Below are 72,089 nucleotides of genomic sequence, written 5' to 3'. Positions count from 1 at the left end.
CGTAAAACTCTCTGACCATTTCCAGTGCTACGACTTTAGGGTGGCAAGAAAACTTCTCCCAGTTGTGCTTTCGAATCACATCCATGACCACTAGTCCGAATGGCTAAACATTATTTGATAGGAAAACGAAACAGTCCTTCAAATATACTTGTCATTTTTGGAGGTTGTTGAATCGTGCCTCGGCTTCGGCTGTTTGGAAATTCTCAAAGCTTGGTATTGGGGCTGGGCTTTTATTCAATTTCGCCATGATAATTATTGGTACAGTATATTTCACGGCGGCGATAGGGGAAATTTTTGAAGGAAAATTTTTGAAGTAGAGAGAGAATGATCCACGATGATGAAGATGGAGTTGAGGTTGGTTTTTCTGGAAAGTTAATGGGTAGTTTCTTTAGGAAAATTTGATCAAAACAAGAGGGGAAAATATTTTTCATTAATTGCTCAATATCTGATTGGACATAGAGTGGGGAAAAGATACTTTCCCTCTTTACAATTGTCGCCCAAAATTGTTTTTCTCTAGGGTTTCTCTTCCTTTCATGCGTGAGTTTTCTCCCCATGCTACCACTTGTACCTTGCATGTCTACAATAAATAAAAAAATAGAAATAAAGTAAAACAAATAACTGGTGCATAAAATAACTTGTTTTATTTATGTACAAAATGCATATTTTCGTTGCCTAGGCAACGATTTTGTTCAGGTGAGTATGGCAAACTCTTGGGCATCATGTGATGTTGATGCCAATTTGTCGCGCATGATTGGTGCTCCTTTGTATTCCTTTAGTCTCTGCCCATTCACCTTGAATACAGATCTATCATCTCGATTCTTGATTTATATTTCTCCAATGTTATGGACTTGATGTACGATGAACGGTCCTGACTATCGTGATTTTAGATTGCCTTATAATAATTTGAGTCTTGAATTGTAAACTAGTACTTGCTGTCCAAAATAAAATTTCCTAGGCAATATTTTTATGTCATGCCATCATTTTGTTTTTTCTTTGTATAGGCAGACATTTTCATAAGCGTGGGCTCTGAATTCATCCATTTCGTTCAGTTCCAAGAGTCTTCTTTCTCCAGCAAGTTGAGCATCCATGCTTAATTTCTTGATGGCCCAATAAGCTTTATGTTCAAGTTCCACAGGCAATTTGCATTCCTTACCGTAGACGAGTTTGAACGGGGACATTACTAGCGGTGTCTCAAATATTGTGCGATAGGCCCATAGTGCTTCATCTAGCTTTGGCGACCAGTCCTTTCGACTTGGGTTGAGCATTTTCTCAAGGATCTATTTTATTTCTTGATTAGAGACTTCGTCTTGTCCATTAGTCTGAGTGTGATATTCCATAGGTATCTGATGTCGCACTCCATATCGTTTTAGTACATTGGCAATTAATTTGTTATCAAAATGTGTGCCTTCATCACTAAAGATAGCTCTCGGTGTTCCAAAATGTGTGAGTATGTTCTTGTACAAAAACTTCAACATTGACTTGGAATCATTTTTAGGTTTTGCGATGGCTTCCACCCATTTGGACACATAATCCACTGCCAAGAGAATGTACAGATCTCCAAAAGATGTGGGAAAGGGTCCCATGAAATCTATTCCCCATACGTCAAAAAGTTCAACCTCTAGAATGTTTTGTCATGGCATCTCATGTCGTTTTGATATGTTTCTTGTTTGTTGGCATCTATCACATGACTTGTACAATTCATGCGTATCTTTGAACAAGGTTGGCCAATAGAATCTGAATATAAGAACTTTTGCTTCTGTTCTCATTCTACCAAAATGTCCTCCATACGGTGATGAGTGGCATTAAGGTAGAATTTCTTTGTGCTCTTCTTCTGGGACGCATCTTCTGATTATTTGGTCTCCACATTACTTGAATAGGTATGATTCATCCCAGTAGTAATGTCACACATCATGTTGAAACTTTTTTCGGCTTTGGCTAGATAAATCAGGAGGCGCAATACCACTAACAAGAAAGTTAACTATGTCAGCATACCACGGAACAACCGTGACAAATAAAACTTTCTCATTAGGAAAATCCTCTTGAATTTATGTTATGTAATGACACTAAATTTTGTTATCTAGTATACACAAATGACATGCTACTTGATTTTTCGTACACTTTCTATCCTTGACCTCTAAATCGAACTCTTGTAGTAATATCCATCTGATAAGCCTAGGCTTTGCATTTTTTTATTGATCACATATTTAATGGCAGACTGATCTCTATGCACAATTACTTTAGTGCCTATGAGATATGGCCTAAACTTATCCAATGCAAATACTACTGTTAAAAGTTCTTTTTCAGTGGTGGTATAATTACTTGTGCATCATTAAGAGTACGACCAGCATAGTAGATAACATGAAAGAGTTTACTTTTTCGTTGCCCCGGTACTGCCCCAACTGCATAATCACTAGCATTACACATGAGTTTGAAAGGTTCGTTCCAGTCAAGTGGAACAACAATTTGTTCTTCTGAAAGTTTTTTCTTCAAATTTGTAAAAGCATTCAAACATCATCATTAAACATAAATGGTTGATTTTGTTGAAGTAAAAGTCACAAGGGTTTTGAGATTTGAGAAAAATCTTTTATAAACAGCCTGTAGATGCTTGCATGTCCAAGGAAACTGTGTACGCCTCTCATGTTGGTGGGTGGAGGTAGGTTTGTGATTACTTCCACCTTGGCTCTATCGACTTTAATGCCTTTACAAGAAATTTTATGACCCAACACTATTCCCTCGGTTACCATAAAATGGCATTTCTCCCAATTTAGTACGAGGTTGGCTTCTTCACATCGTTTCAGTACTTTGGATAAATTGTCGAGACATCGTTTGAAATCGTCACCTAAGATGGAGAAATCATCCATAAATATTTCCATGCACTCTTCCACCATATCTTAAAAAATTGCCATCATGCATCTTTGGAAAGTAGCTAGGGCGTTACACAGCCCAAACAAATTCGTCTAAATGCATAGGTACCATATGGACATGTGAAAGTAGTCTTCTCTTAATACTCCGGTGCTATGGCTATTTGATTATATCTTGAATATCCATCAAGGAAGCAGTAAAATGCTTTTCCTGCTAGCCTATTGAGCATTTGGTCAATAAAAGAGAGGGAAAATGAACTTCTTTGTGGCTTTATTGAGCTTTCTGTAATCCATACATATGCGCAGCCCGTGACTGTTCTAGTAGTTAGGAGCTCATAATGTTCATTTTAACCATGGTCACACCACCCTTCTTTGGCACACACTGCACATGACTGACCCATGAACTATCAGATATAGGATAAATCACTACCGCATCTAGCCATTTTATGATTTTCTTCATGACTACCTTCTTCATTATCAGATTGAGTCTTCTTTGTGGCTCCACCAAAGTACTATGAATTTCTTCTAAATTGATCTTGTGTATGCATATGGTAGGGTTGTTTCCCTTCAAGTCTGCCATTGTCCATCCGAGAGCCTTTTTGTGTTGTGACAAAACATTTAACAAACTATTGTCCAGCTCGGAGGTTAGATTGGCATAAATTACCACTGGTAAAGTTTCATTACTACCTAGGTAGGCATATTTCAAATGTGATGGCAAGGTTTTAAGTTCCAATTTAGGTGCAAGTTGTGATTTTGGAGGGTTAACTTCATTAAATCTAAGCGTTCGAATTTTATACCTGATCTAGTATGAAGGAAACTAGATTGTTCCTCTTACTCTCCTTTATAATCTGCCTTAGTGTCGTTAGCATGGAAATTGTTTAGTGTTTTTATTCAAACTATTGTTATCAGGGCCATAATTCTCAGAACCGTCTTCTAAAAATAATTCGTTTGGGCCATGGTTTTCACTTTTATGCATCATGGTTATTGAGTCATGGCACAAAGACCGATCAACTATAGGATAACGGTAGTTGGACAAGCTTGATGCCTTTCTAGTTTTAAAATATGGACTTTGGTATCAAATTTACGCTTGACCCTAAATAAACAAGAGCTCATCCTACAAAGTTATTACCAATTGAACATGGTATTACAAAACTGCCAAGGTCTTTTTGTTTTGGTGGGAGTTTGCATACTGCAGAGCAAATTTCTGTTGTCATGGAAACATTTTTTACCTTCCTTTTCTTTGTAACGATGTCTTTTAAAAACTTAACATAAGAAGGCATTTGCTCGATGGCTTCAAGTAAGGGAACTTTGATATAAAAATGGTCTAAAACATCAACAAATTTCTTTAACTAGATATCATCATTATGTTTCTTTAATCGTTGAGGGAACGGTGGTGGAGGTCTCATATTATCTTCTATTGGTACTGATGAATCTCTGGCCTTGGCCATGAATTTCCCATCGTCTGATTTTTGTCTTTCTGAGCCTTCATCCTTTTCCTTCTCTTCGGGCGATTCCTCATTATCCACATCTTTGGTTTGATCTTCAGGTTGTGTCATACCTTGGCAAAAATTATTCAGCTGTTCTCCCCTGAACGATTCGGGTTAATCCGTGTTCCACTCCTTAGTGTAAGTATATTGCACTACTCCTTTCTATGATGTTGTGATTTCGGTATCACTAGGGAGATTTCCTTGTGGGCGGGAATGCAATGCCGTGGCGATTTGACCCACTTGGTTCTCCAATGATCTTCGAGATGAACTATGGCTTTAAAAAATTATAGCTTTGAACAAATTTCCTTGGTTTTTTATCGTTGATGGGTGCTCGTGCATCAGGGTCTTCGTTGAACCAATGAAATCTTTTGTCGAGGCCATAAATTCTTACAATTAAACTTCTAAGGAGTTAGAATTGGAATTGGTATTAGAAGAAGAAGATGTACCTTTAGTGTTTTGCCAAGGCAGCTGATGATGTTGATTCTGAAAATGTTGATGATCTGAGCTACTCTGCAGTGGCCTATTGTAATTTGCTGCTTGATTGTTATTGTTCCCTTGATTACTCCATGAAAAATTTGGATGTCGTCTCCAACCAGGATTATATGTATTTGAATAGGGGTTATTGTTTCTTCAGTTGTAGTTGCCTAAAAAATTGGTAGATTCATGGTTTTCTAGACATTCACTCTCATAATGGTTGCCGTGAAAAAATATGCATGCATTACTGGTTTCCTTGACTCTTCTCATCTCATTAGGACGCTGCAAATTTTTTAACATATTAGTTATGACAAAAAGTTGAGCAGCTATTAAATCCTTACCCTCTATTTTATATGCTCCAAAGGCTTTTATGTCGGTTCCCAGCCTTGTATTTGGGAATTGATAATCGTTATTTACTATCTTGTTAAGGATATCAAAGGCTTCTTGGGGTGATTTATCAAGTAGGGTGCCATTTGCTGAGGTATCTAATATCATTCGAGTTAGTGCATTAACTCCGTTGTAAAACATCACTACTTGAGTGCAGTCATGAAATTCATGGTTGACACACTTACGAAGTAAACTTTTATACCTATCCCAATATTCGTACATTGATTCATCATCTCCTTGGTGAAAACTTGCAATATCATTGCGAAGCTGTGTATTTATATTGGGTGGATTGTATCGAAGTAGGAAACTTTTGCATAAATTAGCCCAAGATTCCATTGAGCCTGAAGGGACTCCACTGAGCCAAGCTCTCGCTCTATCACGTAGGGAATAAGGAAAAAGTTTTAGTTTAAGCACATCTTCATGAACTCCTTGTTGTTGGAATAAATCACATACTTCAAGGAAGGCACGAATATATTGTCTAGCATCCTCATTATGTGAACCACAAAATTGACCAATAGAATTTAACATGTTAAACATCATCGATTTAAGCTCAAAATGGGTTGCTTGTATTTCAGGTGCCACATTGCCTGGATTGAGATCATCAAGAATTGGATTCAAATGATCTCGTATTGCTCGTGGTCTTGCAACTTCTCTCTGAAGATTAATTGTTGCATCAGGATTTGCTTGATCTCCCATGTTGTTGCCTTAAAATTGTAGTTTGCTCATATGCTCTCTGGTTCGTTGGTTACATCACCTTTGACTGAACGACTATTCAATTTTAGGGTCAAATGATTCCAATGGTTTACCAGCAGATCTCAGGGTCATGCAATGATAAAATCCTATAAAATAAAATAAAATAATAAAATACGTTAAACTAAGTAAACATAAGGTGACAAGAAAAACTTGTTATGGAGAAAAATAAAAATTTTGTCAACTGCCAATCCCCGACAACGACGCCAAAAACTTGATCGCTTGTAAATGTATATGCTAAGGCAAGCAATTTTGTGCAAGTATACATAATCGAATCAAGTAATATAGGGAAAGTGAGTTATTATCTCCTCAGGGATTAGTCGAATGTTTTTAAGCTTCACCACAACTAGAACTAGTTGTCACAAGCTAATTCCTATTATCTTGTCAAACTAGAAAACTATTAGTAATAAAGCAAGAAAATTTTAAAGTATGATTGCAGAAAAGTTTGGTCGAGATAAAATAAATATGCAAAATTATCGAAGTAAAATAAATAAAGCAAGGACAAATGTTGATTCAAATATATTCAAATCAACCTCACATATTCAGACTTATCACAGAGCACTCATGCTAATCTTTTGTATAGACAAGCAATTATTCTAAGTATAGAATGAATTGTTATGACATGCTTAAGCTGGCCGACAGGATTACTAAGTATTCTTAGACGATTGTTATAGCAATACTACTCAGCGTTAACTACAACCCTTGGTTTGTCAAACTGTTGTTGTAGCAATACCTCTCAGTGTAAACTATAATCGTTGTCTATCCTACTCTTGCGTCTATCTCTTTTAGTCGATTGAAACCCGCTCCTTATCTCTAAGGTAGACAAGCTAGAACATCACCATCCCAGATCCATTCCATTGTTCACATATATCTATCTTAGTTCTCTCGAATCTAAGAATCAATATCTAGACAAAAGGCAATCTCTCGACGCTCTTACATTGCCAAGACATGTTTCACCAAGACCCCAGGCAATCTCTCGAACCTCTTACAGTGTCAAGGTGAAATATTTAAATAATGAACAAAACAACTATGAACATAATCATAATTCATCATTCATAAATCATAAAATAATTGTTTAGGCAAAACAAAGATTAACACCAAGTAAGACTGTTCATGATGTTATCAAAAGTCAACCAAGTATCATCGTTTTAATACAACCCCAAATACGTAAAGAAATTAAGACCAAAGGAAGAACGACTCCTAAAATCGGGGGATCTATCGTGACAATTCTGATCAACACCGCACATGTCCTGGCAGTCAGCCTCTCTCGACACCTGACCGCCACTCTGCTACAGTCTGGCTATGGAGGACACCAAGGAAGGTCAATTGGTAAATGGTAGGGAAGCACTGTAGTTGCTTGCTCACACTTCAAATAAAGGTCTTCTATCTTTCTTTCCTCTTTCGTTGGCGGCTATGGCTGGGTACTTATAAAGGGAAATATCCTAGGGTTTCACATAAGTAAAGATTCCCTAAATACCCGTTAATATCTTGTCCATACTAAAAAAGAAAAGGCGACTGGCTGTTGTCAGAATCTTGAGGGTTTGCTTGCACGTGAGGAAAATTGTACAGCTGTCATGTGACATAGGCAATTTCGTCATATCCGCTTCAGACTTTCAAGATAAACCTTGCATTGGTCATATAAATCTGCTCCTCACTTTCTTTAACTTCTCTATTCCATTGGCCCTTACAAATTACGTTGTCACGACTGAAATGTTCTTCCTAAGTAAATTTCCTGCACATATACATCCACACAGACCCTTTCTCCTCAGCAGCATCAGTAAAACCAAATAAATTTTGTCGAAGAAAAACTTATCCACCACAAACAAATATAACCTAAATGCAACTAAATGCAACTAAAATGATGTGCATACTTTGTTTAGACGAGAAATAACTTAACTGAAAAGACTAGAAATTGAGTCTATTTATGGAGTTATCATGTATATTTGCAACTAATCTATTCAACTTGTCTACGGGAACTCCTTCGACACAAGTATGGTTCAAAACTTTTAGCAGGACATTTCAATGTGCCTCGAAACTCAATAGAAATGCCAAGGCCTAGATACATGCAGTCAACTTATGTAATTGCTCTACAATACTATATTTGTTGTGTTTAAGAAATTTTAGAAATTCCACTGCTTCATTCTCAGTTATTGTCTCGTTGATGACAGGTTCATTTTCTCTTAACTGCATATCAACCTTCTTTCCTTTGTCAACAGTAGCCTTTTTCTCAGGTTTTTTAAGTTGGTTAAGAGAGTAACATTTTCCACTTCTAGTAAAATGTCCAACCTCATCTAATTCTTTATTTTCTTTCACCATCTCTTCCATCTTCTAGTCATACTTCCATGGTACCTGGTTGTTATCTTTGTATAGGAACAGGGATGAGGGTATGATGACGACCTTTGGAGTTGTTTTCTCTGATACTCGAGTCTTTGGTGTAATGATTAGGGGATAATTAGCATTGTAAACCCTTCTATAAGAACCCTCAGAGGCACATATTTCCACTTCTTATTCTTCTGCAACTTATTTGAAAAACTCCATCTCTTTATCATCCATCATCTTTTGTACCAGAGCTCAAAAATTAGGGCACTATTGTATAATGTGTCCTTCACAGTTATGGTAATGGCATATATTTCCACTGTTGAATTGTTCAGCTGCCAAACTGGGCACCAATAGGTTGACCTTGATCATTTGACACCACATCCAATACATAGGTGATTCCACCTTGCTAACATTTGTTATAATTTTCTTTCCCTTTTCCTCAATAATTGTATTAATCCATGTTCCTGTATGATTCGATAGTGGATTTTGGGCCCATTTGGTTGTTCGTTGTCACCAAAATTAATGACATTCTTTGTTCTCAGGCTTTGGATGACTTTCTTGAATCCAGTTCAATTCTTAATATAATGTCTAGGAACCCCTGCATGATACTCACATTGAGCACTAGCATTGTACCACTTAGGGTAGGGAGGTTGTAGAGGTGACACATGATAAGGTGACACTACATATATGTTATACAATATATGGAATAACTCCTTATAAGTCATAGGGATCATATCGAATTGAGGCCTCTCTCTATCTTTCCTTGGTCCCCTTGTCCCTTTTCTATTGGTATTTTGTATTGATGGACATGTGCCTTGAGGTCGAGACACATTGATGTTATTATAGTCATACTGCCTCACATTGTTGACTTCATTTTCCTTTTTCCTCATCTATGGTCTCTTGTTAGACTCACCTCCATCGAGCCTTCCTCTTTTGATTTCCATTTCAATCATTTCCCCAGCCATAACCAGATCATCAAAGCTTTTAGAAGAATTACCAATGAAGTGAGTGATAAAAGGAGCCCTCAAAGTGTTGATGAAAAACATGTTTGTCTCTTCTTCTTCTTCTAGTGATGGGTAATCTTGTACGACCATGTCCCTCCATCTTTGAGCGTATTGTCTAAAGCTCTCATTTAATTTCTTTTCCATGCTCTACAATATAATTCTGTTGGGCCTTACATCTTTCACATGTTTATAGTGCTCAAGGAAGGTTTTTTCCAGATCCTTACATGACCTGATATTAGTCCAACTTAGTTCATTATACCATCAGATTGTTGACCTTATCAAACTTTCCTAGAAGCAGTGTATCAATAACTGGTCATCCTCTATATATCCAGTCATCTTCCTTAAAAACATCGTAATATGAGTAGAGGGACACCTAGTACCATCAAACTTCTCAAAGTTAGGAATTTTGAATTTTAGGTGCAATACCAAGTTAGGAATGTTGATGTTTTTCATGATGCAAACTAGATCCGGGATATAAGTTCACAAAGACACCGACTAGATTGATGTGTACCTTCGCAGTGTGAATAGACAATTCTTGACCAGCATGGGATTGAGTCGGGTTGAACCCATGGGAATAGAGTGGTCCCTCATTTATATTTTTAGGCACAGGGCTCTTTCCATGCAAAGGATTCCTTCCCTCAAGCAGTTTATCAAACTTAGCAAACATCTCTTTCTGAGCATTCATCATATCGTCTTGCATTTTCTCATATTTTCTGGAATCTCTAGCTGAGTTCTCTCAATTTCAACAATTTTGTCATCCATGGCTTTCTTCCTAGTGTTATATGATGCTTGGAAGTTTCTAGTATTCTATCACATAGTCTTTTTGTTAATGTTGATATTTTATTAATGAATATGAAATAGATGACTATGAATGAATAAAAATGCGGTGCAAAAATTAAGATGCATCATGAAAAGTAAAAATACGTATGCAAAATGCAGATGTTGATCCTGGAACGACTCCTTAGAACAACTTTTTATATTATAAACAAAGTTCGATTACAAGGTTTGAACATATCACAGATAGATCTGAACTACTTCTCCTAATTGTTGCATATATGCAAGCAGTTCCATGATCCTCTGGGGTTCTTCAATCTCGGGGTCTAGTCCTTCACTTACAGTAGCAACTTCATGTGATAAGTTGACCAAATATTGAGCTATTCCTTGAGCATACTCTAGGTAACTAGCGATGATGTCATCTATTTGTTTAACTCTCGACTAAGCATGCTCCCAACGATGACGCCACTGTATAACCCCCTCGTAAGAAACTATTAGAAGTTCATTTGCCCGTCTCAAAAAAATCTTGAACCACAATATCAAGCTCATTCACTCGTTTCTTCAGACTTTCAATCTCTCCATGACTCGAGCTGCCCTCCCGACTTCAGTATCATCGTAATGTAGCCTCTAAACTTTAGATCTTCCCTTTTAGCTTCTTATTTTTGGCTCGATTCTCTTGTAATAATTTATCTAAAGAAATCTTTTCTTTCGATAGAATCTTAACTTGATGTCTACTTTGCTTGAGCTCTTATTTACTTTCTCCATATTCTTTCTTTAGGCTTGTCACTTTTTGTCTCCATTCAGCAGGTGATTTACTTGAGCTGGAAGCCATCTGAGCCTTCACCATTCGCTGGTAGGATAGTTGAAGATCATCAAAGTCCAGTCGAAGTTGGTTCTCTACTTTTTTAATTTGATAAACTCGACCCTTTTGAATGTCAATCTCCACCTCTTTTTGACATACTTCATCCTCTAACTTTTGCAGGGTTTCTCTCCATTACTTTCTTTCCACCTCGAAGTCATGCTTAGCTAGCTCTAGCGGGGATGGCACCACTCTTAAATGTTCTTCCATAGGCTGAACATTCTCAGGATTAACTATCGGGATATTATTATTAACTTGATTAATTCTCCATTGTTCATACTCTTGAGATAACTTCAGATCAAAGGTGAAGAGATTCACACGAGAAGTCTGTTTTCATGCATCAACAACGCCTTTAAATTTACTCTTGTATTGTTCTCCCTTTAATGCAAACTCTGACGCTGAAAAATCAAATGTTACAGGAATGAATTACCTTAACCCATATTGCCTAGACACTATCAGAGGTGCATACTTTATAGAACCCTAAATACCCAGCAAAAGAACCCAATCTTTCTCTCTACATCTCTATAGTATATCTGAAGAGACATTCCACGAAGCTCGCCATAATATGTCACTATCCTTGATATCCTTAAAGATAACCATCCTCTGTAACCCCCATCCATTCTCTAGAAATAAATCTTTTAAAGATGAAAAGCCATCTATGAACATTTTCCCATGTACTCTTTCAAAATGATTGAAGTGACTAAGGATCCATACTAACAGCAGGGGCGCACATCCTATAAAGCGTCATTCTCTTTCTCATCTATAAGAATTCAAAGAACGAAATATCTCGGCTAAAATGTCTGGAACAGGATATACGTGCTTGTCTAATCTCTCAAACAAGTCAACAACTCATACATCCACATAGCTCAGCACATTTGGAAAAATGACAAGCCCATAAATCCCTAAAGCAAACAAGTCCAACTTCTTCATCTTGTCAGGATGACGATCAATTACTTCTTTCAGAGTAGTCCAAGTGATACACTCGCTGTCTCTTTTCCTCTTGATGTTTCTAACAACCCATTCTTCACTCATTACAGTCATCAAGAGCAATTCCTTCTTGAAAGAATGAGTGTTTGGCGATTTGGTGTATATTTTGGCGATGCTCCTCTATGGTAGGCGTCAGATCCACTCTTCCAAAAGTAAAGCAGCTATAAATGGGATTTTTGAAAGGGCTCTAAATAGGTTTCGGTTAATTGGAACATCCAAGAGATAAGAGATATCACCATATAGCTGATAAAACAATTGCTTATCAACTGCTTCTCATCTTCCCCAAATCTCTTTTAGCTTACTCAGATCATTTTGACGTATATTGATATGGGTGTAGCTAACCAAATCTGACATGTATCCTGGCATCAAACTATCTCCATTGTTCAGTTGGGATTATTTAGACCATTTCAGAACATCTGTATTATCTTTGACCTCTTTTTGAACCTTTCGTTCCATATTACTAGCTTTCTATATGGACATCAATTACGAAACAACACCATGGAATGGATAATGCAATGCAAAAATAAAATAAAGAAAGGAAAACAGAAAATCAGTTAGTAAACATAAAGAAATTAATCAGGGATAATAATTTGTTAATGAATCCTACCCTCACATGCTAGCTACCCAATCAAGCTTTAACATATCCTACCCAAACATGATATCTACCCCCATGTTTTGTTTGAATATGAAAAACCTAACCTCATGCTATCTAGTTCGAATGTTTATTCAAGAAAATTAAACATATCTACATGATCTCTAGTTCGCATACATTTATTCAGAAAGCGAAATTAAATGACTCAAAAAGCTTTTCATTCTGTACTATTCCTCGCGAGATTTTTAAGGTTTGGGTTAGGCTCTAACTAGGCTCAAATTTCTGGGTTCTCTATATGATCGGTTCGGACCTAAAGTAAAAGGTTCTTGAATTATCCTTGCCAGTGCCCCCTTGGGCTTTCAGACCCTCAATCTTGGCCCATCACATGCTTTTGTATCGAGTGAACACACCTGCTTATGTTCTTGCGGAGGCGAATACCATCGCGAGGACCATAAGGTTTGAGCTCCATGAGCAATTCACTATCCCATGCGGAGGTGAGAACCATACAAGGGAGTAGTTTCTCACTCCTACTTAGATCGAACAGAGCGGGGTTTTAGCTCATGTTATGATAATGCAACTGTGCAGTGTGTGAGGAAAATCGAAAAACACACAATCACATAAATCTTAAATCTCAAATTCCTTTAAAACACACAATTAATCTGAAAAAATTAACAAACAAGTAAATACAACTATTTAGCGATTAATCAAATTACAAGCAAAAATTTATTTAAAACTAAACAAGGGATCAAAAACCAAATTAGAACAAACTTGTAACTTTTATTTGCAAAGATAATTAATTAATCAACTATCGACCTTACTCTCTAAAAAAAAGTCTCCAGCGAAGTCGCCAAGTTGTCGAAATGATTTTTTCTTAATGGGATTTTAAAAACACCAAAAAAAATTTAATTATCTCTTTTGATTAATTTTTAATTAAAAAGTAAATGTGATTTTTAAAAAATCTCTCGCTTCGAAAAATTTGAGATTCCCTTAAATAACATAAAATACGGTTCGAAGAGTCGCCACAAATCTTTGATTAGGGTGTGACTGGGCACCCAAAAACATTGTCATTTTAATAAAAATATTTATTTTAATTAAAATGACAAATTTACAGTCTGAGTACCAGAAAAATGAGTTTGGGAGTCGGTTACGTTTGGGAAAGGATTAGCACCCCCACAATGCCCTAAACCGGTACCTAGTCGATTAATTAATTGTCTTTGCAATAAAATTTACAAGTTTAAATCTTATTTAGTTTATGATCCCATAAAACAACACTTTATGAATTTTAAAATGAAATCTAATAATATTTAATTATTTCCTATCGAGAAGAAACGATCCCTCAAACCTTGAGGCAATCAATTCTTACTCCAATCGAAATAAAGAAATATTACAATTCCATCATAATATTCAAATGCACAAAAACTAATTAAATTAAAAGTTACCAATCCTTTTTAGAAAGAAGAAGGATATTCGATTATTTAAAGACGTTGAGATTGGACCTTAGATAAGTTCTAACAATCTTTTCTCGAAGAATTTAAATAAACAAATATTTCTTTTTCTATCATTCCTAAATTTTAGGTAAAACAAAATTTTAGGGTTTCATTTAACGGGATACACTTTCAGTTTAAAGTCATCAGAAGCAACATTCTAATAAGTTAAGACAATCACCTCACAACGATTTAAAATGAAAGGGTATTACCCTTAATCCGATTATTTGATATGGGTCGAGTAATGCTCACGATGGTATCATATATAACATGCATCAATGACGTATGTTTTATAAATTAGTTACGCACATACATATGTATACACAAACGTGCCAATGATTAATCAAACATACATAACTTAAACTGGAAGAAAAATATTTACCAATGCAAAAAAAAGTCAATGACATAAAGAAAAAAATGATAAAAATAAGAAAAAAAGCAGGTTAGGGGGAAACATTTAGCCAATTAAGCAAAGATTGGACACTTAATATGAAAGTTAAATATTACAAACCCTAAAATTGCAATAAAAATAGGAAAGTGCATATGACTAAAATAAAAAAAAAATTGAAATATCATGCCAAGAAATTAAACAATACAAATTTCAAATAAGTAATCAATAAGGACTACAATGAAACATACAAAAACTTGAGTGCCAAATACATAAGATAATGAAAACTTAAAATAGCATGGCCTAGGATTGAAATGTAACACACGTAAAGATTGATGACAAAATCAGAAACTAACCAAAATATCAAAACAGGGACTAAAATGAAGTCAGTGGAAACATTAGATGAGCCTTTACACAAATAACCCACCGCCGAGAGACCAGTTGCCCTAGCCTCTAAACTATGTCGTTTTGGCAACACTATATATATTTTATTTCGGGTGACAAATTACCTTAAACCCCATTTACTCCATCCAACCATTTTCTCTTTTCTCTCCCTCTTTTCCTTCTCATCTCCTCCTCGCCCCCAGTAAAATAAATGGTCGCTGTGCCTCCACTTTCACCAAGGGCTCCGACGAGGAATCGAGAGACCTTAAAATCAGACTACCCTGAAGCCTCAACCAAAACCATCTTCGAAAAACCTAATCCTAGACCTAAATCTCTCTCAAACCGAACCCACCAACCCATAAAAATGATCGACGATGGAAAAAAAGGGGTTTGAGAAACATACCCTTAATGGCTCAACGGAGTTCGGACCATAGGGGACGGTGGCGAGACTCTTCTCTGAATAGTAAAAGCAAGGTTTTTTCTTTTTGGGGTTCTTAGTTTTTGATCGATGTCTCGTTCTCTCATGAAAGAGAGATTTTTTTATCTTCCATACTGTGTATCTTTGCTCGACTATATTTTTTTGGTTAATTTTATTTAGCTGCTCTTTGTTTTTATCTCTGGATTTTTCTGATTTGTTTACTGATGATATCTTTTTTTTTCCCTAAAAAAGGCTCCCTGATCTCTGGTTTTTATGTTATATATATGGAGGGTGAATTCTCTCCTCTCGTGTGATATTGTGCGAGGCCGTTGGAGGCAGTCCTCCCCTGCTGCTCTCTCGGGTGGTCCTAAAGCCATTTCTGTTGTAACAGAATCATCCTATTTCATTCTCTCGTACGAGGGAGGATGACATGTTCTAGTTTGCCCTCTTTTGCTAATGTGGAACGATCAACGGTGGTAAAAACCACTATAAATCTTTAATTGTGGCGGCGATTGGAAGTTTTTAGGGATTGGAAACCCTATATATTACTCACGATCTAGATCGTTGGATTGGGTCAGATCCAACGGTCATGATACGGCTACGCGATCCACTAACTTAGATTATGATGAAACCATAAACCTTCTTGATCTTGGACTGTTGGATTGGGTCATATCCAACGGTCATGAAGTGGTTGCGCGTGTTTCCTTCAAGGGTTATAAGAAAACCCTAACTTTGTATTACCCTACCAAAGTTGTAAGATGCACCACCTAGATCCAATGGTCTCTGTTGTGCGGTGCTGGTAACTTGTGACAGAAAACCTTAGCTCCATTGGGTTACTCCTTTCGACTCTTATCCGGGTGAATCATTTGTTTCAGTCCGGACCTTGGCTGCTATTTGGGCTTTAATCGGGCTTCTCTGCTGGGTTAGGCTTATGAGCCGGGTTGGGCCTGGATACCTACCGGACCATCAGACTTGGATTATAGGATTTCAATTTGGACCATTTGACCTTCAATCATATAATATAAAAATGAATAATACTAATAATAATACTAATAATAATAATAATAATAATAATAATATAAATAAAACGTATAAAACAATTATTATAATATATAGTTATAAATTTCAAAACCATATGTTATATCATATTTATATATTTAAATACTATACTACATATATATATATATACACACGTATACTTATATTTAAAAGACTATATTATATATATATATTATTTCTCTAAAACTATATATTTTAAACTATATACTATATATATTATTATTATATACTTATTTTAAATTATACTATATATTATTATAAAAATAAATTAAAATAATATAATATAATATAACCAAAATAAAACTATAATAAAATAAAACAAAATCCTCAGACGAAAACATGTCTATAATTGGGGGTATTCTTATCGAATGTCTATCTTAGAGAACATTGTTGAGCCTTATTGTTGATCAAACAGATCATCAATTATCGGAAGAGGATATTTGTTCTTTTATTGTTACCTTATTTAACTGTCGATAATATATACATAACTACATAGATTCATCTTTCTCTTCTCCAATAGCACAAATACACCGCAAGGTGAAACCTTGATCAATCAACTCTTATAATTAAGCATCTAGTTCTCTTAACTCAATCAAAGCCATTCGATATGAACCCATAGAAACATGCTCAATACCCTAATAATCATCAATCTTGAATTTCACCTCTCGATATGGAGATAACCCAAATAATTCATCTAAAAATACATCTATAAATTCCCGAGTTGGAATATCATACAATCCTAATAAGTGCAATGAAAACAAAATGAAGTAACGTTCGGGCGCTCAACTCCCTGCTCCCCTGAGTTATGACTTTGAAGCTTCTGTAAGAAGATGAGCAAAAACTTTGATCAAGCCTAAAGTAGGATCTACTCTTCGTTGCTTAGGGTGATTCTAATGTTCATCTCTCTGCCTCCGCCTGACGTGATGGTCGATCAGGAATTTCTTTGACCCATACCAAATAGTGACGGATCTAGAAATTAAAAAATAGGGATCTAAAAATTTAATACCTTATTCTAAATAAATTTAGGTATGCAAATTTTCTTATTTTTTTTCTATTCCTATTAATAAATTAAACTAAATTTAATATTTTTCTCAAAATAATAGGTGTGCAATGACTTCCCTAGGAAGACATGTACATCCGCCCCTGATACCAAATCATCGTCTCCTCCGTTAGAATCTCTAGCCAAATTATGTGATACTCAATTACCGTCTCAAGGGTTGAAACTGAACTCACAGGTAAGCAAATTCTTAACCAGTTGCTTGATTCGCCAAATTAGGGTACTTATTTTGGAAGAATCTGGAAATGAGAAACTAACTTCTCAAACACCTTTCTTGCGAATTGCATGGTCCGCGGTGACTGCTTCAGCGGCAAAGGGAGAAGTTATTATCAGGGTTCGTCTTCTACAAGCCCCTATTTTATATCCCTCACTATTTCTTATAATTATTCTTGACCGACTTTTGCTTTCTTCACGGTTGAAATAAGCATCGAAATTTATCTTAAGTACATCTGATGGAGGAGGATTCTATTTTGTTTCGACTAGGACCTGTGAGCTTGGCTGTGGCCATAAAGTCCTTACATTGACCACGAACCTCGGTAATGATTTCTACTGCAGCGGTTATTTTCACTTCATGTAGTCTTTTGTTTCTGGCATACCATAAAAACCATATACAAATTAATATTTCTACATGCTTCCCAGATTGATTATTTTCCAACACGGAGCTGAGCCACTCCTTGAAACTCCATTGAGTACTATTCCATGACCATAGGTAATGTAAACTCTGCCAGACTTCTTGAGCTAGAATACATTTTTTTACGATATGTTTGCTCGATTCTATTTGATAAAGACATAAAGTGAAAAATGGTTCATTTATGATGTGTTTGTTTCGCAACATTTATTTTGTTGGGACATGACTATGATAATGCTTCCATATCTGAATTTTGATTTTTCTCTGACAATCGCAATCCCAAATCATTCGAAGTGTTTTAGTATTAGAATCATTACTATTCTCTGTTCCTAATAACATTCGATAACCACTTCTTGCTATTTACTCACCTGAATGTTCCCCAGTCCACAGTTTTACATCCGGTTGATCAAAATCAGACAGTGGGATGGCTTTTATCTTCTTTACTTATGAGGTCGAAAACACATCATCAATTAGCTCCTCTCTCCAATGTTTTGTGCTTGAGTCTATCAAGCCAGAAACCTTTTCCAATGTTGTTATTCTGAAATATTTGAAAAGTTTCAATGGTGATTCTAGAAGCTACTAATCTTGCCAAATAGAAATCGATTCTCCATCACCTACCTTCCAACGAATTCCTTTCTCTATTAACCCTCGCGCACTCCAAATACTCCTCTATATATATGACGGTTGGCTTCCCACTCTTGCATTCATGAAATCTGTCGTGTGAAAATACTTGGCGCAGAGCACTCTACTAACCAGTGAAGTACGATTATTGAGAATTCACCAGCATTGTTTTGCAAGAAGGGCTACGTTAAAATTTTCCGAACTCCAAAAGCCTATTCCTCCCTTTTCTTTCGGTTTCCTCAGTTCATCCCATGAGCACCAATGTATTCCCTTTTTCTTTTCTGATTTTAGCCACCAAAATCGTGCCATAATTCTTTCTAATTATTCACATAATGTTTTTCAGAATTAAAAAGCAATTCATTGCAAATACTGGCAAAGCTTGTATTATTGATTTAATGAATATTTCATTCCCTCTTTGCGATAAAACTCTGATGCTTCATGTGTTTATCTTGGCCCATAACTTTTATTTCATTTTTACAAAAGCTTGCTTCTTGTGCCAACCTACAATTGATGGGAGCCCAAAATTTAAGTAGTTTGTTACTTCAAGAACTCCTTGAACATCGATATGTTTGAAACAATGGCGTTAGAACTAAAGAAAAGTTACGATTCATCAAAGTTTATCACCTGTCCTGAACTGTTTTCGTAGATACGAGAAAGCTCTTTTAACTCTCCAGTCGCCCTCACCGTGGCCCCCCAAAAAATACGCAATCATCTGCAAATTATAGGTGTGTTACCATGGGAGCATAACGGTTTATTCTCACCCATTTCCATCTTCCAGTAACTACCGCTTCTCGAAGAATGGTAGACAAACCTTCACTACAAATTAAAAAAAATAGACTTAGCGGATCACCCTATTTTAATCCTCTTTGGGCTTTAAAAGATTCACCTATCTTCCATTTGTGATCATTGCATAAGAGACCATAGAAACACATCTTGTTATGAGTCTTATCCATTCATTCGAGAAACCCATTTTTTCCATCATTTTCCAAACAAATTCCCATTCCACTCTGTCATAAGCCTTACTTATGTCTAGTTTCAATGCAAAGTAACCTTTCATTCTTTATCGTTTCTTTACGAAAGAATGTAACAACTCATATGTCGTGATGATATTGTCAGTAATAAGTCTTCCCAGAACGAACACACTCTAAGCTTCATCAATGCATAAGTGTAGGTATTCCTGTATTCAACAAACCAACATTTTTTTACACTATTTTGTATAGCACATTACATAAACAAATAGGCCTGAATTCTGTTAACTAAACATGATTTCGAACTTTGGGAATAAATACTATGTGGGTATAATTAATTGCTTCCATATCTTGGGATCCCTTGAATTCTTTTCCCATGATGTGCCAAAATCATTGAAAGAAAATTGTTTCTAACCCATCTTCTCCTGAAGCTTTTAAGGGACTCATCGATTGCATAACTTTAAAGACTTCCTCCGGTGTAAGCGGTCTAGTCAGATTTCGGTTTATGCTCTCTATGATACAAGGCATGACTTTCTCCAGAATTTCTTCTTCACCAATACCGCTTTTGATTTGAATAGTATCTCAAAAATAACCTTTTGATAAATTATGAATTTCTAAGTCATCTTCGCACTTGTTGCCATCTTCTGTAACCAAAGCTCTGATTCTGTTATGCATTTTCCTTTGAGTCGCGTAATGATGAAAATATTTGTGTTGTTATTCCCATCACGAAACTAATTGGACTTGTCTCATTGTTCCCAATAAAGTTCTGATTTGTCCACCTCAATGCTTATCAGTAATCAGACATATGTAATTTCTCCCAAATTATCCTCTGACGGTTTAGGCTCAATCAATTATCGCAGTCATTTCCTTAAATCTTTCTCTATTAAACATTTTTTTATTCTTATCTCTTTGAACTAATTCTTAAGTCTTTCTCGCATTCTGATTAATTTCTTTGGAATCGATCTTGTATTGGAAACCCATATTCGATCCGCTTCTCCCTCACATGAATCCTCCATGAGCCATGATTCTTCAAATTTAAAATGCCAATTTCGTTCCCTCTTCTTTTCTCTCATCGTATCTAGAAATAATGGACAATAATCCGAAAATTATTGTGGTAAATGTGGAAAATTGGATCTTCAAGAACTATTTACTACCCATCTATCAAGTATTTCTCTAATGTTATTCTCTGCTCTTCTGCCACTTTCCTATGTAAACCAAACCCCTTCGTATCCCATATCTTCAAGCTCACACTCCTCAAGTACTAACCGAAACTTATTATATGTCTTTCATTGTGATGCTAACCCCCTTGTTTTTTGTACGAGTAAAGATTTTCATTAAAGTTCCCAAATACGAACCAAAGAATCTCTGGTTTGGTATTTAAATGCCTCAACAAATCTCACGACTCTCTTCTTCTAATTTCTTCTGGCACTTTGTAGAATACTATGCATCTCTACTTAACATCCTTCTCAGGGTCGTTAATGAGAATATCTATATGATGATTCAAAAACGAACACAACTTATAACACCCCTAATTCTAAGTTAGTAGTTTTGGGTTTACCCAATAGGTAAGTGGATCCCACGAAAATTTTTAAATTAAGATTTTGGGATTATTTAAGTTGTACTTGGGCCTAATTAACCATAGGTAGGAGATTTTTGAATTATGGAAAGATGATGGACTTATAATGCAAATTTTCTATTTTTTAAAGATGAAGGCTTTTATACCTTTCGCCTGCATTTTTCTCTCAGATATCTTTCATTTCCTTCTCCCTTTTTCATTTTCAAGTTCCATAGCAAAGGTAAGATACTGGGTTAATTTCATGCTTTAAATTCGTCAAAAATCCCTCTAATAGCATTGTTTTATTGAATAAAAAGTCTTGGTTTAATCCTAGCTAAACAAAAGTGGAGGTTTTATCCAAATCCTCAAGTAAAAGATTTTGGCTAAGTAAGGAGCTTCATTTTAGGATCCAAACATTAATGTAGTGTAATTATAATCCCTGAGTATTAAGATTTTATAAATTTCAAGTATTTGCTAGAATTTGAGTATTTAAACCTTTTAGGGTTTATATTTGACATTATGATCAAAGGATATTTTAGAGGTTAAAAAGACGTTTTAATGTCACTTCAAGACCCTAATTAGCTCTCTAAAGATTTAACACATGTTTAGGAAACAAATATGGGCTTTAGAATGATTTTTGTTTGATTTTCCAAACCTAAATAGTCATTTCAAGGAGTATCGATACTAGGATGAACAATATCGATTTTGGATGAATTGGGGCAAAAATTACAAATTTCAAGTTGGGAGTATCAATACTGCCAAGACAGTATTAATACTTTCCCTCTAGTATCAATACTTAGGGTGGCAGTATCGACAGTGAGCCTTAATTTTAGAAACATAACACATTTTTTATACCGATACTTATAAGGGTATCGATACTACTAGCTTTGGATGGTTAGTTTTGACTCGTTTAAGGTTCGTAAGAGCTCAGGACGATCTGTAGTAGTAAGACAGTCCATGAGGGACATAAACGACCTAACATGCCTAGAATCACTCATAGGAGTGGGTTACAACGAGTGTAACCATATTAAGCGTATTTTGTCGAAATACCTTCAGTAGAGGACGTATACAAATTGTTGAGGAAGAGGTTCATTGCAGATGATGTACCGAAAAATAGTATATAAAATAAGTCAAAATTAGATATAGCGAAAAGTGTGGGCTTCGAGAACGTCAGTGAACCCAAAAGGGATAAGTCGTCCCTTTTAGTTCATGAGGTATTGAAAAAGAGTTCATTAACAACGACTAGAGTGTCTATTCTCAGAGTTGAACGTGAATCAGGTATCGAGCTAATGAATAGTACATCCAGTGATCTGCGAACTTAGTAATTATTGTAGACTCACAAAACGCTTAGAGACTCCTTTTGAATCACAGTGATTAAAGCGTCCTTAAGTAACAAACAACCATAACAAAGCAGCATAGTAACTAGAGCCATAAAAAATTAATAAGCCTTCACATAACGTTCTAGATGAGAAAACAAGCGAGATAGCAATTAGTGAGAGGATAACTTTATTTTAGCAAGTTCAACTATGCTAGGATGTACCCAAGTTATCTTAATTACCATAGTGGGAAATTGTTAGTGCGCGAGGCCCGAACACTCGCAAAGAGTGGGTTACCAAAGTTAGTTTTGTATAGCCTTTGGGCCCTAGATATGCATGTCTAGTTACGTCAATCTAGTACTGCGGTTATCAGAAAAGCTTGGCTCGATACTGTGTGAGACCGAGATTCATTCTCGATGGTCTACCTGATGCTATGTGATCGATATCCCTTCTCAGTAGGCTAATATATGATGTTGTGTGATACCACATACTAGCATAGTACAGTCAGTGTTGCATTTAAATAATGCACAGTCCAAACAAGATTGCATTCAGATAATGCTCAAAAGTCTTAGTGCTGCATTTAGATAATGCATAGACGTTACAGTCATTAGGGTTAGAGACTTTTTAGAGGTATACTCATGGCGAGACCCTTAGTAAAGGATTAAGATAAGCATGAGACCCCTACTTCAGTGATAGAATGTTTAAACCTCAAGTAGGTAGTATTTGATCTAGATCATACATGTACCTAATGCTTAGTACCCAATATTCAACATGCTTATGTTTATGAAATTTTAATACTACTTTATATTAGCAATTATACTGATGAGTTTTGTAAGCTCAGTCTTCGGATGTTTTTCATTGGTAGGTCAGTAGGTTGGGCATTTCGTAGAGCACCATCGCAGTATGACTTCTAACATCTCAATCATAGTATTGTACTATAGCTTTAATAGGCATATGTATTCATAGAACCTTACTATGTATTCAGTTTATTAAACTCAAGAGTTTGTATTATTTTTGTTTTAAATTATGTGTCACGGAGTTTCGGTTCGTAAAATATTTTTATATCAGTTATTTATGTTTTAATTATAATATCATTCAATATATTTGAAAAGTAAATGAATAGGTTTTCTAAATCAAGGTTTGTCTCGGTAGCCCAATGTGACACTTTAGGCCTAATCGGATTTAGGGTGTTACATTTAGTGGTATCAGAGCGTCAGGTTAAGTCAGTTTTAAGACCTAGTGGTCGATTTTAGTAAGGTGTCAGTGAATACATGCCCCCCAGGTACTTAAAGTATTTGTATAAGTCTAGAATCCGTATGGTGTTCTTTTCCTTAATATGTGCTGTAGAGAAATTTTAATGGCTAACAGTTCTGAGCGTGGGTTAGAGGATAGGATGGAGTACCGAGCCTCTCATCCAGATAGCATCGGTGAAGAGTTCTTGCCTAGGGTATAGGATTAGGGGATTTTGTTAGGTGTAGGAGTCATAGAGGTGACCTTCTTCAAAGGTTTAACTTTCACTTTCAGAGAGATAGTGAATACATTCCTAGAGCGCAGACTACTCAGCCAGTCAGCCAGAGTACGTTAGTGTTGCTAGATACCCTAGTAGAGAGACTGAAGAGGGAGATGATGATCTGATTTCAGTAGATCATTGATTAAGAGAGACCATGAGGACCTTCAGATAACTTTATCTTACCCCGGAGGGCAAGTTAGAGTTTGTCACCGCTTTGCTCAAGGGTGATGTTATTGATTGGTGGAAAACTATAGAGATGACTCTATAGCCAAAGATGCTTATATGGGATCAGTTCTCAGATGATTTAAGAGACAAGTATATTAGTGAGGAACATATAGATGGGTTGAGGATTTAGTTCTCTTAGTTAGTTCAGGGAGATCGTCCAGTGTTCAACTTTGAGAGAGAGTTCCTCCGATTGAGCCATTGCGCTCTAGAGTTGGTTTTTGACTGAATCATTGAGGTGTAAAATACTCCTAGAGGGGCTTCATATCAACATCCTTGAGCAGTTGGCTATCAACCATCTTAGAGTGTTTTCATATTTGAGACGATAGACTAAGGTTGTAAAAAGGGTGTAGAGCATGAGGAAGAGCTTGTTGGGCGAATCAGGTAGTCCAAGTATGAAGACTTGTGTATCAATGGACCCATCTCAGTTGGTGGCCAAGAGGGCCAAATATTTGCGCGAGAAGAGGAGAGTGACGTCAGCTTTATCACTCTAATCGAGTCAAAGTTAAGATGTAAGATCTCATATGAAACCATCAACTTCGTAGTCCATACCGGGGTTTGGGAACTCCAATAGAGTTTTAGGGTATTCAAAGTGCAAGTAATATGGAAAGAAGAATCGGGGAAGGTGCTTTATACTTTCTAGAAAGTACTACAGGTGTGGGTCCTTGCAGCATGTGGCGAGAGATTGTCCTAGTTCAGATGAGATGACAGGTATGTTTTTAGCTACCTTAGTTTTTCACGATGTTTCAGTAGATGCAACTGCATACATTCTTTTGCGGTGTCAATAGATCTAGTAGGAAGCGTATTTGGGTATAGAATCCAAGAATGAGGATTCAAGTGGCTATGTGTCGACCTTAATAGGTAAACCTTAGATATTCTTCGAAAACTTGAGTTAAGCTTAGTAGTCGATCAAAAAGGAAGTTGTCAGTACGAGTGATACTTGGCAATTAGATTTGCACAATATAAACATAGAGATTGATGTTAGGAAGTTGAGAATTATTATCATATCTTCAATAGTCAGTATTGAGACAGTGTTTGTAAGTGTCGTAAGACCTAAGGGTGTAGCATGTTGAGTTACATATGTTAAACAGGTAAAGAAGTATGCGAGTCATATAGTGAGTTAACTCAATCGAGCAAGGTTAGCCAAAGAAGGATTTATTTATAGTAGTTGAGTCGTAGAATAGATTTATCCTTGCAAAACGTTCTAATTATGCAGTGTTAGGAAAACTATAATAAGACTTGATTTTTTTTACTTTTCTTGAAAGTTGTTACTAAGGATCGATGCAGTAATCACCTTATAAAATGATAGGTTATATTTATTTTGTGAGTTGTTGGGATACAGGTCTTGTTGCAAGGACTTTTTCAGTGAGGAGAAAATTGATATGAGTCTAGGTGCTTCGAGTTTTCTAAGTATTTAACTCAAGGACGTGTTGTTGTTTAGAATGAGTAAATTTCAAGGATGAAATTTCTTTCAAGGAGGGGAGAGTTGTAACACCCCAAATTTCAGGTTAGTAGTTTTGATTTTACCCAAGAGATAAGTGGACCCCGTAAAAAAATTTAAATTAAGTTGTTGAGCTTATTTGGGTTGGACTTGGGTCCAATTCGCCATAGGAAGGTGATTTTTGAATTATGGAAAGATGATGGAGGAATTATAATGCAAAATTTCCATTTTTAAAAAATGAAGGCTTTTATACCTTCATCTCCATTTTTCTCTCCATTTCTTATTTTCTTCACATTTTTTTCTTCTCCAAATTATATAGCAAAGGTAAGGTCTTGGGTCAAATTTTTTATTTAAATTCATCCAAAATCCCTCTAGTATCATTTTATTGAATCAAAGTATTGGTTTAATCCTAGCTAAAGAAAAGTGGGGGTTTTCATCCAAATCATCAAAGAAAGAATTTTGGCTATCCAAAGAGCTTCATTTCAGGATCCAAACATCAATGTAGTGTATTTATAATCCTATGGAATATTAAATTTCATAAATTTCAAGTATTTTCTAGGATTTGAGTATTTAAGCATTTTAGAGTTTATATTTAATGTTATGATCAAAGGACGTTTTAGAGGTTAAAAAGATGTTTTTATGACACATTCAGACCCTAATTAGCTCCCTAAGGATTTAACACATGTTTATAAACCAAAATATGGCTTTTAGGGTGCTTTTTGGGTAATTTCCTAAACCTAAATAACTATTTCAGGGTTCAAGTATCGATATTGGGATGAACAATATCGATACTGGATAAATTTGGGGGAAAATTACAAAATTCAGGCTGGGACTATCGTAATGCCAGGGAGTATTGATACTGCCCTTCCAATATCGATACTCAGGGGTGCACTATCGATATTGGGTCTCAAAATTTTGAAACAAAATTTATTTTTAGTATCGATACTCATAGGGGTATCGACACTTGACCCTATGTATTGATATTGCAAGTAGAGTATCGACACTATTCACTTTAGATGGTCAGTTTTGACTTGTTTAAGGCCAGTAAGAGGTAAGGATGATCTGTAATAGTAAAACTTAGTACATGAGGGACATAAACAACCTAACATGCCTAGAATCACTCATAGGAGTGAGTTACAATGAGTGTAACCATATTAAGTGTATTACGTCGAAATAACTTCAATCGAGGATGTATACAAATTGTTGAGGACGAGGATGATTGTAGAGGATGTACCGAAAAGTGGTACATAGAATAAGTCAAAATCATAAATAGTGGAAAACATGAGCTTTGAGAACGTCAGTGAACCCAAGAGGGATAAGTTATCCCTTTTAGTTCAAAGGATATTGAAAAGGACATTGTTAAAAGTGGCTAGAGCGTCTCTTCTCAGATTTGAACCCAAATCAGGTATCAAGCTAATGAATAGTACATTCACGATCCGCAAACTCAGTAATTATCGTAGAATCACGAAATGCGTAAAGACTTCTCTAGAATCACAGTGACTAAAGTGTCCTTAAGTAACTAACGACCCGAATAGAGTAACGTAGTAACTAGAGCCAAAATAGACTAATAAGCCTTCGTATAATGTTCTAGATAAGAGAAAGGGCGAGATAGCGGTTAGTGAGAGGATGACCTCACTTTAGTGAGTCCAGCTATGCTAGGGTATACCCAGGTTACCTTAGTTACCATAGTGGGGCATTAACAGTGCGCAAGGCACTTTAAGAGATAGCTAGGGCACGAGGCTCAAACACTCACGAGGAGGGTTAGCAATGTCAGTGTTGTATGGCATTTGGGTCTTAGATATGCATATCTAGTTGCGTCAATCCAATACTGCTGTTATTAGAAAATCTTGGTTTGACATTGTGTGACATCAATTTAACGCTATAGTTGAGTGGGAGTATCCGATACTGTGTGATACCAGGATTCCTTGTCGATATTCTACCTGATGCTATGTAATACTAAGAGATAATCCAGTAGAGTAGAGGAGACTTTACTGATGTTATGTAATACCGGTACCCCTCTCAATACACTAGTATGTGAGTTTTTTGTAATATCAGATACTAGCATAGCATAGTCAATGTTGCATTCAAATAATACTCAGTCCAGTTAGGTTTGCATTCAGATAATGCCCAGGAGTCTCAGTGTCGCTTTTAGATAATGCGTAGCAATTACAATCATTAGTGTTATAGACCCTTTAGAGGTGTACTCATGTCAAGGTCCTTAGTATAGGATTAAGGGATACATGAGACCCCTACTGTAGCGATAGAACAATTAAACCTCAAGTAGGTTGCACTTGATCTAGATCATACATGTATCTACTGCTTAGTACTCAATCTTAAGCATGCTTAAGTTTATGAAATTCTTATGTTGCTCTGGATTAGCCATTATACTACTAGGCTTTGTAAGCTCAGTATTAGGTTTTTTGTTGGCACGTCAGTAGATTGGGTAGTTCGTGGAACACCGTCACTGCAAGACTTCTAGCTTTTCAATCAGAGTATGTACGGTAGCTTTAGTGGGCATATGTATTCATAAAATCTTATTCATGTATTCAATTTATTAAACTGAGAGTTTGTATTATTTTGGTTTTAAATTATGTGCCATAGAGCTCCGGTTTTGTAAAATGTTTTCATATTAGTTATTATGTTTTAATTATAATACCATTCAGTATGTTTGAAAAGTAAAAAATAGGTTTTAAAAAAAAAGGGTTGCCTCGGTAGCCTAATATTACACTTTAGGTCCAATAAGGTTTAGGGTGCTACACAACTGACCATCACATGTGTGTTTCCAAGTCATACAAAGCCCTCCACTGCTTCTTATTGTCGCTACCTCAATGTCATTTGGGAAACCAAGTGATCGTCAAACTACCTCTGTTCGTGATCTTTGTAATTTACTTCTGATATGAAGACTGCAGTGGGGTTAATGTCTCACATGTGCCGGAGACGTCTAACTGCTCCGGGATTCCCCAATCCTGAAACGTTTCATCCTAGGAGTTTCATTTCAAACGGTTGGCTTGGTTCTGTAGGCTTACCGATATCTTTTCTTTTTCATTCTTGGAATCTTGTTGCGTTAAACTTGAAACTGTTGAATGAGATTGACGTTGTCTTTTAAGAATTAAGACCATGCCTTTTCTACCGGAATTTCCTTTTCGACTTTGCTATCTCCACATCGTATCCTTGGTTTGGGGACAAAATTTCTCTATCTATTACATACAGTTGTCTAACCCATGGATTTATTGATTCTGACAATCCTTTCGCTACCAGTGCCCCTTGACTCCCATTTGTAGTTAACAGTCTTGTGAAGCTGTTGCTATGACTCTTCTCGTTCGAATCTCTTTCCTATTACTTGCATTTGTGCTCTCCTTAAAGTCTACTCCTAAACCTTTTACCTAGAGCAATGGACTTGTCTGAAATGATCTTTGTCTCGTTGGTGCCTTTAACGAGCTATCCCATTGTGGCACAAGTTCTTATTTAGCTTTCTTCAACCACAATGGACTAAAATTTTCTCCGTGTCCCAACTTCCCACATAAATAATAGAAAAATCTCAGTTTCTCATATTAGAAGGTAGCATAAACATGTTTACCATTTGGTAGTACTGGTTTTTCCTCCTTTTAAGTGGGTACCTTGCATTCAACCTGACCCTCACTCTTATATTACCGTTGTAGCCCAATGATATTGCCGCTGCGTCATATGACAAATAGTTTTCCCAACAAATCTATTTGTTTACGTTCTATCTGCTCTGAAATAAATCCCGTTGGAAGATCATTAATTTGTACCCAGAAATCCACCGTATGCAGGGGAACTTACATTGGATCCTCTCATGGTTCCAACATGTGAAGAAACAAAATATGTGAGTTAAAATATCATGGACCTTTGTTTTCTATTCTGTCAACATCCACTTTGTGATATAGTCAAAACATATATTCTCTCTCAATGATGGAGATCACTCCAATTGGATGCCATACATTGGATAGCATCGTTCACATTGCATTGAAATTTACTTAGCTCGACGTCAATATAATTCCCCCAAAACAATTGTTGAAAGATAGCCCTTTCGTTGACCCTGCACCTCAATTTGTATGGCTTCTTCTTCATCCTCCTCTAAGTGCAAATCCTCTAAAATTCGCTCCAAATCTTCTATACCCGTTATCAAACCCGTCTGTGAAGTAGAAAAAATCAAGAAAAAAAGGCATAACCTCATAAAACAGACAAGTCAGCTGAGAGAAAATAAGGTCAAACCCAAGTAATTATTATTTAAAATAGATTAACAAATAACTTAATTAATTAATTTACAATTGAATACATTTCATATATATTTAAATTATAAATATTGTAAGATATAAAATAAAAATGTGTTATGATTTTATAGTTTTAAATTAAATTATAAATATAAAAAAATTAATTTAATTCAAAATATAAATCATAAACTAATTTTTATTTTAGATCTTACACTAACTATTATTTAATAGGTGTATATGTATGTGTATAAGTATATCAATTATAAATCGATTATTAGATTTGTTTCAATGATTTAAGTGCTTTATTCTCGATAACTAGTTTATATTTAAGTTTTTATTTGGTCAATTTATTGTTCTTTCTTTTTCTTCTTTTGAAATTAAGTATAATATTTTTTTCTCAGCAAATAATAATTTATTTAAAATTCCCTTGGTCCTAAATGGAATAAGAGTACATACAATTTGGACAAAACAAACTTGCAACACTCAAACAAGCAAAACTCAGACAGAGAGCCCATCGATCAAAACGAAACTAAGCTTCAATACAACAACAAACATACCCAACAACCTCAGAGAACAAAACACCAGCAACTACGCCACATCAACAGCAGAAAACACCTTAACTAACACTTTTCCATTCATTCGAGCATTCACCAAGACATAAGCAATGAAAAACTGTTAAAAATCAATTCACTTAGCTTAACAATCCCAACCAAAAAACTAGATAAGTAACTCATCAAAGAACTAACAGGCAACCAACCAACCCCACAACTCACACAAATCCTCACATCTATACAAAGGATTAAGGGGAAAGCTGCTTAAGAAAACATAGCCATCTCCATTACCCACCAAGAACTAAAAAGAAGGCATGATCAAGAATCAAAACTGCACCCTGAATTTTAATTTCAAAGGGCAGACCATGATCATTGCTTTACTATAGCAAGAACAAATACAATACTTGTCCCACAAGATCATGTCTCTAACATTTCTCAAAACCAAAAAAACCCATATACTTTAACTAATAAAACAAGTTAGGCGTAATCATGAAATACCGAATACCTTAAAATCTCAGAACAAGGAGGCCACCAAACAGAAACCGAATCACGAACCGAATGAATATACCAGCTTCCACATTGATTACACCATACAAATGTTATAGTTATATGCAATTTTTTTTTTGAAAAAAACGATTTGTTTTGATAATATTAGTCATTAATAGCATCGAAAGTAACACAGTGTTTAAATAAGGAGAACCAAAGATAAAAACATGTAATACCCTAAACATTTGGCTAGTACCAAAATGAATAAATTGAAAGTTTGGTGGCCAAAGTGTAAATTTGTAAAAATTTAAAGATCAAAATGGGAATTTTTCCAAAAAGATATTCCATCCCTTAAATGAACAGTTTATCCCCGAGAATGACTTTTGTGTCACTCGGATTTTTCATACAGAGTTTGTATTAATGACTATAAAGCAATAAAATTCAAGAAAAATCGTATAATCATATCGACTCGAATATTTGAGATATTTTGTATGATGATAAGATAAGGTTAATAATTTTATTTTCATGGATGGATTAATATGGACTTTTGGTTTTAAGATTATTTTCCATGTTAATATGGACCGTTCGATTAGAAATGGCAAGATTGTAATTTTTGGAAAAGTACAAGGGCAAAGTTGAAAGTTAATAATTTGTTGTTCATCTTTGGCATTTGGATGAACAAAATTTACATGTGGCTTGGTAATAAACATGTGATTTCAAGGGCAAAATGGTCATTTGATATTAAAATAAATTTTAAATTCATTTGATTATTATATGACAAATGGCTAGTAAGAAAAAAAACGAAAAACAAAGTTTCAAGAATTCTCCAAAACCTGTTGCAGTGAATACCCAAGAAAACTTGGTAAATTTTCAAATTTGATTTTGAAGCCTTTTAAGTTGGATTTAAGGTTTAGAGAAAATCCAATTTTATTCTCCATTAAACTCTTTACAACTTGGTACCATTTAATTATGGTTTTGGTTAGTATATGTTATGTAATTTGAGAAGAGATAATTTGGAGGTTAAGGATTCAATTGAATTGGTGATGGATTATGAAAGCTTAGATGATGTTTTATTATTTTTATATTTTTTAAAGTTGAAAATCAATTGTTAAAGTCATGAGAACCTATATGGCTTTTTATTGAAAAGTTTAGGATTTGAGGTGAAAAATTATTTTGAGTTGTCACGAAGGATTAAGTGTTTAGAAAGTCTTAGAGTGTTGATTGAAGCAAAAATCCAAGGATTTACTATGGGGAAATAATTTGACAATTTTAAAAAATAAGGGATTGATTTGTAAATGTTGTTTAATGAGGCATATCGAAAGAGTTTTAAAACAAAATGCTAATGTGCCTTATGTTCATGTTAGTAAGATGCTAACTTGTGATTTTAAATTGCATGTGTTTTGTAAACGATGTTCATGTAGATCATAACCAAAACCGAGATTGAAGCAAGTTAAAAGCTAAGGAAAAAGTTCAAAAGTAAAACGTATCGATAGCAATGGTTTGCTAGTGAGGCATATCAGGTGAGTGTAATGCGTACATAACATGATACATGGATGTTTTATACAACATTAGAATGACTTGTGATGAGTCTACCTTATATATATTGACATGATATTTATGTTATTTATCATATATTTGACATGTTCTAAATATGTCAAAACGACTATAAAATGCATTGATCACTAGTTTATATATGATGTTAAATCATGAATGTTATTTTGGGTATGAACTTCTCAATGTTGAATTATGTTGATATGCATTGTCATGGATGAAATAAATATAGACTATATGCCCAAGTACGTCATTGAGGGATAGTGGTATAGTTGGCATGCCATAGAGCCTAGCAGCATACTGCATATTTGATTTAGCACTATATTGTATATAAAGGACACTTAGTGCATATGGTGGGCACGATTTTATATGTACTAGAACTACGATGCATATTTTTTACTTGTGTACCCAGGGTCCTCTTAGGTTTATATTTGAGTTATTGGTTAATAAATGATAAACATGTGAATAAACTTATGAGCTTTTGGAATGAATGACAAATATATTAGTAAAAAAATTATGTGGTTTATATCATGTAAATATATGGTAACATAAATGAAATACAGGTAAAGTGATCATAATGCATTGAGTAATGTTATTTATTTATATTTATGGGTTGTATTGCATTGATTATTACTATGATTGTCTCACTAAGGTGGTGTTTGGCTGGCATGAATCCCTTGTAATTGGTGGGAATTGAAATCCAATTCCACCACTTTCCCATGTTTGGTTCAAGTTTTCCAAGGGAATTGAAATCCCTCATGGCTTCAACTTTCTAAATGAGGGAAAGTGAATTACATCCAAGAATGGATGAAATTCAATTCCCTTGTTGGAGGGAATTGAAATTTGACCATACTACCCTCATCAATCTTTTGGTAACTTATTCATATATGGAATAAAAATATTTTTTTATTATTTTGGGTCGGGTTTCTAATTTATATATTCGGGTCGGGTCGATTTTTTTAAGTGTGATATTCGGGTCGGGTCGAGTTCAGGTTAAGGGTGAAAAATACCCAACCCGAAAATATATATAATTTTACCTTATATATTTAGGAATAATTACAATAATACCCCTCTATATTTTTTTTTTTAAATTAAGTCACTGTTTTTATTGAATAAAAATAATTTTTTTATTATTTCGAGTCGGGTCGGATTTCTAATTCATATATTCGGGTCGGGTCGGGTGAAACTTTATTTTGTTCGGGTCGGGTCGGATTTTTTAAGTATGATATTCGGGTCGAGTCGGGTCGGTTTTTATAAGTGTGATATTCGGTCGGGTTGGGTTCGGGTTTAGCGTGAAAAAACCGGACCGACCCAAAAAAATATATAATTTTACCTTATATATTAGGAATAATTACAATAATACCCCTCTATATATAATTTTTTTCAATTAAGTCAATGTTTTTATTGAAAAAAATAAATTTTTTATTATTTCGTGTCGGGTTTCTAATTCATATATTGAATAAAAATAGTTTTGGTAACTAATTAACATACTCCGATTGGAATGTATCGAAATTACTCTATCTTTGGTAACTTATTAACATATTTGATTGTGATGATTTAACTTATGATGTTTATTAGCATGATTTTTATAATTTATTGAAATGAATAATCAATCAATAAAAGAAAATTTAATATTTTTTAATTTTTTATAATATATTACTACATGTAAGTTGTAAAACAAACTAAAATAAAGCAAAAAAACAAGAAGGGCAATTCTATCATTTTACATTATTGAAATCAAATTCATCTGACATGTCTGCAAATCAAACAGACATTTCCTGCCAACCAAACAGAATATGGAATTGGATTCCAATTCGTGACAGATTCTAATTCCCTCAGAAACATTCCAGCGAACCAAACGCCACCTAAGTGTATACTTAGCGTGTGATTATTTTCACATGTAAGAAAAGGAGATCAAGTGTAGTAAGGAGCTTAGCTTGGCATCACTTATCGAGGTCTACCTACTGGTATCAGTAATGACATCCTACTATTATTTTTGAATTTGTAGTTGACATGTATACATATAATGAGTGTCCATAATATATTAAAATGAATTCAAAATGCATTGATATGTCTATAATGTTTAAATGGTTTGTAATAATTTATGTGTAGAATTTAGTAGTAATATATAATTATGAACATGGATTTTGGTTTCATAATTTGATAAAGTTATATTTTTTTAGCATAAGAATAAAAATGAATTTTCATTTAGGCAGATTTTTAGCAGTTTCACTTAAAATATAATACAATATTGAGCTACTATATTGGTGTCTGAAATCGAACTTGATTTGAATGTTAAAACATTAGATTTTAATTTTACTCTATTAAATATTTTTCATGATTGATGTTAAATTTGATGATTTTAAAAGAAACAAAATTTTATCGATTTATGATATTTTAAATATTTGATGTGAGATCTCTGACTCGTATTCAGTGAAAAATACTGAAAAGATGTGTTACAAAACAGACGTGGATAATGATAAAGTAAATTGAGTTAACGTGTGAGTCGCAGCGTTTTCCCATTAACAAATGCCATGAACTTGAATAGAGCGATGATCTTGAAGTATTTGTCGAGCAACAAGCAAATGAAACCCAATTGTAGACAAATCTAGACTCGAGGAGGTTAATTGTCCCACTTTACAACATCATTCTATATGGTTGTATGAAAATAGTTGACATCAAATATTAAATTTGGCTCAATGAGTAATTCCTCCTAAGGTGACACACCTTTTCGTCCTATTAGAATTCAAACTCCTAAAAATAGGATAGAATTTTTCTAGGATTCAAACTCCTAAAAATAGGATAGAGTTCTACTATGATTTAAACTCCTAAGGATATGATCCACAAGCACTATAAATAGCCATTGTAACTCAATATTGTAACACACGATTTACAGACAAAATACAGAGGAAAACACGGAAAATACAAAGACAAAGCTATTGTAAACGATTCGAAAAGGAAATAAAAGGTAATATTTTTTTTTGATTCGTTCATTTCTCGCATGAGTACGTTATTTTTTTGGGATTTGGTTTGAATAACCCAAAACGTGAGTTGCGCCGATGACCAAAAATGGGTGGGGTTTCGAAGTTTCGAACCTAGATCTACCCTGAGGCGTGTTCATTTTTTATCCCCCTAATGCGTAATATCAACGTTAATTGTCTTTCAAATTTGGCCCCAATCTTTATTTTTCTTTATATTAGTCCTTTTATTTATTGTATAGATATTTTTATTTATTTATTATTTACATTATTGTCATTATATAAATATATATACATATGTTTTTTTAAATGATTTTTAATTGATTTTTTTACACTATATATTATTATTATATATACATATATTTTTATTTATTTATATTCATTTGGTTATTTTTAATATTATATTTATTATTTATATATATATATATATATATTGTTTTTTTAAATATTTACTTATAACGTATTATTACTATATATATTGTAATTATCTTTATTTAGTTTTTTTACTTTATCATTATACGTATATGTATATTTTTAATAGTTTATTTGTAAGCCAATTATCATTATATGTATATTTTTATATTTTGTTTATATTTATTATTTTTTTTTGGTTTTTTTATTATATTATATTATATTTTCATATTACTATTATTATGTTATGATTATTATTTTTCTATTTTACTCATATATATATATATATATATATATATATATATATATATATTTCATTTATTTATTTATTTATTTATTTCCTTTTATTTTTTTTACTTATTTTATTCTTTTTTTCATTTATTCATTTTTTCCCTCTAACACATCTTATGACTTTTTAAGGGTATTTTCGTCAATTAATCAGAGGTAAGTAATTCATGATCAAATTTTACCTTTAATTTAAAATTACAATTTTCTTAATTAAAAACTGGAAATTACGTAGTACCGAAAGGGCGGTTCAAGGGTGCTAATCCTTCCTTGACCGTAACCGACTCCCGAGCCCGACATATTTCTGGTAAGACGCAGATCAGGTAAGAAATAGGATATCCGATCTACCCATTTATTTTTAAATAAATGATCGATGGCGACTCCCAATCCACATTTTTCAAGTCGAAGCCCAATCCCGGGGCCCAACCGAAAGACGGTTGCGATAGCTTGGCGACTCCACTGGGGATTCTCAAGTGAGTCAGGCTAAGGTAATTTTCAGTTGTCTTTTAACGAAAAGGGTAAGTTTAAATTTTAAGGTAACATTTCGATCCTTATTTCTTACTTTTGATTATATTTTCTTGAGTAAATAGTTGCACTAACCGTTTTCTCAATGATTTCAGCCCTTAAGTCTTTTTTCATCTAAGGCTCTAAACCCGAGCTCCGAACCTATTTTAAGTGGGGTGAAAGTGACGCATTCGTGTGAATTTATTCACCGTATATGCCTAGCAAGTAGCCTTCGGGATTCATATACCTTATGTCTTCGTGTGAATTTATTCTCCGCATAGACATAAGGGAATATGTCCTCTCGAGTTTAACTTAGTACACACAAGCCTGTGATGGGTTTAGGACTAAGGGTCTGGCAAGCCCAAGGGGGCACCAGCAAGGAGAACTCGGGTACCATTTTTTAGCACCTAAACCGAGAGACTTTGAAGAATTAGAGCCTACCCCAAAACCTCATTTCAAACCCTAGGATTCCAGAATTATTTCATGCTTTACTTTTTGTTCAAAGCATGCAAACTAGACAAATATGCGGTTAGGATTTGTTTGAAATTAGCATGCGGGATAGAGATCATGTCCGAGTAGGATACTAAGCATGCTCGGGTATATCATGTGGGGTAGGATTTTTCATTTATTATTTTGAATTACCTCACTAATTTTTTTATTTTGTCCTCTTTTATTTTGTTTTCATCATTTGCATCATAACAGAGGCCATTGATCCCTAAAAAGGTATTTGTTACACAAAATAATCTGAATTAATGGATAAAGGTGTTGTAATACAAGAGATTAAAAACCCCGAGGTACGACTATGGTCTGAGAAGACTCAGAAGGAAAAGGGAGACAGTCTTCAAGGAAGCTATGTGTCAGAACTGGTTAGCTACGCCTCTATTAGCCTAAAGCAGAACGACTTGCAAGAGCTTCGGGACATCTGGGGCAGTTGGAAGAATGATTGGAAACAGAAGTTCATTCAGCGATATGGTGACATTGCACTTTTGCTTCACGTTAAGACCGATGAGCCCTTAATCAGAGCCTTGGTTCGATTCTGGAACCCGGGATACAGTTGCTTCACTTTTAACCAGGAGGACATGGTACCTACCATCGAGGAGTATACTACACTATTGCACTGTGAAAGCATTAAACTGGAGAGAGCCTACATCAAACACATCAAGAGTCAGTCTTTCAAGAACAGGCTGGCTAAGATTGCAGGAGTTGATGAAAAGTGGGTGACTGACCGACTCCGAAACTAAGGTAACGGGCAGGGAATTGAGTGGATCCACATAAGGAAACTAATAAATGACCACCCTGATGAATGGAAGACTATAGACCTTTTTTCACTAGGTATGTATGGCTTGATCATCTTTCCGAAGATTTTGGGATGCATTGACGCAGCCGTGGTGGAACTGTTTGAGCAACTTTCGAAATGGGTCAACCCAGCACCAACCATCTTAGCCGAGACCTTTTGGTCTCTCAACCATTGCCGAAGAGCTGGCGGAGGTAGATTCATTGGATGTGTTCAGCTCCTTCAAGTCTGGATTCACAGCCACTTCTGGAAGAATAATGAGGTTGCCTACCGTCGATTTAGCACTACGTATTCACCTTTGAGAGAGTTCATCACCATGAAATAGCATGAAGGAACTTCAAAAGAGAAGTGGATGAAAGTCTTCACTCATCTATCAAGACCGAGATATTACTTGGAGAGCCCCCTGGTTGTTCCTCAGTGGCGTTCTTTTCCAATGTGGGGACTCTGACACTATGACCTTATCTGAACTCTGGGATGCAGTTGGGTATGCTCCATTATTAGCACTTAGACATTATGGGGCACATCAGTTTGTCCCAGTAACATGAGGACTAGCTAAATCAGAGTTTGAGTATCACGGTGACAGTTATAAGAAGAGGATCAAAGAGATTGTTGATTCATGGAAGAAAGTGTTACGGATGGATATTGTGGCTGCTAAAGACATGCTTACCCCATACTATTTAGAGTGGCGAAGATTGCGAAAAAACGACGACACCCCGGTGCCAAACTGTGAGGACACACGGACCATGGAGTAGTATCTCAGGCATGTCCCTTCTGGACTTGAGATAGCCAAACAGAGTTTGAAGATGTGAACAATGATCTGGGGAAGAGGATAAAAGAACTTGAGGCTGAGCGCTATCAATGGAATCTAGATGCCGACTCTCAGAAAGATCGAGCAGACAAACTAGAAAGAGAACAAAAAAGAGTCCGTTTAGAGCTTGAAGACTTGAGAAAAGGGTATCAAGATAAAGTCAAGGATAACTCCAAGTTGAAAGTGGCTTCTAAATACTGGAATGAGAGAGCTTGGAAGGAATAGATGAAGAATGCCCAGAGGCGCTTAGCAGGCAGTCAGCATCAAAACCAATGCTTGAGAATACGGATGGCTGATCTGGAGAAACAACATGAGAGAGATGGAAAACAATAGCTGAGTTATAAGCTATTGTAGATGGGTTCAAGAAGAAAGAAAGCAAGCTTCAGATAGTGCCCTTCGACGGATGTTTACAGTGGCGTTTCCGTTGGGAGCAAGCACAACAAAGGGTGAAGGCCAGAGACGCAGTCATCCGAGACTTCCTAGATCAAGTACAGAAGGCAGCTCGTCATCTACACGGCCTGGCAAGAGAAGCTGGAATGGTCCGACAAGGCATACAACCAGTGACAGATGAAGACAGAAGACTTGTTAACCTACTAGAAGCTATTTGGGGTCTAGAGGATTTAGTCCGAATGTACCTTTGATTATTTTTACGTCTCTTACAAGATAAAACAGTTTTGTCTAAGTAAAGATTATTTATAATAATAGACACTTTTCTGGATCAATGCCTCGAACATTTCATGCATTCTTGCATGTTGCATTTTTGTATCTTCATCTACATTTTAAGCATTTTCACTAACATGAAATTAAGTCATGGAGGATTCGATGAAGTGGTCTTAACCACATGATACCACATTAAAGCAAGATTTTAACAATTAAAGAAAAAGCTGAAATCAATACAGTGGGAACCTGATCAGTTGATTGTAGGACAAAGCCTGTCAGGATGATCTGAAAAAAGAGTCCACATATCCTAAGGACTACGATATTGAATCTGTTTGCAGTTGCCACATAAGAAGCCCCAAACATTCATCTGAAAATTGTAAGGCGCTTGCCGAAGAAGGGGGCATGACATATACCATTTGCACTTAGAGGATTGCTTTGTGTGAACACGTCTTTGATCTTTCATGTTTTCTTAATCTTTTAAAGGATTGAATTTATGCTACTTTCTAAGGTGGAGAAATTGAACAAATTTTAATCTTTAGTTCTTCGAATATTAAATGAATTAAGGATTCTTTTAATTCTTCAAGAATTACAGATATTTGACATATGACAAGATTAGACCTTTCTTATCCTGTCTCAAACCCCAAAATAAAATACCTCAATTCTTTACCTAAAATAACTCATGGTCATTACCAAAAAGACCAAATTCTTGAACATTGCCTTTATCTTTTCGATACACCCATACCTTTCTTTGAGTTAATAAAATCACACCACTGTCTTTTTGGACTCAAAATTGACATTTTAATACCATTAAAACCCAAGGTATTGAGTTGTTCATCTAAACATGAGCGTTATTCTAAAGACACAACTTGGGGCATCTCGTGGGGAGCTTGAACATTGAGACATCTGGGAAAAAAAGAAGAAGAATTCATCCGAAATAATTCTATCATGCATTAACTACATTGTTTTCATATGAATAGAACTAATCCTGAAAATCTATCCCCCTGGGGATACCTCTTCTGTGAAGACTTACATGTATGAAATGATGAATCGCTTTCTTTCTTTATCCCTTCATAACAGGAGAAATATATATCCCTTGTGTCCCCTTTTGAGCCTATAGTATTTTTTTCTTCTGATTCAACCCTAACCAAGGATCACCCTCCACATTGGGGGGCAAGGTGGAAAAAATCTGCTCACATGAGTGAAGATATCGATCCAAAGGTGGACCAAATGGCAAGTGCGAAGATCCAATCAAGAACAAAAAAGAAAAGAAGAAAAAGAAGAAAAAAAAACAAAGAAAAAAGAGAAACAAAAGAAAAAAAGAAATAACAAAAATTAAAAAGAAAAAGGGTCAAAAAACACATGCAAAGATTCCCTAAAGACAAATGGCACATCAAGCTTCAAACTATGAGATTGATCAAGCACAATCATTCCCGAATCACTGAATCACTTCACTCGAAGATCATAGAGCATCAAGAGAAAGAGACATTTTGAGCAAGACAAGATTGAAGGCATCAGAATGAATTGATCATTGGTTCAAAACCCTATAACACTTGTTTGGGCCTATTTATCCTTTTCTTTCATAACCATGAGCCCTGGCCTACATTACGTTTCTTAAAAGTCCCTTCTAATCATACATGGATTTCTAAACAGAAGAGACTATCTTCAGATTTCATCCCGCCCATCAAGATTAATCTTTGTTTGCAAAAAATAATGTAATTAATGCATGGTACAAGAAAATAACAAAGGGGGGGGTTCAAGACGTAAATCCTGAATAACGTCTTGAAACCAAAGGAGGGTTCGAGTTGAAAACCTGAAAAGGCGGCTCGAATATAAAAATTGTGCAACTGAGGCGATCACACAAGTTCCTTGATACGACATCGCATAATCTGAGTGTAACCACGAAGGTTGGGAGTCAGAGAACACTTCTAGTAGAGGAGCATGCAAGATACCCCATCAAACCTTTGAGCATCAAATGCCAAACCTTTGACCAAACACAATAACCTGAGACTTTTTTATCCTTTCCTTACTCAACCATTTCCCAAAGATAGCTTTGATCTTGGCACTTGTCAAATAGCTATAATTTATTGAAGGATTAACATCGTAATTAATTCTTTGATATCCAATGAACTATAATTTTATGATTCATCTCAATTGTAAAATCGTGAAAGGGATAATATTTTCAAAACTTTTGATATTTTCAGAACTTTGAAAATAAAGGAAAAAGCATTTTTTTCAAACAAGACAGTCTCTCTAGAATGGATCTTGGTAAATGACATGTGACTCTTAGACACAAAACTCATGCTCAGAATCAATGCTGAAGCAAGAAATGAGGAACATTTGGGGCATATTTGAAGATTCAACATCAAATATTGAGGCATTTTTGGATATTGGGGCATCATTTGAGGATTCAACATCCTAATACAAATTATCAAACCTTTTTCAGGAGATAAAATATAACCAATTCATGTTACATGCATCTTATGAATACATTTTAGAGCATCATATTTATCATTTTCCACATACATAATTTTTTGCAGCTTTTAGAGTCAAGTTTTGACTTCAAGACGAAGGATACTCGATTCAAAAGCACCTTAGAAGATTCATGTTGGTTGCTTAACTCAGCAGCAAAAAGGTACACTTCGACCAACTCGATAGATTGAAAGTTTCGCTCGAAACAACACAATTTGCTCGAGAGTGGATTTAAACTTCACGACGAAGGATATCTAGCTCGAAGACAAACTTTACAATAAAGGGGTCTCCACGGTTTCAATTTCACGGCGAAGGGAATTATGTCCACCCGCAACATACAATACTTGGATTTCAACTTCACGACGAAGGATATTCAAGTCAAGGCTCAATTTCACAACGAATGGGCCATTCGCGATTTCAACTCCATGACGGAGGATATCGTGCCACTCGAGACAACACAAGTTCAACTTCACGACGAAGGGACGGCTGGTTGTCAACAAACAACATCCCAATTTCAGAGCCAATTTCAATTTCACAACGAAGGATATTGGACTCCAGACAACGCAAGTTCAACTTCACGACGAAGGGACCGCTGGTTGTCAATAAACAATTTCCCAATTTCAGAGCCAATTTCAACTTCACAACGAAGGATATTGGACTCCAGACAACGCAAGTTCAACTTCACGACGAAGGGACCGCTGGTTGTCAATAAACAATTTCCCAATTTCAGAGCCAATTTCAACTTCACAGCGAAGGATATTGAACTCTAGACAACGCAAGTTCAACTTCACGACGAAGGGACCGCTGGTTGTCAATAAATAACTTCCCAATTTTAGAGCCAATTTCAACTTCACATCGAAGGATATTGGACTCCAGACAACGCAAGTTCAACTTCACGACGAAGGGACCGCTGGTTGTCAACAAACAACTTCTCAATTTCAGAGCCAATTTTAACTTCACAGCGAAGGATATTGGACTCAAGACAACACAAGTTCAACTTCACAATGAAGGGACGGCTGGTTGTCAACAACAATTTCCCAATTTCAGAGCCAGTATCAACTTCGCAGCGAAGGATATTGGACTCCAGACAACGCAAGTTCAACTTCACGACGAAGGGACCGCTGGTTGTCAATAAACAATTTCCCAATTTCAGAGCCAATTTCAACTTCACAGCGAAGGATATTGGACTCCAGACAACGCAAGTTCAACTTGACGACGAAGGGACCGCTGGTTGTCAATAAACAGCTTCCCAATTTCAGAGCCAATTTCAACTTCTCAGCGAAGGATCTTGGACCCAAGACAACACAAGCCCAACTTCACGACGAAGGGGCGGCTGATTGTCAACAAAATTTCATTCAGAGTCAATTTCAACTTCACAGCGAATGATATTGGACTCGAGACAACACAAGTTTAACTTCACAACGAAGGGACGGCTGGTTGTCAACAAACAATTTCCCAGTTCCAGAGCCAATTTCAACTTCACAACGGAGGATATTGGACTCGGAACAATGCTACTTACTTGGATTTCAACTTCACGACGAAGGATATCCAATTTCAGGCTCAACTTCACGAAGAAGGGAATCGTGCACACAAGCATCATCCATCTTTAAATTGGATTTCAACTTCACAACGAAGGATATCCAACTCAAAGAAGAAGTATTTGTCAACAAAGACCTTCGAGTTCGACTACGCTCAGCTCCAAGGCACATCATTTACAGCATAACTCAAGGCTAGAAGGGTTATCTGCTATCAAAATTGTCGAGTTCGATTCCATTCAGCTCGATGACACATCAATCGTAATACTTTCCGGTTGCAGTCGAGGTTTTCAAGTCGAGAAGAGGACCTGGGTTAACCGTGCCTTAGTGACAAGCAACCAATTTCAAGCAAAAGCTATCTGTCAATGAATATTTCTGAGTTTGATTCCGATCCAAGGTCTTTAAACCGAGAAGAAGATCGAAGGGCAACGAGAAGCCACGTGTTGATTCAAATTCCGAACTACGGCTTAAATTTCATATCATTTCAAGATGAACTCGGCTTCACGACGGAGTCATCCGTAACTCAATTCGACAGGGAGTTATTGAAACATCAGAGTTAATTTTCAACTCCACCGAACGAAAAGTGTGGCTTTTAATCTTTGTCCTATCCCTGTTATACGTTTATTGGCAAAGAGAGGTAGCTGTCAACACACCTTTTCGTCCTACTAGAATTCAAACTCCTAAAAATAGGATAGAATTTTGCTAGGATTCAAACTCCTAAAAATAGGATAGAGTTCTACTATGATTTAAACTCCTAAAGATAAGATCTACAAGCACTATAAATAGCCATTGTAACTCACTATTGTAATACATGATTTAACGACAAAATACAGAGGAAAACACGGAAAATACAAAGGCAAAACTATTTTACACGATTCGAAAAGGAAATAAAAGGTAGCATTTTTTTTGATTCGTTCATTTCTCGCATGTGTACGTTATTTTTTTGAGATTTGGTTCGAATAACCCAAAACGTGGGTTGCGCCGATGACAAAAAATGGGTGGGATTTCGAAGTTTCGAACCTAGATCTACCCTGAGGCGTGTTCATTTTTTATCCCCTATTGCGTAATATCAACGTTAATTGTCTTTCAAATTTGGCCCCAATCTTTATTTTTATTTATATTAGTCCTTTTATTTATTGTATAGATATTTTTATTTATTTATTATTTACATTATTGTCATTATATAAATATATATACGTATGTTTTTTTAAATGATTTTCAATTGATTTTTTACACTATATATTATTATTATATATACATATATTTTTTATTTATTTATATTCATTTGGTTATTTTTTAATACTATTTTATTTATATATATATATACTTTTTTTTAATACTTTACTTATAAGCGTATTATTACTATATATATATATTGTAATTATCTTTATTTAGTTTTTTTACTTTATCATTATACGTATATATGTATGTTTTTAATAGTTTATTTATAAGTCAATTATCATTATATGTATACTTTTATATTTGGTTTATATATTTATTTATTTTTGTTTTTGGTTTTTTTATTTATATTATATTATATTTTCATATTACTATTATTATTGTTATGATTATTATTTTTCTATTTTACTCATTTATATGTATATATATATATATATATATATATTTTAATAATTTATTTATTTATTTATTTTTCCTTTTATTTTTTACTTTTTTATTCTTCATTTTTTCATTTATTCATTTTTTTCCTCTAACACATCTTATAACTTTTTAAGGGTATTTTCGTGAATTAATCAGAGGTAAGTAATTCATGATCAAATTTTACCTTTTAATTTAAAATTACAATTTTCTTAATTAAGATAACTGGAAATTACGTAGTACCGAAAGGGCGGTTCAAGGGTGCTAATCCTTCCTTGACCGTAACCGACTCCCGAGCCCGACATATTTCTGGTAAGACGCAAATCAGGTAAGAAATAGTGTATCCGATCAACCCATTTATTTTTAAATAAATGATCGGTGGCGACTCCCAATCCACATTTTTCAAGTCGAAGTCCAATCCTGGGGCCCAACCGAAAGACGGTTGCGACAGGTGTCAAGTTCGATTACCCTCAAAATAATTCTTCTTCAATTTATATATTGTCACTTCACATACTTTCCTTTAATAAAATATGTTGATTGAGAGAAATTATTAGTTATCTTTCAACCATATCAGTCATGGTCTTTAATTAACAATATTATGTTAAATAAGAATTAATTCACACGTCATTAAATATTCTTGGTATGGATCAAAAAAAAATTCTTATCAACTTCCCCCGAAAAATAGAGGGAAAAGAAATGTAATTGCAGCCATTTTTTCCTTCCTTTTAAATATTTAATTTCAATGTTTTAGGCTTTTCGATTTCAAAAGTCAAGGATTTTCTGTATTCTTTTACTCGTAGATATATACTTCAACAAATAAAAATGTTTATTAGTTCTAAAGGTATATAGTTTTTGGCGCATTTAGCATTAATATTCTGCATTTAGTTATAAATTGTTGTAACACAATTACTTCGACAAATTGTTAGAGTATAGTCTAGTTAACAATGTTTATTCAATAATGGAAGTCAATGCCTCTTCAATGCAATTTTCTAATAAAAATTTACAGTGTTATCATTTTTATATTTAAAAAACAAATAAAAATGTGCTAGTTCATTATATAAAAAATAGCTTTGTTTCTAAAAAAAATAATTGTATCATCCATATAATTGATGTACAAATCTTTTGACGTAACACAAGAAAATGATTTAATTATGCACAATCAAAATCAAATCTATTTATGCTAAAAATGGTATGAGTATAAAAAAGAGAGCGTAATGAACGGATACGGAGGGAAACAATGAATGGTGTAAAATGACAGTGAAAGAGGTAATTTATAGTATAAAAGGATAGTCTTAGGTGCAATCTAAAGCCAACCCAAGTAATATCTTTAACAGGGGATAAAGAGTTGTACGTTAATAAATTGCATGGTAAGAAATGGCTCCTTTAAAGTTAATATCGATGCTATTATGTATATGGGCTAGATCGATGTTTATCGTTGAAGGCGGAGATCCTTATATTTTTTTCGAATGGCATGTTACTTACGGTACCATTTCTCCTTTGGGAGTTCCCGTGAAAGGTATTCTTATTAATAATAAATTCCCTGGTCCAAATATAAACTCTACCACCAACAACAACGTCGTGGTCAATGTATTTAATAATCTTGATGAGCCATTCCTTATAACATGGTAAGTAACTTACTTTTTTTCCGAGTAACATGATAAGTAACTTGCGATTCATGAACAAAGGATAGTTTTCCATTTTATTACTGTAATGAATGTTGAAGTAATTATTTTCGACAATGGGATTTGTTACAGGGACGGTATCCAGCATAGGAAGAATTCATGGAAAGATGGCGTGTTGGGAACTAACTGTCCCATCCCCCCTGGGACGAATTGCACTTATCACTTCCAAGTGAAGGATCAGATCGGCAGCTACATGTACTACCCTGTCACTTCTATGCATAAGGCTGTTGGTGGTTTTGGTGGCCTTCGCATTAACAGTCGTCCCCAAATTCCTGTGCCGTACGATCCACCTGCCGATGACTATACTATAATGATTGGAGATTGGTTTAACAAAGGACACACCAATCTCAAGAAAATTCTTGACAGCGGTCGCAACCTTGGCAGAGCTGACGGTGTCCACATTAATGGGAAAGTGGCCAAAGGAGATGGTAAAGACGAACCTCTCTTCACCATGGAAGCTGGTAAAACCTACAAATATAGGATTTGCAATGCTGGTTTAAAGACATCTCTCAACTTCAGGTTCCAAGGCCACACCATGAAGCTGGTTGAGATGGAAGGTTCTCACACAGTTCAGAATGACTATGAGTCGCTTGATGTGCATGTGGGACAGTGCTACACTGTGTTGGTAACGGCCGACAAGGAACCAAGGGATTACTATGTTGTTGCCTCTACTCGTTTTACGAAACGAGAGTCTACAGCAATGGGCATCATCCGGTACCTGAATGGTAAGGGAGGGCCCTCATCTGATATTCCAAAGCCACCAGTTGGATGGGCTTGGTCACTCAATCAATTTCGTACGTTCCGATGGAACCTTACTGCAAGTGCTGCAAGGCCTAACCCTCAAGGATCCTACAAATATGGTGGCATTAACATTACCCGTACCATCACGCTGGCTAACACCGCTGAGAAGGTAGATGGAAAACTTCGATATGCAATTAATGGAGTGTCCTTTGAGGAGCCAGCCACTCCTTTGAAACTTGCGGAATACTACGGAGTTGCAGACAAGGTTTTCAAGTATAATAATATTCCAGATGAGCCACCAGCTGAAATCTCAAAAGTAGCTCTAGAACCTATTGTCCTCAACATGACACATAAAAGCTTTGTGGAAATTATATTCCAGAATCGTGAAACGGCCATTCAATCTTGGCACGTCGATGGCTATGCATTCTTCGCTGTGGCGTAAGTATTGTTGGATTGGAACCACTAATTAATCTAACTAAGAATGTTGCTTTTAACAGAATAATTTGAAATGAACAATGACTTGTTTTTTTATTGATTGTATGCAGTGTAGAGACAGGGCAATGGAGTCCAGAAAAGAGGATGAACTACAATCTTCTAGACGCGGTGAGCAGACACACCATTCAGGTATTTCCACATTCATGGGCTGCTGTCCTTATATCTCTAGACAACTGCGGAATGTGGAACATAAGGTCCGAGATATGGGACAGGCATTACCTTGGACAACAACTTTACATTAGTCTTCTTTCCCCTAACCGTTCCGTGAGGGACGAGTACAACTTGCCTGACGACGTGATGACTTGCGGCGTCGTGGAAGGCATGCCAAGGCCTCCTCCGTTTAGCAGTTAAATGAAACCTATTTATTATCGGTACTCAGGATAGGGGAAAAAATCCAAAATCGACAGATCTGATCCAATCCTGAAAGGCCAATTTCTTATTATTTTAAAATTCGAATTTAATTTGAGTCGGTTAAATTTCTTTAAAATGTTTAAGGTTGATTTAAGGGTGTACATGTACTTACTCACCCCAAAATAATTATCATAATATCCCTATATATAGTAAGGGTTTCTTTTTAATGTTAGTAGCATAACATATTATTTTATGTCAATGTTTAAGTTTTATCAGAACAACATATTTCAATATAATGCAAAGCAGACGGTAGAAAATCGAGCTAAAAATTAATAAAAATATCTTACAATTACATTATGTCTAAATTTTAAATTAATCCGAATAAATACTTCAATGGAACCCTTTTACTCCTTATTCTTTACGATTTTTTAAATATACAAATCTTAAGTCAACATTTAAGCCAATGAGTGGGCCAAACATATTAAATATATATTTAAAAATAAAAACATTGTTGATTTCTTAGGGTCAAATATAGTATATCAATATTAAAGAATAAGTTTATTATTATATTAATTAAAATCATATAAAATCGTTAAAAACATTATGTTAAATTATTCTTATTTATTAATTTTTAAACTTAATCGTATGTAGAAGATCGACTCTTGTTTAGTATGTTTATATAAAGTGCTTTTATTAAGGGATTTAAAAAAAAGTAACTAATGTTAGAACTCAATGGGTGGCTTTAATGATTAAAGGGAGTGTTATTCTTGTTGAGGTTATGAGTTTTGGCAATTGTGTTTATAGGTGTGTGTTGTAAATAATTAAAAAAATATAATAAACATATAATACCTTATAATCACACCATACTATTAAAAAACTAGATTAAAATTTTAAGAGTTAATTAAAAATTAAATATTCATATAATATTTTTTATTTGTTTTGAGTGTTTATTTTTTTAATAAAATAGGTTTGTATTTTATTAAAAATCTGTTATATAGTTGCTTTTTTTATTAATGTATGATAAGTATAAGACATTATCTATTCAAATATAACTCTGAACATTTAAACATTGAACCCTCACACCCCTAGCATCTATGGTGCTCGAACCCGGGGTCCTCAAGGAATAACAACAATTCCTTTACCACACAGACCACTTGATTCATACCATTTGATTTTTTAATAGTTCTATAGTTGATTTTTGATATATAACATAATTTTATTATTTTATTATTTTTTAAAATCACTTAAAATTCCAACATTACTTAAAATTCCTATACCTTGACTTTCTAAACTTTCAATCTCTAAATCTAATGTGTCACCGTCAAATCAATCATCATTGATCATGTTTCTGTTGTTGGTATTACCTATCAATTATCCCATCGTCGTACATGAAGTCACCCAAAATAAAATGATTGTAATATATAATAAATCCCGTCTGATATCTGACAATTTAAGGGAATTTAAGGATTTAAGATTTTTTTAAGGGTAAATTGTATCTTATGGATACGTATCACACATTTAATGTTATGATATCATTCACAGTCCACTAGGATGCTCGAGAAAACAATACTAACACTTAAGGTTAACTTATTAATGGTTATATGTGAAGTAAGAATTATACGAATATATCCTACATCCTATAAACACATGTATAATTCTGACAAATTTGTTTGTACAATTTTTACAAAAGAGCAACCCATTAAAAGGACACTAAACTCAAGATTAAAAATTGTGATGAACACTAGTGAATAACAATAATAATTATACATTGAAATGTTTGTGTTATGGCTCAGTGTTTTATGTTTGATTACATGTTTATGCTTATATTTATAATTTGTATAATGTAATAAAATAGATGTGTACTATTGATCGATGCATATGTTTAAGCTTATATTTATTATTTGTATAATATGATAAAATAGATATCTATTATTGAACTTATAAAATTCAACATTTGAATTATATTTTCGTTAATATACTAATAGATTTATAGTTGTATACAAGAAGCATCAGTGAAAGGATATTCAACAATTCCTATTAGAGTACAATTCTTATTTTTAGTGGATATTTGTATTCTTAGAAAATTACTAATATAAGTTTGTAATACTGGTATCCATACTTTTATTTTGTACCGTTTTATTTTGTGTAACAATAATAATTAGACTTAATTTAATATAAATATAAATTTTATTTCAATATTATAATTTAATAAGACATAATCTATCGTAATAAATTAAAGAATTTTTATGTAAAATTTAATAATATAATGAAGCGAAAATTTTATTTTCCTTCGATTCACATATTTATTTCAAATCATACTTTTTAATATATGCTATTATTTGACCATAAAGTTCTTATAAACCACATCATTAGGAATTACAAACTCCGTTTGAAACTCAACTTCCTCATACTCTCTCACTCCCTCTAATATATATTTAAACCGGAATTAAGCACACATAGATCAGCTTTATTTAACTACTAAATGGCGGAGGCCTTGGCATGCCTTCCACGCCGCCGCAAGTTATTACATCGTCGGGCAAGTTGTAATCGTCCCTCACAGAACGATTAGGGGAAAGAAGACTAATGTAAAGCTGTTGTCCAAGGTAATGCATGTCTCATATTTCGGACCTTATGTTCCACATTCCACAGTTGTCGAGAGATATAAGGACATCAGCCCATGAATGTGGGAATACCTGAATGGTGTGCCTGCTCACCGCATCTAAAAGATTATAGTTCATCCTCTTTTCTGGACTCCATTTCCCTATCTCTATGCTCCATACAATCAATATAAAACAAGTCATTGTTCATTTAAAATGATTATGTTAAAAGCAACAGTCTTAGTTAGATTAATTAGTGGTTCCAATCCAACAGTACTTACGCCACAATGAATAATGCATAGCCATCTACGTGCCAAGATTGAATGGCCGTTTCTTGATTCTGGAATATAATTCCACAAAGCTTTTAAGTGTCATGTTGAGGACAATAGGTTCTAGGTCTACTTTTGAGATCTCAGCTGGTGGCTCATCTGGAATATTATTATACTTGAAAACTACAACTCCGTAGTATTCCGCAAGTTTCAAAGGAGTGGCTGGCTCCATAAAGGACACTCCATTAATTGCATATCGAAGCTTTCCATCTACCTTCTTATCGGTGTTAGCCAGCGTGATGGTACGGGTAATGTTAATGCTACCATATTTGTAGGATCCCTGAGGGTTAGGCATTGCAGCACTTGCAGTAAGGTTCCATTGGAACATACGAAATTGATTGAGTGACCAAGCCCATCCAACTGGTGGCTTTGGATTCTCATATGGGCCCACACTTATCATTCATGTACCGGATTATGCCCATTGTTGTAGACTCTCATTTCATAAAACGAGTAGAGGCAACAACATAGTACCCTTGGTTCCTTGTCGGCTGTAACCAGCACAGTGTAGAACAGTCCCACATGCACATCAAGCGACTCATAGTCATTCTGAACTATGTGAGAACCTTCCATCTCAACCAGCTTCATGTTGTGGCCTTGGAACCTGAAGTTGAGAGATGTCTTTAAACCAGCATTGCAAACCCTATATCTGTAGGTTTTTCCAGCTCCCATGATGAAGAGAGGTTCGACTTTACCATCATCTTTGGCGACTTTCCCATTAATGTGGACACTGTCTGCTCTGCCAAGGTTGCGGCCGTTGTCAAGAATTTTCTTGAGATTGGTGTGTCCTTTCTTAAACCAAACTTCAATCATTATGGTATAGTCATCGGCAGGTGGGTCGTATGGCACATGAATTTAGGGATGGTTTTTAATGCGAATGCCACCAAAACCACCAACCTTATGCATACAGGTGACAAGATAGTACATGTAGCTGCCAATCTGATCCTTTACCTGGAAGTGATAAGTGTAATTCGTCCCAGGGGGATGGGACAAGTAGTTCCCAAGATACCACCTTGCCAAGAGTTCTTCTTATGTTGGATACCATCCCTGCAACACATTTCATGGTCGAAAATAATTATCTCAACAAATAATTATAGTAATCAATTGATAAAAAAGAAAACTACCCTTAGTTCATGAATCGTAGTTACGTACCATGTTATAAGGAATGGCTTGTCAAGATTATTAAATACATTGACCACAACGTTGTTGTTGGTGGTAGAGTTTATATTCGGGCTGGAAAATTCATTATTAATAAGAATACCTGTCAAAATGATTTTTTTGAATGGGAAAAAATGGGGGTCTCGTTTCAAATTAATTTTTGATGACCGATTAATGAAAAATGTGGTTCGAGGAGTCGCCACTAATATTTGATTATGGTATGATTGGGCACCCAAAAACATATTTTTCATTTTAATAAAATATTAATTTTAGTTAAAAAAACTTGCGGTCTGTGTTACCAAAATTAGAGTTCGGGAGTCAGTTATGTGTGGGGAATGATTAGCACCCTCACAGTGCCCTAAATCGGTACCTAGTCGATTAATTAGTTGTCTTTGCAATGAAATTTACGAGTTCGAGTCTAATTTAATTTAAGATCTCCTAAAAATAATATTCTTTGAATTTTTGGATGAAACTTGAAAATATTTAATTATTTCCTATCGAGAAGAAGTGATCTCTTATACCTTAAAGCAATCGGTTCTTACTCCAATCAAAATAAAGAAATATTAAAATTCATTTATAATGTTTACTATTAATTCAAAATAACAACACCCAAAATAATTTTATGAGAGAACGATAATATCTAATTATTTCTAATCGAGAATAAATGATCTCTCATACCTTAAAGCAATCATTTATTACTCCAATCGAAATGAAGATATATCATTATTCCGTCTTAAAATTTAATATCAATTCGAGTGAAATCGAGAATATCTAATGATTTCCAATCGAGAATAAATGACATCTCATACCTTAAACCAGTCATTTATTACTCCAATCGAAATTAAGAGATATCACTATTCCATCTTAAAAATTGATATTAATTCGAGAGAAAACAACAATATCAAATTATTTTCAATCGAGAATAAATGACCTCTCATGCCTTAAAGCAATCATTTATTACTCCAAACGAAATAAAAAGATATTACTATTCTCAATATTAATCGAATGATATTATTTTGAAAACCTATCGGGAAAACACATGCAAAATAAAGCGAATTAAAAGCATATATCAAGTAAGTATAATTAATTATTTATTTTACCAATATCTAATGAGAATAAGGATGTTCAATTATTTAAATACCTCGAGACAAGACCTTAGATTTGATCTAACAGTCTCTTCTCGGTGAATTTAATTAAAAGAACATGATTTTCCCAATTCTCAAATTTTAAAATGGATTCGATTTAATTTGCGTCACTAAATGGGGTACTTTCGTTTTAAAAATTATCGAAAGTAACTTTCTTATACTTTAAGACAATCACTTTACAACAATATTAAAATGAACGAATATTACCCTTAGTCAATTTATTTCGATTCGAGTCAAGAGATACTTATGAGGTTGTTATACAAATTATTTAAAACTAACAACCTAAACTTATGCAATAAATCACACAAATATCTCATATGTATATGTATATTTTGGGACATAAACAAAAACTATATATATATATATATATATATATATATATATATATATATATATATATATATATATATATATATATATATATAGTCTTAATAGTTGATAAAATGAAGGTATTAATTTTAAAAATTCCAATATTCGTATATAAAAAACATAACAAATAAATATAATCTTTAAAAGTGGTCTAAAATAAACCAATTTAAGATAATAGGGTCTAAACATGCAAATAAACTAAACAAAATCTAGGCAGAGACTAAAATGCAAGCCTACGAACATGAAATACTAAGATACAATTTAAATAAATTAATCATGCTTGGTAAATAAAGATTAAATCATAAAAACAGAAATTTGAAAGACTAAACTACAACGTCAACAAAAATAAAGGCAACAGCTGAAAATACCAAACAATATTAGTACTAAAATGAAAATAAACTGTAAAAAATGTTCAATACTAAAATAAAATAAATTAGAAACTTGAAAGGACACAAAATAATTCTACCTAAAGATATTCATGCACAAATAGTGACTAAAATGTAAGGCGCGTAAAGTATAAAGACAAAATTCAAAACAATAAGAAGTCTTTAAACCTTGGAGTATTACAACCCAAAATTCCAATGACTAAAATCAAACGATACAAACTCTAGAGCCCTCCTCGCGCAAATAAACCATACACCAAATTCTAGTAAACCCTAGTCCCAAAACGACATAGTTTCACGAATCCTATATATATCTTTATAAACCTTTTTGGCTAGGATAATCTCATGCTTACCCACATGCCGAAATGAGAGAGAGAGGATGAGAGAAAATCCTTTCATCTCTCCCAAATTCCCAGATCTCGGTGACCTTCTGTCGCATCGGTCGTCACCCGCCAACACTGTTGGCGAGAGAAAAATACCCCAAACGAACCATCCCGACTCCCTCTACACAAATCCAGGGTCCAAATACCTTGAAAAGGGCTAGATAGACACATATATCGGGTTAAAGTCCAACTTTCTCACTCTGACGAACCTTTACCTTTCTCCGGTAATCCCTTTTCCTCTCATTTTCTTTCGTTTTTCTCCTTTTCCTTTTTTACAAATCCCGAACCCCCACTATTTTTCCTTTTTCTTTTTCCCTTTTTCTTTTCTTTTCGATTCTATTTTTTTCTTTATTTTTCTTTTCTTTTCTTTTCGAAACATGAATGCTCATTTTCAGACCCCCATTTTCTGATTTTTCTCTCTCCTCTTTATGGTCTATTTGCATGTGGTTCGAAACTTGGCTTTCCTTTACGTGTTCGGTCGGATTTTCAAAGGCCATCACGGGTTTGACAGGTAAGGAAATCATTTTCCTTTTTTTTGGTTGTTTTGTTACTTGTTTTTCTTGTTTTCTCTGTCATTGTGTGTTGGTATGGTTACTTGTTGTAGGAAACTGATGACGTTGGAAGTCATTGGTTGGGCGGTCAAAATAGTGGCAATGGCACGACATGATTGCTTATCGTCGGTGGTGGTAACAAGTTAGGGTTGCAAAGCTCGTGTTTAAAAACCTTAAATGATGTGGGCTAAGGTTTGGACCTGAAGCTTTGATTCAGTTCAGACTGTAATTATGGCCCAATTTGCTTTGTTGGGCCTCCTGAGTTTTTTTGGGCCCACTTTGGGGTTGTAAAGCCTGAAAATATATTATAAATAAAAAAAAATATAAATAAAAAATAGAAATAGAAATATAAAGAAAATAATAGTAGATATAATAATTTTTATATAATTAATATTAATAAAATAGAAAAAAACCCCAGGTGAAAAGGAGTGTTGGCAACTGCCCCTCTTTTCCCATTCTTGTGTTAAAAAGAATAGGACAAAGAGGAAAAGACAATGAGTTTTCCTCCGGTCGACTACATGTTCTGAAATCTGACGAGGGATCTGCTCCATTGTTTATTTAGGGTATATTAGATCGAGAAACATTGACTCATTTCACTATTCTTCAGGGAAGATTGAATCGAGGTAGATTTATTTCACTGTTACTCAGGAAAGATCAAATTTGGAAAAAAGAGGGGTATGTTCCGCTGCTTTTTGAGGTAAAATCAAGTCTGGAAATGTTCATTCATTCCATTGTTCTTCAGGGAAGATTGAATCGAGGCAGACTTGTTCCACTGTTCTTCAGGGAAGATCAAATCTAGAAAAAAGAGGGATTTGTTTCGCTGCTTGTTGAGGGAAAATTATATTTGACTTGATCAAGGAAGTATAAGAGAAAGTTCAAATGATTCAACATAATATCAAGGTGGCATCCGATAGAAAGAAGTCATATATCGATCTAAAGAGAAAAGAGATTGAGTTCGAAGTTGGAGACAAAGTATTTATAAAAGTATCTCATTGGAATAAGGTGTTACATTTTGGCCAAAAAGGAAAACTTAGCCCCAGTTTATTGGGTCATATGAGATTGTTAAGAGAGTGGGATCAGTGGCATATCAGTTAGCTTTGCAATCCATGATTCGATGATGTCAATCTGATCCTTCTCATATCATTGCGCCGGAAGAGATAGAAGTTCAACCTGACTTGACCTATGAAGAAGAACCAGTGTATTTTTTGGCATAAGAAGTTAAACAATTAAGGAATAAGATAATTCCATTGGTCAAAGTTTTATGGTGGAATCATAAAGTAGAAGAAGCAACATGGGAAAGTGAGGAGGATATGCATAGAAAATTTCCATATATCTTTGTGCAGTAAAAATTCGAGGATGAATTTTCTTAAGGGGGAGATTTGTAACATCCCAAATACCGAGCTAGTGACCAAAGTGTAAGATTTTAAAATCTTGTGATTAAAGTAGATAAATTGAAAAGTTCAGGGATTTAATCAAAATTTATTTGTGTAGGATTGATTAGAAAATATTGAAAGATGGAAGCGTTTTATGGTCTTTAGTCAAGGAAATGAATTAAGAATTCATTGTTGGGTATTATATATTCACGTGGAGAAGAAGCAAAAATATCAAGAATTTTCTTCATATTTCTTCATTCTCTCCACTGTGAGTCTCTGAGCTATGGTAAGAAATCCTTAACTTAGTTATTTATTGTACAGTTTGGTTGGTTTTGATTTTTGGGGTGTTAGGAAAGCTTGAGGAAGCTTAAAGAGAAGTAGAAACTATAAGAGAGATAAGTTATAAGTGATTTAGTAAAGAGGGTTTTTAAGTGAATTGATAATAAATTATTTAGTAAAGAGGTTTAAGGTGTTAAAAAGGATTAAGAACAAAGATGGATGATTGGTATGATTTTTAGTTTCAAATGTTTTGATGGTGTTTGGTTGTTTAGGTGTATTAAAGTGATGTAAGTTGATATTAATATGTGTAGTTGAGTTTAAAGGCCTAAAAGGAGAGTAAAGGGTGAAATTTAGCTAAGTTTTAGTAAATTTTTTAGTTGAAATGAGTAAGTTGTGGTTAACGGGTATCGATACTAGAAGAACAATATTAATACCATAAAATGAAATTGTATGAATAAGAAGAAGAATATCGATACCAAAGTAGTAGCATTGATAATAAAGGTATCGATACTAATGGATAAGTATCAGTACCATTTTTAGAAATTCCAGAATGTAGAATGGGTATTGAAACTAAAGTATTATATCAATATCATAGTGAGGAAGTATCGGTACTGGACCTGGGGTACTGATACTATTTAAAATAAATTTGGGAATTAAGTGTTTCTTTTATCTTAAGTTATATATGATTGATTCATATGTGTTTCGAATTCTGATATTCATATCGATAGTATATGTGTGAAGATATTGAACGAAAGCAAATTCTGGACAAATCAATGATATAAGATTGACCAAGAGAGAGATAAGAGTTTTGATTGACTAAGTGAGGCTAAGGTGAGTGCATACTACTATGTATAACTTGTATTGTTCTATATGATCTATGTATAACATTTCATCCTACGTGTTACATGATCTATGTGCTTATCTGTCTATGTGATACAAGCTATGTGAAATGGTATAAGTGATAAAGCCCAAAAGTATGTGATATGAAAGCTAAAGGTATAATTGGCATGCCAAGAGTCGAGGGTTCTACGCGGTCCTTCAGGACAATTCTACGTGGTCCTTTGGGACATTTCTACGCGGTCCTTCGGGACATTTCTACGTGGTCATTCGGGACATTTTTATGTGGCACTTCGGTGCTGTTGTAACTGTCCTTCGGGTGGGTCCAGAATTGGGCTTCGACTTAAATAAAACATGTTAAAGCCGACACCAATCATTTAAAATTAGGTTGATCGGATACCTTAATTTATCATTTTACTTGATCTACGTTTTACCAAAAATGTATCAGATTCGGGAGTCGATTACAATCAAGGAAGGATTAGCACCCTTGTACTACCCTTTCAGTACCAATTTAATTTCTCGGTTGTCTTAATTGCAAAAACTAAAAGTTAGATTAAAATTTAAACTTCAATCTGAATTACTTACCTTTTATCGATTAAAATTGCCCCTAAAAAGGTCAAAAACATTAGATGTGTAACCCCCTCAGACCGATGCGGGTAACCTGATCTGATCTGGAGTGTCACATTAGGGCCACGGGAGCGACCCACTATAAAAACCTTGAAAAATTTAAAACTTTTTTATCAGAACATGTAAGCTTATAAAATTATTTATCAGTATTAAAAAATAAAACATATTTTCAGATTCGTATATAAAACAAAATACAATTACATGCCCCTAATCACATGTACTATACTCTGCAAGTAACGTCGGAAGAACTCCCTTATTGATGTCAATAACTGCATTGGTACAATTATTTTAACCTGCAATGGTGAGTAATAGAGTGGAGCTTCGGAAAGCTCAGTAATACAGAATTACCAGATGATGTTGAAGAACGTGCAGATACAAAAAACATATATTTCCTTATCGGTTCAGACATTTACAGATCTTTATGCTGAGCAGAGATCCTACAGATATTTCAGGTAGTAACAGATAGTAAGCGTTTTGTTCAAGGAAATATTTCGGATGTCTAGGTTCAGGAGATCAGAATAGGTTATCTAGTGTGTTCCCACAAAACCAGTGAAAATATACATATCTTTTTAAAACATATTTTTAAAATTCAAAAACCATAGTAATTCCCCTATCCGTCACGAACAAAATGTATAGGTTCCCAAGAACCATACAACCCCGTCACGAACAGTAACACCCTGAGCACAAAGCCGAGAAACCTGCAAGTATTCTTCCTCCAACAATACCCCGATAAAACATGTTCCGTCCATAAACATATATATCAAAAATCAAAATATAATTCAGGTCAGTATCAGATCAGAATCCAGGTCATGTATCAGATCAAAATCCATATCAGCATCATATCAGAATCCAAGTCAGGTATCATAACAGAATTCAAATAAGAAATCATAAAATATTCATGTGATTAGGGAACATACCAGAGTTTACAGATATTATTCGGAGGTACTGGGTAATCTTAACAGGAAAAGAAACACAGATCTTCAGTATACCGATAGAATGTCAGAATTTATAATCTCTATAAGAAGAGTTCAATAACTGACGAAATTATCAGTTATTCATAATATGACTTGAGCTGATAAGGAAGAAATGAAGGTTCAGGACATTTACAGTCTATATCAATTGATTTCATTATCAAACAACTCCAGATGAATATCTCCCAAAATTAATGCTTGTCTATTGGTAAATTCATTGTCCTTCCAGTTTATTTACTTTTTAATACCAAAAATTCTTATCCATAGATCATCTTCGGAATCATCGCTGAATACATCTTAAGGAAACTAACAGATATTCCAATGCTCTTAATTTCGTTTCCACGCTTCCACGATATCATGAAATGCTGACGTGCTTGATTTGTAGTTCATGACCCATAAGAACATTACATCATGTATGTTCATTAACGTTTCCAGACTCATCCAATTCACTTATTTAATCCTTAGTAATTGAGGTTACTTATTTCACTTAGTAGTCAAGTCTATCCCGGTTACTTCAGAGTTTTCTAGAGTAATTCAGACGTTTCTGAATTTCAAATTCATATTGTACTTCTATTCAGTTCAATTTGGTATTCGTGGCTGATTCGTCTAACGAATATCCACTTCTTAGTACCGAAAGTGATCTAGAGTTGAACTAGGCTGAATACTTCCAAAAATGATCATCGATCCTAACTTGATGAGACGAACAAACATTTAAGTGGTACTTATATCATTCAGGTAATGATATAGCACTAGTGTTGATTGACCACTTAAGATGCATTCCATAACTTTTAAGAGCAATACAATATTCATGTTTATTTAGATTTCTTAATTAATCCAAAACATTTACTTATTCTTTTCTTTATAGAGCTCAAGGATATCCAATCATTCCTGAGCTTGTTGATATTCTTGGGTCATTTTTATTACAGGGGTATTTTGGTCATTTTATAGATATGGTGTATTTCAGTCCTTTCCTTCCATATAATCTTATTTTTTAATTCAAACATATCATCTTTTCCAAACCTTCCGAATAATTCTGACAAAAGAGCACCCTCGATAATTTATTCTTAACTCGGAGATTTTTAGGTCAATTGTCTTATCAGAAGTTACCAACATGTTATCAGGAATTTTCTGTACAAAGATAGGATCTTAACAATTAAATCCGTAATTTATCGAGTTAAGTACGAATCCTCAAAGTACTTTCTCATTTAAGCTCAACTCGAACTATTTTTACCTATCAAAGGCATTTTTATAATTTCTTAATCAGATAACTTCAGTATTAACTCTTAACGAAAATAATATAATTAGGAGATCCTATGGTTAATTGCTTCCCCAAACATTCTCTGATATTTAAATGATTCCCTTAACAGACTTCTAGCATCTTGTACAAACCCTCTTGGGGTTAAAAACCAATTTTTCAAATTTTCTAAGCAAAACTAGCATTTCTTATGCACATCTGTAATTTTATCGGATCAATATGTCTTTTCAGAGTTATTAACCAACTTCCAGGGACAATTCTTGTCACTTACAACATAAGGGTATTTTCATAATTTTACCATACCAGAGTATTCTCATAATTTTGCCATCCAAGTACCTTTGATTGAATAAATTGTATGTTACAAATCCAAGCTGATTCCTTTATCACTAAACACATAACTTGTAATTTTAATTCTAACAATCCCTTAATTTCTTATAAAAGTCATCTGAACCATAATCAGTTACCGAATATTTATCATATTCGGATCGAGTGTAGAAATTAATTAATTACCCAAATGAGACCAACATTATCTTATTCATGCATTTACCAAAATTCACATGTTCCATAAAGTATAAAGAGGTAGTAAAGTATTATCTCGATTTTTGTGCCATACTAATCGACCATTAAATTTCCATTTGAATGTCCTCATCTTTAATTCATCTCCCAATAATTTCTCAGATACATATTAACAGAAATTACATCAAAAATGGAGCTTAATTCCGAAATACAGATCGAATCAGGTGATAAATAAGTGAAAACAGCTTGCCGAGTTCGAATTTGGTAAAACGGAGCCCAAAAACGGATTTAGGTCGTCGAAAAACTTCAAGATAGGTATACCCGAAAAAGGTCAACGGTCGTTCAATGGCTGGTCAACGCCGGTCAAGGTTCTGGTCAACAACGGTCAACGATTTTACACAAATATCACCCTAACATAAATTAATTACATATTAGCACCCATTTTAAAAATATTTACAAAACTAGCACCCGAATTCTTTTTTTTCCTGTTAACCGGTGCAGAACAATGGCGGCGCGTGGGGCGCGTGCGACGTCCTCGGAGCCCCTTTAAATACCAGAAGAATTTCTAAAAATTATTTTATGGCATTTTGAGACACTTACCAAGCCCGGTTCACAATTTTGAACGGTAGAGACCTCGATTCAGAAACATCAAAAACTTTTACTTTCTCACCCCTCCACGCGCTGGTGACGACGGAGAAATAGAAAACACCAGTGGACTCAAAACGATGCAAGGAACATGATGGTGCAGGAGGTGTCGAAAACGAATGGTTGGATCGACTGAAAACAAACGAAAATTGAGTTAAAACTGATGATAATTCCGATTGAAATTAATGACAAATGATGATGATTCAGGATAAGAGGTTTGCGGGGTTTTGTTCATCGGTCGACAACGAACACGATGGTGGTTTTAGTTCGTAAAACGGACGCCGGACGGTGAGTAGATCGGAGTTGAAAGGAGGGTTGAAGGGGGATGAAAACTGGGAAAATTTGTAGAAAACACATGGGGGAGGGGTTATAATTCATCCAATAAAAAATGGGTAAACCATGAGTTTAGCCATTGAATTTCCTGCACTTTATAAAATGGTCTGCCAACTTTGAAATATTACAATTTAATCCTCAATTTCTTCCAAAATTCCAATTAAATCCACCACTTTATAATTTCTTAAATTTTATCCCCAAAATTGGGGTTTGACAAGATAATAGAATAAAATAGATATTAAAAAAATCAAAGGGAAAATGTTAAATTAATAAAATAAAAAGTTAAATAGAAAAATATTAGAAGAGACAAATAAAATAAAATGAATAAAAATATTTAATTTTAAAAGAAAATAAAAATAAATTATAAAACATGTTACAAGAGAAAAATAAAAAATAAAGAAAATGGTGTGGATTTTCTTTTAAAAAATAAGTAAAAAGAATAATAAAAGAAAAGAAAAAATATAAAAAGAGGAAAAACATTTAAGGGACCGAATTAGAACAAATTGAAATCTATGGATCAAATTAATATTAAAAAATGAGATGCACGATCAAAATAAAAATTAGGGGTTGAATTGCAAAAATATATAAAAAGTAAATAGGGACTAAATTGAAACAATTCAAAATTTCAATGCCAATTTGCAATAGGTGACCAAAATGAATTACACTTCAAACCTTGATGGATTATGAAAATAATTTAGAAATTTACTAATTGCACATAAATCCCTCGGTTATAAATACCCAAAAACCAAAAAAAAAAAACATTTTAAAACCAAAACTAAAAAAAATTATCAAACTCTCCCCCTCTCCTCTTCAAACCTCCTAACCGGCCAATGACTGGCCACCCCCGGTGGTCGAAACCACTGCCGCTTTGTCCCGCCGACCATCGTCCCACGGTGGCCAGAAAACCTAAAACTAACCAAAAAGATCCCCTCGTCATCCTAAAGTTAAGCCCGAGCCCTAAATCCCTAAAATAAATCCCAAATGGCATTGATCTAAAAAAACGTTTGGTTTTTTTTACCTTGGTTCGACGGTGAATCTTCACTTTTTCTGGAAACCTTTGACTCCCTTCGACCATGCTTTTCGCTGCTTGTTAAAATCGATGCTTAAAGTTTGGGTTTTTATGATTTGTTGGCCATTTCGGGACGGTTTTGTTCTTTTTTTTTGCTATATGCTTGCTCTTGGGATTGGTATTTTATTTGCTTCGTATTTGCTCTGGTGTTGCCTTTTTTTCTTGTTGTCCTTGTGTTGCTCCACAGGTGCCCTTTTATAGTCCTCCGATAGTGAGTCGTTTGTTGTGATCCCGCTTTAATTGGGATGTTGGATGTGGCCGATCTTTCGGTACGTCGTTGTTGTTCTGATTTTGCTATGATTTTACAGTTTTTGAAGTTTCAGAGGCCAAAAATTCCAGCCGACTCTCGATTCTTTTGGGCGGCCCCCTTCCTTAATACAAAACCCTAGCTTGATTTTTTGGGCTGGGTAAGGCCCCTTAACCGGGCTTACTTTGCTGGGATAGGCTAGTATGGCTCGGTTGGGTCCCTTTGCTAGAATGGATGGACTCTTTGGACCTGAAAAAATAAATAAATAATAATAACTATAATATAAAAAATATAATAAAAAATATAATAAATATAATATAATAATGTATAATATATATAATATGTAAGTATATAACTATATGATATGTTTTCAAAAATTTTTTTATATATATATATATATATATATATATATATATATATATGTTTTCAAAATATGTTTTTAAAACTATATTATATACGTTTTCAAAACTATATATTATATGTTTCCAAAAACTATTTTCAAAAACTATATATATATATATATATATATACTAAATAAACCCCGGATGAAAGTGAGTGACTACAGCTACCCCTCTTTGCTCATTATCATGCAATGAAAATAGGGCAAAGACAAAAAGACATAAATTTTCGTTCGGTGCATATGAACTTGAAAAAAAGCATGTTCCTTTGAAGGTTGTCTATTTCTGAGTTTAAAATGCAACTCAATGTTGCCGTCGAATCTTTTATCAACATCATCTGCTACGAAGTTGAGATTCAAAAAATAGAGGATGGCTCCCTGTTGTTGAGCCGTATTGTGGGTGATTCCTTATCATAAGTTGAGTCAATCTTGAGATGTCTTTGAACACGATATCCTTCGTTTTGAAGTTGAAATCGTGGTTGAAATCTGAACTGGAAAGTGGCTTCTTGTTGCCAAATCGTAGTCAACCTTAGTCTTCTTATTGGCTTAAAGACCTCAGTTTAAAATTCAACCAAAAAAATAGTTCCTCATTGCTACCATGCGGTTGATACGCTCTCAAGCTGAATGGAATCGAACTTGAAAGTTTTCATTGACAGATAAACTTTTCTCAACTTAAGCTATGTTGTAAATTAGGCTGGGAAATAGTTCCTTGTTGTTGCATATGACTCTTTCGTTGTGAAGTTAAGTCGATTTAATAGGCATGATATCATTCGTCGTGAAGTTGAAATCGTGGGTGACTCCGTCGTGAAGTTGAGTCATGAGTAAATAAATTTACCTTGAGCCATATATCCTTCATTGTCAATTTGAAATCTAACTTGGATAGGATGAATTATTTTTAATCTTGAGCTTCCTTTGAGTTCAGTATCCTTAAAATTGAATCTGACAAAAATATGCAAAATTATGCATATATGCGATGCTATGGATGCAATGCTCTTATGTATGCCTAAAATGCATATGCAACATATGTTATTTTAAGGTTTAGAGAGAAATCTCAATCTCTTACGGTCATTTCAGATAACTCTTGATTTTGGAATCTTTAATTTATGATTCTTGATCTTGGATTCTTCTATAGGTTTTGATTCGATATACATTCTGTGAACTTGCAAAAAGAAGGTTTACTTCTAGTCTTGACTTAAACAATTCCTTTCAATGAACTAGAACCCATTATCTCGAGTATGGTGCAAAAAACCCTTATCGATTTTCGAACACCTTTAGTTTTCGAAAAAAAATTGTACAGTAATACACAATTATCTTTTCAAAAGTGAATAAATCATTCCTATTTAGATTCAATCTAATATGCTTGATAGGAATTGATTTTTTAAAGAAATGACCATACTTATTTATGAGGAAAAAGAACAAAGTGTACATGGAAAACATTCTGTAAAGTAAAAAAGAAATACAAGTAGATGCCCTAGATCTCGACAATGCGGACGCCTTTGAACTGACACACCGTTAGATGACTGTTGAGTACAACTTTTGTTAAGAGGACTTCGAAGATGTGACAATGTTCGAGAGAGTGCAATGCTCCTCCGAATTGTTAACTCTACAGAAGACTTGGATGCCTTGATGTTTACTGCCTTGATCGGAGCCCTTTTCCATGCGCGAATCTTGGATCATTATCCAAGCCGCCTTTCAGGTTTTCAACTTGGATCCATCCTTGGTTTCAAGACTTCCTTTGCGGGTTTTCATCTTGGACCCACTCTATTTTTGTTCTTGTTTTTCTCCTTTTTTATTTTTCAATTTAGGGCGCCCCTTCGTGTTTTCACTCTAAACATTTTTTTTACTTCAACTTAGGGTGCCCTTTCAGGTTTTCACCCTAAGCGAAATATTTCTTGACTACGTCAGAATTAACGGGATTAGGCAGTTCCAGCCTGTCCATTTCAGTCAAGATTAGTGCTCTTCCGGAGAAGGCCTTTTTTACGACATATGGTCCTTCCTAATTTGGCATCTATTTTCCTCTAAAGTCTTTTTGAATTGGCCAAATCCTCTTTAGTACAATATATCCTTTAAATAATACTCTTGGGTGCACCTTCCTATTATGTGCTCGAATCATTTGTTTTTGGTATAGTTGCCATGGTGAATGGCCTTCAACCTCTTTTCTTCTATTAGGTTCAATTGATCATATCGAGTTTGCAACCATTATGCATCATCCAGTTTAACTTCTGATAAAACCCGGAGTGATGAGATTTCCACCTCAATGGGCAATAATGCCTTCATCCCATATGCTAAGGAAAATGGGGTTGCCCCAATCGAAGTTCGGTAAGCTAACAAAGCAAAAGGTATTTTCTCGCGCCAATCCTTGTATGTCTCAGCCATTTTCTCCACTATTTTCTTGATATTTTTATTTACTGCTTCTACCGTTCCATTAATCTTTGATCTATAAGCAGTAGATTTGTGATGCTTTATGTTAAATTGTTCATAAGTAGCATCCATCATATTGTTGTTCAAGTTTGTTTCATTATCGGTAATGATTCTTTCGGGTAAACCATACCGACATATGATCTCCTTTTTCAGGAACTTACAAATAGTGGACTGAGTGACACTGGCATATGACTTATCTTCTACCCATTTGGTAAAATAGTCAATTGCTACAAGAATGAACCGATGACCATTTGAAGCTTTTAGGTGGATTTGTCTAATGACATCCATGCCCCACATAGAAAAAGGCCACGTTGCCGTCATCACATGAAGAGGGTAAGGCAAAACATTTATTTTATCCCCCATAAATTTGGCATTTATGACATCTTCTAGCATAATTGACGCAATTACCTTCCAACGTGGGCCAGAAGTATTCGCATCTCATAATTTGTCTTGACATCATATGTCCAATTGCATGAGTTCCACAAACTTTGTCATGTACCTCTTCCAAGATTATCTTTGCTTATTCTGCATCTACACATCTTAATAAGACTTGATCATGGTTTTTCTTGTATAAGACTTCCCCATCAAGAACATATCCAACCGCCATCATTCTTAATGTTTTTTATTAGTTTTAGTGGCTTCTCCTAGATAGCTTTGGTTTTTAATGTATTATAGAATGTCGTGGTACCAAGGCTTAGTGTCTTTTATCTATTCAATTTGGTAACAATGACGGGTACTCATACGACTGCATGTCGATTGGCATCATGTTAGACTCCCCACCACCTTGAATGCTGATGCCAAGGTAGTTAAGGCATTGGCCATTTGATTTTCTTCTCTAGGCACGTAATGGAAAATGATTTTCTATATTCCACTAACTTAACATCTTTTGTCTCCCACTCTCCTCGGAGCTGATAGATTACTAAGGCGAAATCTCCATATACCCGTAAGGTCTTTATGTTCTGTCTAATAATAGTTCAGATCCCTAAAACACAAGCTTCGTACTCCACCATGTTGTTAGGGCAATCAAAGTTTAATATGCTAGTGAACGGACAATGATTTCCTTTGGGTGAGACCAGGATAGCTCCGATGCCATGTCCTAACGCATTTCATGCACCAATGAAATGCATTTTCCAGGAGTCACATGCATAAGTGCTCCTTTCTTCTAAAGATATAATCATCAAATCTTCATCTGGTAACTCGAAGTCTAGTGGTTCATAGTTTTCAAAGGTTCTGCATACCAAGAAGTGAGATATAACACTTCCCTTTATAGCTTTTTGACTCACATATTCGATGTCAAATTTAGATAATAATATCTGCCATCAGGCTAACCTTCCAGAGAGAGCAGGCACACCCATCATGTACTTTAGTGGATCTAACTTGGAAATCAACCAAGTGGTGTGGTATATCATGTATTGTCTGAGCCTTCATGTAGCCCAAACTAAAGCACATCAAACTTTTTCAATGGGTGAATATATAACCTTGCAATCAATGAACTTCTTGCTCAGGTAGTAAAGGGCTCTCTCTTTCTTCCGGACTTATCATGTTGGCCCAGGACCCATCCCATTGAATTGTCAAAGATGAACAAATATAGGAATAAAGGTTTTCCCGGGATAGGAGACATTAAGACATGAGTGCGAGATAAATACTCTTTATTTTCTCGAATGTAGTCTGGCTATCCTCATCCCATGTTTCGGAGTTGTTCTTTCGAAGAAGGCCGAAAATTAGGTCGCACTTGTCAGTCAGATGAGATATGAACCACACAATACAATTCAATATACCCAAAAACCTCGAACTTCTTTTTGTGTTCCCGGGGGAGGTAAATTCAGGATGGCTTTGACTTTATCTGGATCAATCTCGATGTATTTCCTGTTAACCACGAAGCCTAACAACTTTCCAAATATTACTCCGAAGGTACACTTGTTGGGATTAAGTCTCAACTGGAACTTTCTCAGCCTTTGGAAGAGTTTTCTCATATTCTCGACATGTTCATTTTCAGTTTGTGCCTTGACAATCATGTCATCGACATAAACTTCAATCTCTTTATGCATCATGTCATGAAATAAGGTTATCATAGCTGTTAGGTATGTTTCCCCAGCATTCTTTAATCCGAAGGGCATTTCCTTGTAGTAGAAAGTTCCCCACATTATGACGAATGTGGTTTTTTCATGTCATCTAGATGCATTTTAATCTGGTTGTATCTTGAGAATCCATCCATGAATGAAAAGAAAGCATTTCCTGATGTGTTATCCACCATAGAATCTACGTGTGGCAAGGGGATGTTTTGTTTATGACTTGCTTTGTTAAGGTCTCGATAATCGACACACATGCACATTTTTCATCCTTCTTTGGTACGGGCAATATGTTAGCCACCCACTCCGGATTCTTGACACTTGAAGAAAGCCATCATCAAACTGTTTCTTAACTTCTTCCTTTATTTTAAGGAGCATTTCAGGCCTCATCCTCCTGAGCTTTTGTTGTACGGGTTTGCATTTTGGCCTGATGGGTAGTTTGTGGACTACCATATCTGTATCTAGCCCAGGCATGTCTTGATAGGACAACAAACACGTCCTTGTACTCCTAGAGTAAGTCTATCAAGATTTGCCTTGCTTCAGATGAAAGAGTTGTGCAAAGTTTAACTTCCTTCTTTTCCTCTTATGTGCCCAAATTGAAAACTTGGATTTCCTCTTCATGTGGAAATATTTGTTTGTCTTCTCTTCCCACAATTCTTAATAATTCAGAAGGTAAGTTACACTCTTCTTCATTGTCACATTCATCAATTTCCCCAAGGCAACTGAGTTGTTCAAAATCCATCTCTGGGACATAATTATCATTGTCTGCATCATTAATATCTGGGGACCTGAAAGGGAAAGAATAAGAGAAATGTGTATATGTGAGAGGAAGGTATCACACACAAAATGAAAAAAAAATAAATACCAAAGAAAGGAAATGAAGAAAGGAAGAAATGTTTACCGGAAAAGAAATTGCATCTTTTAAAAAATAATTTATTAACCCTTACAAAAGATCACCTATTGCCCCGGGTTCAGGAAAATAGGGAAGTTTGAGTATTACTCTAAAAGAAATTTGAAAACCATAGGTAGTTCTTCAGCTGTCCAGTTGTTAAGCACAAACCCCGGCGGTAACGGACGGATTCCATATCTATCAACGTCTTCAATGTTGTTCTTGTTATGGCATTGATGCTCAAGTCTTTCAAAGTAACCTCCAAGTCTGGTAAGGTCATTTTAAACACATAGCCACCAGATCTAAATGTATATTGAAGAGGAGGGAATATCATTGGTTCCCACTGAATTTCATCCCCAGTAAATCTTGCCAATCTTCTTTCTCGACACTTCCAAATTTCCTTCTTTTTCTATTAGTGTCTGGGTTAAAACCCAAGCCCAAATTAATCTAGCTTTGTGACAGGAAAAATGGAGTCAATTCTTTCTTGCAAAATACTTCCAAATCATTTTCCTATCTCAACACCTTTCCCAGGTTTGCTTTAGCTTTATCTTGGTGCATTCTAAGAACCTAGGTCTTGAAATATTTCCACCTTTAGCCATAAATATGGAATTTATGAATTCCAAAGAACAGAATGAACATTCTAAAGCATCTTTATCCACCTCAATGTATTGGGCATCAGTGATCACACTTGCCCCTATATATTTCTCAGTGTTGATGATGATAAGGGTTTCATTAATTACAAACTTCACTTTCTGGTGAAGTATTGATGGAACCACCCATCTTGGTGTATTCATGGCCTCCCTAAAAGGCGGTTCTAGGAAGGTATAATGTCCATCACCAGGAATTTGATGTTGTAAGTAGTAGGTCTAATAGTTAGAGGTAATTCAATCATCGATTACCTCCCTCTTTGTCCCATCAAATGCTTGGACCACACTCTGGGATGCTCGCATATGGGAGGTATCTATTGGTAGTTTTTTCAAAGTGACCAAAGGCATCACATTCAAGGAAGATCCATTGTCGATACACACTTGTCAAGGCATGTCCCTTGCAGTGAGTTGTAATGTGCAATGATTTAGCCCAGCCTCGTCCTCCGGATGAGATCTCATCATCAGAAAATGAGATAGGATTGTCAGCTGAATGTTGTTAACCAGTCTGTCCAGCTTGTTGACTGGTATGTCTTGTGGTACAAAGGTATAATTTAAGACCTTTAGCAGTGCATCTCTATTTGCTTCCGAATTCAGTAGTAGTGCCAACATTAAAATACGTTATGACAAACTGTATAGTTGTTCCACAACAATGTATTCACTATGTTTTAGGAATTTCAAAAACTCCACTGCTTCCTCCTCTTTAATAGGTTTATTTACCGCTGGTTCGTCTCCCTTGAATGGCTCAAGTGGTCTCTAAGATGGATGAGCTTGCTAGGAATAATATTTCCCACTTCCAGCAGCATGCCCCACTTCATGAGCACCTTCTTTCATAGTGCTCACTTGGCAATTGTGTTTCCAAGGCATTTTTCGATCATCTTTATAGGGAAAAAGTCCGGGTGCTACAATCACTACCTTTGCTGGTTCCTTCTCTATCAGCTTCACCTTAGGGGTGATTATCAAAGGGAGCCTCGTTCCATATCCTTGATCATATACTTCTTCAGTTGCACAAATGTCTACTTTCGAAGTGTACTTGTTCTCTTCATAACATTTCAGCTCTTTTATGTCCATCATCAATTGGATCAAGGCTTTAAATTTTGGACATTTCTGCACTTCATGTCCCTCTTCATTGTGATAGTAGCAATAACTGCTACCTGTATCCTCTATTGCATAAGGATGTGGTACAAGAGATTATGCCTTCACTATTTGTCTCCATACCCAAGCCAAATGAAAGTTTAATTCATAAACACTGGTTTTAACTTTCCTACCTTTATCTTTTGTGATTACATTAATCCCAACCTCTTGATGATTAGATAAAAGTATTTTGTGCAATATTTGGTGCTCATGAGTTGTTAAAGTGGATCCAATTCCTGTTGTGCATTCTCTGTATAATCCTTTTGAATACGAGGTAGTTCTCAATAGTATGCCCTAGAACACCGCCATGATATTAGCAATGTGTATTTTCATCATACCACCTGGGTATGCGGCCTTCATAGGTTCTACCAGATATGATAACACTATATGAGTGTCAAAGAGTTCCTGATAAAGTTCTTTGTAAGTCATGGGAATAAGATCGAAATGTTTTTTTTCTCTTTCATTCCAGGGTTCCCTTGAATCTTGTCTAGAAGTACCTGACGGTATAACTGCAATTGATTTTGGTTTAGAGATTGTAACACCTTTGTTGGCATTGTAGGTATTGATGTTGTTGATCTCTTTATCCCTCTTCTTTATAGGAGGTTTCTTGTTTGACTCCCCTCTTTCGATCTTGCCTTATTTTATAGCCATTTCTATAATCTCCCAAGCCATAACCAAGTCAGAAATTTTCCAGATATGATTGCAACTAGGTGCCTTAAGTAAGGAGCCTTCAGTGTTTGTACAAAGAGATTTTTGGTTTCATTCTCATCCAAAGGTGGATGAACTTGCAAAACCAAATCCCTCCATCATCGTGCATACTGTCAAAAACTTTTTTTATGTTTCTTTTCCATGCTCTATAGCATAACATGATCCGGTCTCATATCATTTACGTTCTTGTAATGTTCCAAGAATGACTTGGTGAGATCTTTCCATGTCCGGATGTGCGAACGGTTTAACTGATTGCATCAACTCCATAATAGTCACTGTCCCCTTTAACCATCTTCATCTGATCTTCCAACTGCTTGATTTTTCCTCCATTTTCTTTTCCTTATCATCTTTATCAAAATCTAGTATATGGTAGTCATTTGAATTATTCTGAGGATTGGATAAAAAAGTATGTACTTTTACAGTAGACGAGGCTTGTGCTTTCGTAGTAGATGAGTCCTCTTGAAGTCCTGGTAGGATTCCCGACAAGATAACCACCTACGGGGTAAGTGGAACAGTTACTCCTTTAGATGTCCCTGCCCTAGGAGTACTTGCCTGATTCAAGCCATAAAACTTTGCGACAAATTGATCA

General features: G+C 34.9%; 1 protein-coding gene and 1 pseudogene across 1 annotated transcript; one reads left to right on the top strand and one right to left on the bottom strand.

Annotated features, from left to right (window-relative positions):
* The first annotated feature begins 46,264 nt into the window (after positions 1-46,264).
* LOC120165357 (L-ascorbate oxidase homolog) lies at positions 46,265-48,209 on the top strand. Its single transcript, XM_039174898.1, has 3 exons — positions 46,265-46,530; positions 46,660-47,766; positions 47,874-48,209. The coding sequence occupies exons 1-3, from the start codon at positions 46,280-46,282 to the stop codon at positions 48,172-48,174; spliced, it is 1,659 nt and encodes a 552-aa protein (XP_039030829.1). The 5' UTR covers positions 46,265-46,279; the 3' UTR covers positions 48,175-48,209.
* Positions 48,210-50,645: 2,436 nt separating this feature from the next.
* Positions 50,646-70,729, bottom strand: LOC120165200 (annotated as a pseudogene).
* Positions 70,730-72,089: the final 1,360 nt, after the last annotated feature.

This window comes from Hibiscus syriacus, unplaced genomic scaffold, assembly GCF_006381635.1.
Source record: "Hibiscus syriacus cultivar Baekdansim isolate YM2019G1 unplaced genomic scaffold, ASM638163v2 tig00111582_pilon, whole genome shotgun sequence".
NCBI lineage: Eukaryota > Viridiplantae > Streptophyta > Magnoliopsida > Malvales > Malvaceae > Hibiscus > Hibiscus syriacus.
Note: the sequence above shows the minus strand (reverse complement) of the source record. Positions and strands in the feature narration are given on the sequence as shown.

Coding starts and splice junctions, on each gene's coding strand:
- LOC120165357 (XM_039174898.1), top strand. CDS start 46,280: ATGGCTCCTTTAAAGTTAATATCGATGCTATTATGTATATGGGCTAGA. Junction 46,531..46,659: donor GAGCCATTCCTTATAACATG/GTAAGTAACTTA, acceptor GATTTGTTACAG/GGACGGTATCCAGCATAGGA. Junction 47,767..47,873: donor TATGCATTCTTCGCTGTGGC/GTAAGTATTGTT, acceptor GATTGTATGCAG/TGTAGAGACAGGGCAATGGA.